Genomic DNA, 72,089 nt, shown 5'->3' with positions numbered 1-72,089 from the left:
TCTGCTCTTCATCTTCCAAAAAAGAATATGATATTAAATCCCTGATTACATGCAATTCTACACATGTGATTTATGTTTTAGAATGTCCATGTCATTTGAGATATATTGGGAGAACTGGGAGATGTTTAAAAACAAGAATAGGCGAACATATAAGAAACATAATAAAAGGATTTGATAAACATAGTGTATCCAAACATTTCAAATTGGTACATAATTGTGATCCGAGCTTACTTACCTTTTATGGGATCGAGATGGTAAAACCCCATTGGAGGGGCTCGGATTTGGTTAATGAGATTTCCAAAAAAGAGACGTTTTGGATTTATGAACTAAATTCCTTGCAACCATTTGGGTTAAATGTCGATATAGAATTGAATTGTTTTCTCACAAATTTTTAATTTTTATGTCATTCTAAGTATATTTTTATATAGGCAACTGTTTAAAGATGATATATGGGAGATTGTATGCTTTTTGTACAATTTTTGCATTATTTTTGTATTATTACTAGAGTTCCCCTTTATTTGTGTTTAAAGTGTTACTGGCCCTTTAAGTTCCCTTTTTGAAACACAGTCTTAGAGGGTGCAGGCCCGTTAATGTGTTTATTTATTTAATTTATTTATCATTAGTGTTTTATTTAAATTTCTTTTTATTCTATTTTTGTTATCTTGTTTTAAAGTTTTTTTGCTTGTGATGGCAAATATATTGAATACATTGTATATCCTTTGTGGACTCCTGTCATCTGTGGGGCGGCTTGCTTTGCTTGATTCCCCATTGATGTCAGCTGTTCGTTTCCTGTGAGTGAATATTTAAGGAGGTTTAGACGTCTCACATCTATCCGCTCCGTGAGGACGTCGATGACAAAACGCGTAGGGCGGAGCTTGATTGATGTGACGTCATTACGTTTTTGGCGCATGTGCTGAGTAGCCAGGCTCGTTTATGTGATTGCTGTTATGCTGTTGATGCTGGTGTCGGCTGGGACACCTCTTGAGTAAGTGCAATGAGTACCTAATAAAGGAATTGGTTTTTATAATATTGCACCATGAAGTCTTTCTGTTTCTCTCGAGTGCTTGGCATTTCCCCCCATGGATACGTTTGAAGGTGGTCCTTTATCTATTGGAGAAGTGGATTTTCGATTAACTACAAAGTTTTTCATCCTGTTATTTCGATCGATGAGGATCGGTGTGTTGCAGAGTTTCCGTTTCTGAAGATATATTTATGGATGATCTGCCATTATATTATCAAGGTTTTTTGGTGAAATTTTTTAAATTTAGACACTTTTTTTGCACAAAAGTTTTTTGCACTTAAAAGTTTTTTTATATTTTTTTCTGGTATTGGCATATATATATTTTTTTCTGGACTTATGATTTGATGATTTTTTTATATACATTTATATATTTATACACATTTACTAGCGCAAATTATTTATTTATTGGTACACTTTATATATGGTGATTTTTTTGCAGCTGGTACACTATTAGTAAGTTATATAATTTTGACCATAGGCGCTATTATTAATTTTTCTTACATTTATTACCATATTTCCTCCTCTCCAAGGGACTTCCACTCTATCTATCCCACAAAATTTCAGCGATGCCGGATCTCTGTTATGATACTTTCTAAAATGATATGATAAACTATGATGTTTGAATCCCTTCTTTATGTTTCTAATATGTTCTCCCAATCTGGTGGCAAGTTTCCTCGTTGTTCTCCCTATATACTGGAGTTTACAAGAGCACTCCAGCAGATAGGTAACATGCGTACTATCACATGATATAAACTTATTGATCTTATGGGATGCTCCATTATAACAGGATTGAAAATCCTTGTAATGCTTTTTCCTGTCCCCTTTCAGGGGTCTACAAGCCAAACATCTCCCACACTTGAAAAATCCAGCCCTATCCAAAAAAGTAACCATTTTCTTAGGTACATCTGGAACATTTTTAACAAGTCGAGATCTTAAAGTTGGTGGTTTTCTATATATAAACAAGGGTTTACTAGGTAACACTTTCCCAAGAGTTTCATCCCTCATTAGAATTGACCAATATTTTTTAATGATGTTTTCAACCAATTTATAATGCTTAGAGTATCCTGTAATGAAAGCCACATCTCCCAACTTCTTTTTGCTTTCTTTTTTCTTTAAAAGTTCATCTCTACTAATCTTTCTAACCTGTTCCAATGAAACCGCCAAATTTTCTTCTCCATAGCCTTTCTCCCTAAACCTTTGTAATAACACCTCAGACTGTTCCAAGAAAACACCTTCATCATCACAATTACGTTTGATCCTAATAAGTGGACTCTTAGGGATGGATTTTAGCCAATTTCTATGGTGGCAACTAAAATTCGGGATATATCCATTCCTGTCGACTTGCTTGAAATATGTCTTGGTATAAAACCTATCATCTTTCTTGTAAATTGTCAGGTCCAAAAAATCCACTCCCTCCTCACTAATATTTTTAGTAAATGATATATTGAAAGAATTATTCCCCATCTCTTGAATAAACTCCTTTAGTGTCTCTCTTGTACCTTTCCAAATTATAATAATATCATCGATAAATCTTCTATAAACTAGCAACTCTGTAGTTCTTTTCTTGAAAATGGCTTCACTTTCCCATCTACTCATGAACAAATTCGCCACCGATGGTGCATACTTGGCCCCCATGGCCACACCCCTTGCTTGCCTATAGTATTTACCAGAATACCAAAAATAATTATGTGACATAGCTAAATTTAAACTATTAAGTAAAAATTCAGTTTGCTGTGATTTCAAACCTGCTTTAGCCTCTAAGGCCCACTTAACTGCTCCTAGTGCATCCACATGCCTTATATTAGTATACAGGGAATTGACATCCACACTAGCCATCACACATCTCCCCTCTTCCCTAATTCCCCTAATCAAATTGATCAGATCACCACTATCCCTCAGGTACGCTGGAAACATGGGAACTAGAGGTTGCAGAAACTTATCCACATATTCACCTAGTCTACAAAACAAAGAATCTACCCCACTAATAATGGGTCTCCCGGGGGTTTTTTTAAGATCTTTGTGGATTTTTGGTAATTGGTAGATCACAGGTGTTATTGGAGCAGAAGGTACCAAATATTTAATCTCTTTTTTGTTAAGTATTCCTCTTTTACCACCTTCTTTAACATGTTTTATTAGCAAATTCTTATATTTAATGGTCGGGTTACCCCTTAACAACTCATATGTTTCAACATCATCTACCAATCTACTTAGTTCTGTGTAATAATCTACCTTATTTAGTACCACCAAGCCACCACCCTTGTCTGCCGGCCTTATAACGATATTTTTATTTTCCTCCAGTCTTTTTATACCAATTTCTAAATCCTGTTTCTTCCTCATAAAAGGAATGGATAAATCCTCCAGATCATGGAGGATCCAGGTCTCCACCCTCCTCCCCCTCTCCTGGGTGGATAGAAAGGTCCTCCTCTTCCCCTCATCTGGAATGACCCCCTTCCTCCTCCCCCTCTCCATGGGGGTCCCCCATACCCCCCCTCTGAAAATCCTCCCTCATTGGAGGATATCCATATTCATGAGGTGCTAGGGTGCCCCAATAATTAAAAGGCTCAAACCTGTTAAATACTGGCACATTATATTTTGGTGTCCCATTTTGTTCCTTATTATTATTTGATTTATTTTGTCCGGGACTGTCTACTTAAGTTTTTGGGATTTTTTTGTCACTGGACTTATGAATTTTAATTTTTTATATTTATATATTTATTTTTATATATTTTATAATTTAATTTTTACTAACACAAAAGTGGTTTTTTTTGTCAGAGTCTTTAAGTTTGTTTAATAAGTTGAGTAATGCAATTGATTATGTGGGTTTGCGCTGGTTTTTATTGATATAAGTTTTTTTGGTTTTTGCACCTGTGTACAGCAGCATCTCACGGGGAATTGTGTGTTTAATAGGAGAGTCCTGGGCGCTGAGGTTTTGTCTTTTTTACATATTTGAGGTGTTATCACTTTTTGAAACTTAGCAGCCATGGATATTTTTAATTTTGCATCTCAGAAAAGGGTTAATATAGAGGATGTTTTTTCACAAAATTATGAGCATATGGATTTAACTAAAGATTTTAGACACCTTAAGAATTCATTGGATAAACAAATTAGAGCATGGTGGGATGTAGCCACTCTTGAAAAATATATAAAAGAAAGGATCATGCCTAGGAGGTTAAGGTGGGAGGTGGGACCAAATGATGGTTTGATGAGTAAGGAATTGGATGAGGAATGGTTCTCTTTTTTTAATAATGTGGAAATGAAATTAATGGAACTTATTGTACAGAGAAGGAAAAGGAAACTTAAATTGTTGGATGAAAAAATTCAGGAATTAAAAGATAAAATGACACCTTTCAATAATTCCAGTGAGTTTGGAGATAAGGTTAAACAAATTCAGGAATATGTTAAAAAAGTGGATGAAGATACACAGAAAAAGAAAATTAAAAAATACTATCGAGATATGCAGGACTATAAAAACAATAATGTTTATAAATGGCAAGAAGATGTTACGAGTATTAATAGTGAATCTAGGAGCTCCTCACCAGGAATAGGAAATGAGAGGACGACAGGGAAATCACCTATGGTTAAAAATAAATCCCCTCAGGGTAAAAGTAAATCCCCTATGAAAAACAAGGAACAAAATGGGACACCAAAATATAATGTGCCAGTATTTAACAGGTTTGAGCCTTTTAATAATTGGGGCACCCTAGCACCTCATGAATATGGATATCCTCCAATGAGGGAGGATTTTCAGAGGGGGGGGTATGGGGGACCCCCATGGAGAGGGGGAGGAGGAAGGGGGTCATTCCAGATGAGGGGAAGAGGAGGACCTTTCTATCCACCCAGGAGAGGGTAGGAGGGTGGAGACCTCCTATGAACCAACAGGACACCTACTGGCCAAAAGGAGGGGATGCAGAGGGGGGAAAAGGAAAAAGAAAGAGGTCAGCTTAAATCAAGGGATCTTCAATTTGAGTGATTCTGTTTTAAATGAAGAAGAGTTAAAAGTTTTAGCATTAGGATTGAAATACGCACCGGACAAAAAACTTAATAAACTGGAAACTTATATTGATATACATAAGTTTGTGAGGAAAGTAAATTTAAAGAAGTATTGGGCTAATAAAACTAATTTTGAGTATAACAGTGAAAAGGGAGAGGACTATTTTCTGCATACACAGTTGAGGAATAAATCTGTGTTTAATCCGAAAATCTCTAATAATTGTTGTGTAGAAACGTTTAAAAAAATGGTGGAACATGATCTGGAGGATTTATCCATTCCTTTTATGAGGAAGAAACAGGATTTAGAAATTGGTATAAAAAGACTGGAGGAAAATAAAAATATCGTTATAAGGCCGGCAGACAAGGGTGGTGGCTTGGTGGTACTAAATAAGGTAGATTATTACACAGAACTAAGTAGATTGGTAGATGATGTTGAAACATATGAGTTGTTAAGGGGTAACCCGACCATTAAATATAAGAATTTGCTAATAAAACATGTTAAAGAAGGTGGTAAAAGAGGAATACTTAACAAAAAAGAGATTAAATATTTGGTACCTTCTGCTCCAATAACACCTGTGATCTACCAATTACCAAAAATCCACAAAGATCTTAAAAAAACCCCCGGGAGACCCATTATTAGTGGGGTAGATTCTTTGTTTTGTAGACTAGGTGAATATGTGGATAAGTTTCTGCAACCTCTAGTTCCCATGTTTCCAGCGTACCTGAGGGATAGTGGTGATCTGATCAATTTGATTAGGGGAATTAGGGAAGAGGGGAGATGTGTGATGGCTAGTGTGGATGTCAATTCCCTGTATACTAATATAAGGCATGTGGATACACTAGGAGCAGTTAAGTGGGCCTTGGAGGCTAAAGCAGGTTTGAAATCACAGCAAACTGAATTTTCACTTAATAGTTTAAATTTAGCTATGTCACATAATTATTTTTGGTATTCTGGTAAATACTATAGGCAAGCAAGGGGTGTGGCCATGGGGGCCAAGTATGCACCATCGGTGGCGAATTTGTTCATGAGTAGATGGGAAAGTGAAGCCATTTTCAAGAAAAGAACTACAGAGTTGCTAGTTTATAGAAGATTTATCGATGATATTATTATAATTTGGAAAGGTACAAGAGAGACACTGGAGGAGTTTATTCAAGAGATGGGGAATAATTCTTTCAATATATCATTTACTAAAAATATTAGTGAGGAGGGAGTGGATTTTTTGGACCTGACAATTTACAAGAAAGATGATAGGTTTTATACCAAGACATATTTCAAGCAAGTCGACAGGAATGGATATATCCCGAATTTTAGTTGCCACCATAGAAATTGGCTAAAATCCATCCCTAAGAGTCCGCTTATTAGGATCAAACGTAATTGTGATGATGAAGGTCTTTTCTTGGAACAGTCTGAGGTGTTATTACAAAGGTTTAGGGAGAAAGGCTATGGAGAAGAAAATTTGGCGGTTTCATTGGAACAGGTTAGAAAGATTAGTAGAGATGAACTTTTAAAGAAAAAAGAAAGCAAAAAGAAGTTGGGAGATGTGGCTTTCATTACAGGATACTCTAAGCATTATAAATTGGTTGAAAACATCATTAAAAAATATTGGTCAATTCTAATGAGGGATGAAACTCTTGGGAAAGTGTTACCTAGTAAACCCTTGTTTATATATAGAAAACCACCAACTTTAAGATCTCGACTTGTTAAAAATGTTCCAGATGTACCTAAGAAAATGGTTACTCTTTTGGATAGGGCTGGTTTTTTCAAGTGTGGGAGATGTTTGGCTTGTAGAACCCTGAAAGGGGACAGGAAAAAGCATTACAAGGATTTTCAATCCTGTTATAATGGAGCATCCCATAAGATCAATAAGTTTATATCATGTGATAGTACGCATGTTACCTATCTGCTGGAGTGCTCTTGTAAACTCCAGTATATAGGGAGAATAACGAGGAAACTTGCCACCAGATTGGGAGAACATATTAGAAACATAAAGAAGGGATTCAAACATCATAGTTTATCATATCATTTTAGAAAGTATCATAACAGAGATCCGGCATCGCTGAAATTTTGTGGGATAGATAGAGTGGAAGTCCCTTGGAGAGGAGGAAATATGGTAATAAATGTGTCTCAAAATGAAACGAAGTGGATTTATCAAATGGGTACATTGTATCCTAATGGGTTGAATGCAGATATTGATATAAATTGCTTTTTGTCAAATTGGTAATACCCAGTTAATGTCCGAAGTGCGTGTTCATGATTAGGTGTTTTTGAAGTTTTATAATATATATAATATTTAGATGTTATATGTTATTGATATTTTTATTTTTTTTATTTTTATTTTTATTTTATTTTTATTTTTATTTTTATTTTTATTTTATTTATTTTTATTTTTATTTTTATTTTTATTTTATTTTTATTTTTATTATTTATTTTTATTTTTATTTTTATATTTATTTTTATTTTTATTTTATTTATTATTTATTTTTAATTTTATCTTTATTTATTTTTATTTTTATATTTATTTTTATTTTTATTTATTTTTATTTTTATTTTATTTTAATATAGATTTTTTATTTAATGTATTGTAATTTCCTGTCTTTATCCTTATGTTTGGGGTTTAAGGTTATAAAATTAGGTTTTTAAATTATGTTTTTTATTTTAATGGGATCTGTTTTTGTTGTAAGGGGACCCCACATGGGTATACAGAGGGATGGCGGTGATGGACATGCTTGTGTCCAGGTTTGTGTCCAGATTAATTAGTGGGAGTGATCTCCCATTGCTTTATAAGCGGCTTGGAAGTGGAAATGAGCGTCTTGATAACGCCCTGTGGGTGGGGCGAAATGCGTTGACGCACTTCCGGTTGCCTGTTCCGGCGTCTGACGTCATTTCCGGTGAGTGGAACGCACGCCGAGCGGTGCATTCCAAGGGGCCATCTTAGCATAGTGGATGAGTCTGCATCTGAGGTCTGCCATCCTGCTGTATACCAGGCTGTGGGGTCTTTATGCAAAGTCGCTGTACTTGGAAAGTGGATCATTTTGAAAGAAAATCATTGTTGTTTCTAATAAAATGCGGGTTATATCCCGCTAAAATGTGAGTGGTCTGGAGAGATTATTTTGAGGAGAAACCACTACGGTATCACGCTATGGTCTTTTCTTCTTCCTGATTTTCCTTGGGGGATTCGGTGAGAGGAGTAAGCAGAAGAGGCACCCAGACATAAGAGGAAGCAGCATTTGGAGGTCTCATAAAAAGTAAAGGGGGTCCAGGAGCCCTTAATATTCCTGAAAGGCGTGTGACTTACTAATATCTGGTGAGTGCGGTTAATGTTGGTTTTTGCACTGGTGGATGGTGAAGGGATCAAAGGCACGGAAGAATCCAATGAAAATTATAATTTAATTATTATTTGATTTATTTTGTCACGGGACTGTCTACTTAAGTTTTTGGGATTTTTTTGTCACTGGACTTATGAATTTTAATTTTTTATATTTATATATTTATTTTTATATATTTTATAATTTAATTTTTACTAACACAAAAGTGTTTTTTTTTGTCACAGTCTTTAAGTTTGTTTAATAAGTTGAGTAATGCAATTGATTATGTGGGTTTGCGCTGGTTTTTATTGATATAAAAATGGACAACTGACTGGGGAAGATTTTGTTTATGTGTGAATTCCCTCAGGAAATCCATATCAGACCCTTTGAGTCTATTATGGATTTTAAGCGGGTCTCCACAAAAAAAAAATGTGAAGTCTTTCTAAAATCCATTATTATTAAATGCCATCAACTAGTCCAAGTCGTAGCAACTCGATGAATAGGAGCTCTAAAAAGAAGGCAGCTTTGTGCTAGTTTGGAGAGATCCTCTAGTGACATCCCCACAGCTGTAGTCAAGGTATCCAACCCCCTTGTAGTTGGTCTACCTCTTCGCCTGGTTCCTTCGATCTTCCCAAACATGATTTCTTTCTCCAGTGTACTCAGTCAGAATAACACTTGGCAGCTACACACGGGCCGGGCACTGCCCTAGGGAATATGTACTGATGCAAAAATATTTTTTTTTATTCCACGGGGCCAGGAGCAGTGAATGTTTTTCAAGCACATTTAAACAGGAGCAAAAACAACTTTAAATTACCAGCAAATGAAATCTATTTCCATGGTTTCTAATTTTAAAAGAAAGAATGACATACCTTCAAAGGCCCTCAAAATATATACCAGACCCCAAAGGGGTTAAAAATTGTGGGGGACCTTTGGCGGGATCTATGTGCTGTTTTATTTTATTTTAACAATCTGTCCAGGAACTTTTGTTTGCTAGCAATTTAAACTCCCCCCCCCCCCCCCAAAAAAAAAGAAAATGCATACCAGACCCTTTGAGTCTGGTATGGATTTTAGGGGGTACTCATTGGCACCTTCAGGCTTCTGCTAGAAAGCTGAACATGAAGAGGGAAAAAAGCATGACAATGACTCAAAGCATACATGCAAATCAACAAAGGAATGGCTTCACCAGAAGAAGATTAAAGTTTTGGAATGGACCAGCCAGAGCCCAGACCTGAATATGATCGAAAATCTGTGGGGTAATCTGAAGAGGGCTGTGCACAGGAGATGCCCTTGCAATCAGATTTGGAGTGTTTTGCAAGGAAGAGTGGGCAAATATTGCCAAGTCAAGATGTGCCATGCTGATAGACTCATACCCAAAAAGACTGAGTGTTGTAATCAAATCAAAAGGTGATTCAACAAAGTATTATTTTAGGGGGTGCAAGCTTATGTAACCATATTATTTTAGTTCTTTATTTTTACTTCCTCCACCTAAAAGATTTCAGTTTGTTGTTCAACTGAGTTGTACAGTTTATAGGTCACATTAAAGGTACAAAATGTTCTGAATACTGTATACTGCAGAAAGTTTTTGAAGACCTAAATATATATATATATATATATATATTTATATACAGTATATATATATATATATATATATATATAGTATATACATTCCTCTTACTTTTTAAAAGTTCAAAATATATACCTATTTTTCTTTTATTTACAAACTAATGTTTAATGGAATGTTTATATCATATATTTGTAATTATTGTTTAAATGTACAAACTTGAACAAAGCCTTACATTTATTTCTACTACAAGTATGTATCCCTTTGAGATAACTGTATCAGGAAAACATTCATCATTGTATTATCTAGTTCTGATATTTAAGCACCTGACAAAGGAAGACACATTTGAAGATTTAAACTTAAGATGAAAAGCATTAACTTAAATCTTAGCAACAGCTCAGCGCACTGTATAAAGTTTAAATGTATTTATGTTTATTTCCTTGGAAGTTGTTTTCTATTACACAAGTTCACATTTGCAAATATTAGTTCAAGCCCTGTGAAAAAAAAATGCTATACAAATGCAATAATAAATGTTCTATGTGAAAAGCTATCTGCGTGTGTTGGCCTTGTGTGCCTTGAAATAAAACGTTCAACAGCAGAATCTTTCAAGTTCATAAGAAAACTACACTAAAAAAATGGACACAAAGATATACAAAGAAGACTGTAGCACTTTCCATTAGTCTAAAACCAGTTGCAAAGTTCAGGTTCTAAGTAGGCAGTGTCCCCACTTAACTCCTTTGGGCAGTAACTATTTAGCCTTTTCATTACTAACCTCTAATATTCCTATACTATCCCTATTATACCAGGCAATTTTTCAATTTCCAGAGGTGTGATAGTTTGATTGACACCTCAAGGTGATCTCAATGTTTACCACAATTATTTGGAAGTGAATAAAGCGTGCTGAGTTGAGTGCATGCACTGAGCATTGTAATGGTACACTAGCTACATTAAATTTACAAGTCGTATATTGAGGGGAGGAGAAGGTGAAGAGGTTAATGTATAGGTCTTATACAATGAGAGGATGGAGATGAAGGGGTTAATGTGCACATACAGGAGGTGAAGGTGTTATTATGCAGGTGATCCCACAACACTGGTGTTTCTATCCAGACATCAATAACTCTATGGGACTTTATTTACTGAAGGCAAATAGACTGTGCACAAGTAGAGTTGCACTCATTTTTCCCCAAAGCTTAGTGAATGTGGTGAATTTCTGCTAAACTCCTTCATCCAATCACATGCACTTGATTGGGTATTCTTTAGAAAGTGAAGCTTCACCACATTCACAAAGCTCTGGGGATAATAAGTGCAACTGCACTTGCAAAGTACACAGTCTGTTTGTCTTTAATAAAGCAAACCCTATGTTAGAGTCTGCTATTCTTAATTCCCTTAAAGTACTCCAGGTGCTTCTATTCAGCGGACTGAAATCACTATACTCACAAATCATGTGGACCACTATTAGGCTGGCCATACATTATACAATTATCTTCCAATTTTCTGCCCAATTTCCTTTAGACTTACCTTCAACTGTGCAGTGCAAGGGCCTGCCTAATTGGATACAACTGAAAGTGTTGTTTAGGTTTGTCCTCCTATTATATGGTTTTTGGTAAATCTAAACCAAAAATCTCCAGATAATTGTATAATGTATGGCCTTATGCAGGCCATAGATGGGTTTTCTCCCCATCTATGGCCTGCATTAGAGTGTAGAAGGCAGACAATAGATGGTATTCACAAGAGCCTTGTAGTCTTTCCCCTCCTACCCCCTATGGAAAAATCTATCCCTCAATAATTTTCTTATGATACCTGATCTCCAATGCTGGGTGAAACAAAAAATTAAGAAAATAGTTGATATTGTGAAATACTGTACATTTTTGTCTTTCAACACCCAGATTTGTGCAATTTTTTGACAAAAATGTCAAAAGTAAATAAAAACACAAACACTGTTTTTGACAAGTCCTGTATTAAAAAAAAATGTACCCCAAAGTAAATCCATTGTCAATCACAATAAACGCCGGCTGCCAACATGCCTGCTCTAATAGCTGACATTCAAAGGATGACAGCTGATTCCCCCCTGCCGCTAAGTAAACCAGGGGCAAGGTCGCCTGTTGATGTCCCTGGGTGACCCCACCTCATGAGCCCATTCAGAGCCCCATGACACTGTGGGGGTGGGGTCACTAAGTGATGTCACCGAGTGGCTCCACTCTATGACATCATGGGATGGGGTCTCCGAGTGTCATCATGGGGGCAGGGTCACCCAGTGATGTCACCAGGTGACCCTGAACCCATGTTTACTTAGCTTTGAGGGGGATGCTGCTGTCATTCAGCATTTATCATGACTGAAGATGGAGTTACTTTGGGAGACATTTTTTAATAAAGGACTTGTCAAAGACTGTGTTTGTCTTTTTATTTACTTACCCCTACTCATGCATAGAAGGGGGGAAGAATATGGGGACCCCCTTGTTAAAGGAGACCTCCAGATTCCAATAATCTACCCTCCGTATCCCCACAACCAACAAGCTAGGCTTATGGGGAAGAGAGCCTTGTACTCATCACAATGGGGACAAGGTGCTTTGCCATGTTGAGGGCATGTGGCCTGGTATAGTTTGGTGGGGGTGTGCTCGCTTATCCCCCCCTTCCTGGCTTGCCAGGCTGCATGCTTGTCTAAGGATCTGCTATGGATTTTAAATGACCCAACACCATTTTTCTGGCATAAAGTTCCCTTTAAACATCATACCAGACTGAAGGGCTTGATATGGGTGGGGGACCCCCATGCTGTATTTTTTATGTTGGCTGTTTTGTTTACATTCTGCTGTCAGTAGGGATTACTCATCATTGTTGGGAAGTGTGCAGGAGCTGGTTCCTTGACAACCTATGATTTATCCCTGCTGCCGACAGAAGAAATGAGCCAGGAGCTGGCTTCCTAATTGTTAAGGACTGGTCAACAAAAAAAAATAAAAAAAAAACTGCCCAGGACTTTTGAAGCTGTTTTAGACTAATTTCAGGGTGCTGATTAAAAATCTGATCTCAGATTTTCTCTATCACATCTAATTTTTATGCTATCAGCATACCCCATTTTCATTGATTTTACCCGAAATTAACTCTGTCACTTATGATTGCAAGTTGTTGCAAGTCAGTGACTGCTTTAGTGTTAAAATATTGTGCTGTAATTTTAGGATAGTGTGTTTATAATATCATTTTATGTAGATATACACATTTATTTAATATTTTCCTTCTGCAGGGCGTGATTTAACAATGGCTACAACATCCAAAAGAAGTAAATGCAGTAATGACCCAGATATCTTCTGCTACATCTGTGGCAACTTCACTTTGCAGGATCAAAGGCACAACATCAATTCCTTTGTCAAGAAGGTTTATCTTGCCAACTTTAAAGTATGACTTGGAGACCAAGAGAAAAATTGGGCTCCTCACAAAGTGTGTAAAACCTGTGTTGAAACTTTGCGATCATGGTCTAAAGGAAAGAATGCTAAGCTGAAGTTTGGTGTGCCAATGGTTTGGAGAGAACCTACAAACCATTTGGATAACTGCTACTTCTGCCTTGTCAATGTAAAAGGTTTCAATAAGAAAAACAAACAACACTTACAATACCCAGATATCCCATCTGCCAGACGACCAGTTGAGCACTGTGAGGAGATATCTGTGCCTGTATTTTCTGAGCTACCAGAGATTGATGTTGAATCTCTCAGTTTACCTGCTTCTACAGATGATAATGATGATGATGATGCTCAGATCGATTATACGCCATCTGATGCAGATTGTGATACAATTTCTCTGTTTAGTCAGCTTGAATTGAATGATCTTGTAAGAGATTTGTATTGCCAAAGCAGTCTGCTGAATTGTTGGCTTCCAGGCTGCAAGGGAAAGGACTACTCAGACCTAGCACTAGTGTCTCCTTTTATCGTAACAGAGAAGCAGTACTGTGAAAGTGCTTCCATTCAGATGGTCAACTTGTTTATTGTAACGATGTTGAAGGGCTTCTTCTCAATATGGGACTGCCCGCATATGATTCAAGTGAATTGAGACTTTTTATTGACAGTAGTAAAAGGAGTTTGAAATGTGTGTTACTTCACAACAGAAATATATATGGTTCAATCCCAATAGGACAGTCTGTAAAAATGAAAGAAGAATATGCCAACATCAAAATTGTTCTGGATAGATTGGAATGCCATGTTCATGGATGGGTAATTTGTGTTGATTTGAAAATGGTTAATTTTCTGCTGGGTCAGCAAGGAGGTCACACCAAATACCCTTGTTTCCTGTGCTACTGGGACAGTAGGGCTACATTAGAACACTGGGTTAAAAAAAACTGGCCACCTAGAATCAGTTTGATGCCTGGTGACAAGAACATCAAGAATGAGCCTCTGGTTGAATAAAATTGTATTTCCCCCTGCACATAAACCTTGGGTTAATAAAGCAATTCATCAAAGCTCTTCATCACACTGGAGACTGCTTCAGCTATACATGTTCAAGCTTTTCAAGTCTCAGTGCCGAGAAGAAAAAGACAGGAATATCTGATGGCCCTCAAATAAGAACACTCATCAGGGATCCACACTTTGTTACAACAATGACTGCGGCAGCCACTAGAGCTTGGAATGCATTCTCTGATGTGGTGAGGAAATTCCTTGGGAACAGATAAGCGTACAACTATCGAGATAGTGGAGGAGCTGCTCTTGAGTTCCCCAGCACTTGGATGTAGAATGAGCATCAAGATTCACTACTTACATAGTCACTTGGCCCAGTTTCCAGAGAACATGGGTCACGTGAGCGAAGAGGAAGGTGAATGCTTTCATCAAGACATTAAAGTTATGGAAGAATGTTACTAAGGTGGTTGGGACTCAAACATGATGGCAGATTACTGCTGGTCCTTGATGAGAGACATTCTACAAGCTGTAAATTGGAGATCGTCAAAGAAGAGTTTGTTTATGTTAGTTTATGCAGATGTAACATCACTATTGTGAATGACCTTTTTGTACATATTTTTCTTATCTTCACAATTCAATTCTTACATGGTAATATGCATTCACTCACATTGATATGCACAACTTTGTGCTACGGCTCATTAAATGTTTGTTTCATTATTATTGTATATTGTATCTTATCTTATTCTTGTATGTATGCCTGTATAGCTATTCGTATATGAGCATAAATTTGCTGTTTTTATTGAAAATGCAATATTTGATATCTCAAAAACCTGATGTGATAAACAAAAAAATAGCCAGATTTGGAATCAGCACCCCAAAATTACTTTAAAACCGTTGGAATACCTTATGCCAGAAAAAGTGTGTTGACCAGATTGCAATCAACAGAATTCCAGTGCATTTTTTATGGATTTTGCCATGGTCCAGTACAGTTCAGAGCAGAAAAAAATGCAGTTTGTTCTAATTTTTTTTACTGCACTGGAACACTCTGCACTGATGTGAACTGGGAATGCTATTGGAACCCATATAACCTACTGTCCATGTATTTTTGATGCAAAGAAGAGGCACTGGACTGCATCTGGTGTGAACTTGCCCTAAAGCCATAGCCGAGTGGACCCTCTGGCTGCTATACACTCTTCGCAGCACAGGTTTCCAGTAATTCCTCGAGCAGTTAGCATATGTTCCAGAGTGGAATGCTGAATGTATACACATGGCTACTGTTGCCCATATACTAATTCAGATTCCCCTTACAGGGTAAGCATTCTGATCTACATACTGTTAACGCAGCTAGAGCACAGAGAGTGGGTGCAGGTCCAGGAATCTCTGTACAGTACATGATGCATAATTCAAGCAGGTGGCATCTTCTATTGGTTGGTCTGATCATGCTTTTAATATGTTTTTAAATTTTAATTATTTCTTTATTTATTCATTTATCATTTTTATTCATTTGCAACATCATCATAAGATGTATTTATTGTACCAGCTGTCAAATTTGTAGCGTGCATAACATGGTTATGTAATGGCTGTTACACCCTGGGTTACTCTGTCCTCCCAGTGGTCCATAATTGAATTATGGGTGGATATATGACTATTTAACCATGAAGTAACTAGTCAGGAGTTCTAAGCTCTGAGGAAGAGGGCCTCACCCTCAAAATGCGTCAGTTTGTCTGTCAGCAAGTAAGGTCAGGCCACACAGAATACTTGCTATCAGATATCCTGTGTCAGCTTTGAGGTCTTTGTACCCTGTGTTGCCCTTAGCCCTTTAGGCTTTTGTGAATGTTATTTTTCAATACATCTTTTTAAAGGTAATGCACAAGGTTTTGCACCTTCTTTTTTGTTTTCTGTAGTTCAGTATAAAGATGTCTTCAATCTAATGAGGACTGTATACCTGAGGGAAATATGCATTTTTGGATACTATTTCTCAGTGTGTGTTTACTGATATTAAAAACAGTGGGCCAAGTTGAATGTCAAGTGGATGCAGCCACTGACCAACTCTGTGTCTCTCCCCCCTCATGATTCAACAGGTCTTACGCACCGCTATAGGCATTGTGTTGCGTCAAGACTTGTTTGGTATTGATCCTGTTCCTACCTTCCATGATAAAATGCCCATATACTCTTTGGAACCTGAAATTTCAACATTACATATTACCCCCCTCGTCCTCCCTACATATACCCCTCCCCCCTTTTTTTTATCCCTCCTTTACCCATCTATCTCCCACACCCCTCCCTCATCTTACACTCCTACACTCGCATACTTCCCCCTCTCTCTATACGTCCCCTATATACTTGACCCTACCTTTTGTCTCTGACTCTCAACTGATTTATATGATAACTCCTGCCTGTCCTCCTTCTGATCACATCATTCCCCCTGCCCCAAAACTACACCTTCTCACAGAGGTATTTGAATAATGCCACCGGTCACTCCCTTCTCCCCATACCCTTCATTGCAGCTCACATGAAAAATGGACCCTCAATGGGCAGATACAAGCCAATCACCCCTGCTGGCTGCCCCGGCTGGTATTGGACCAAACTAACATGCATATTCTGTTATTTTATAAATGACCTACTGCTAACACAACATAACTGCTTTTTGGAGAGAAGCCATTTACATTCTAGATGATGATTATTTGATTTTTTTTTTTTTCTCTTTGTACTATGCTCTACTGGTCAATACGTAACCTTTGTTCTCAATTCTACGCCTTATATATATTCACTGTATTTGGCTTTGGCTTTGTATTGTTGACTATGTTATGCTACTTCTCCATTTTCAATAAAAGCTTTATGGAAAAAAAAAAAAACAATGGACCACATCTGCATCATGTCTGTTGAAATGGTCACTTGTAGACTGCATTGGAAGCAAAGGTTACAAGGTGACAACACATGAGCACAATTGACAGAGAGGAAGTTGATGACATTACCATGTAACAGAATGTTGCTAAATGAAGACCTTCATGATTGGATGAACAGGTATGATTTTATTCAATAATTACGTTTAAAATACATTTCTTTAATATGTTAAATTTTAATGGTATTTCAGTGATAAGTTTTACATAAATCTGAATCCAACTTATTGGTAGAGCAGCTTCTTAGGACTCAGTAACACCTTTTCAAAGTCGACCTAGCTTTCCTTATGCTTCTCATGCAATTGGTATTCCCAAATATTCCTCCTTATCTGGTCTGGTAAATATAGAAACCACACACATTTATTATTATTATTATTATTATTATTATTATACAGGACTTAGATAGCGCCAACGGTTTGCTCAGCGCTTTACATTATAGTGGGAGACAATACAGTAACAATACAGTTCAATACAAGAGGGATTAGAGGGCCCTGCTCCTTGGAGCTTACAATCTAGGAGGGAGGGGATAGTGGTACAAGAGGTAATTAGCTGTGGGGGATGGAGTGGTAGGAGGAGTAGTTGATTCCAGTATTAGCTGGGGTTGGGCTAGGCTTCCCTGAAGAGATGGGTTTTCAGAGTGCGCCTAAAGGTGAGCAGAGTAGGCGATAGCCTGATAGCTTGGGGTAGGGAGTTCCAGAGGATGGGTGAAGCCCTTGAGAAATCTTGGAGACGAGCATGGGAGGAGGAGACAAGGGAGCTAGAGAGTAGGAGGTCTTGCGAGGAGCGAAGAGTACAGTTTGGGTAGTATTTAGAGACAAGGTCGGTGATGTAATTAGGGGCAGTGTTATTAATGGCTTTACACATCAGTGTTAGTGTTTTGAATTTTATCGGTTGGGCAATTGGGAGCCAGTGGAGGGATTGGCAGAGAGGGCTGGCAGATATAGAGCGGTTAGTAAGGTGAATGAGTCTGGCAGCAGTATTCATGATGGACTGTAGTGGGGATAGCCTGCGGTGAGGTAGGCCAGTGAGGAGGGAGTTACAGTAGTCAAGGCGCGATATAATAAGGGAGTGAATGAGTTGCTTAGTGGTTTCCAAGGTTAGGAACAGTCGTATCTTGGAGATGTTGCGGAGGTGAAGTCTACATGAGTTTGTCAGTGATTGGACCTGGGGCTGAAAGGACAGATTGGAGTCTAGGATTACACCTAGTACCCTGGCATGAGGGGTGGGGCTGATGGTAGTGTTGTTGATCTTGATGGAGAAGTCGGGGGGAGCACGGGCTGGGGGGAATACTAGAAGCTCAGTTTTGGAAAGGTTGAGTTTGAGGAAGTGGAGTGAAAGTGGAGTGACATTCAGTCCGATATGTCACTTAGTAGGCTGGTGATGCGATTGGAGACTGAGGGGGTGAGGTGAGGGGTAGAGAGATAGATTTGTGTGTCATCGGCATAGAGATGGTAGTTGAAGCTGTGGGAGTTTATCAATTGGCCAAGGGAGGAGGGGTAGATGGAGAAGAGGAGGGGTCCGAGGACGTATGTCTCTGTAAATGTGCTTCAGATATACATTTGCGACAGTAACCTACAGTATGGGCAATTTTGCAGTAATGTGTCCTTGCATGTGTAATGCATCTCACAGTTGTAACTTGCTACAAAGAATATCAAAGATGGCATACCCTGTCCTCTGCTATGCTTTCATATAAATGGTTGCCTATAATGATAGAGACCCTTCTAAAGGTCTACAGCTAGAAGATATAATGAAAAATTGGAGGGGAAGCCAAGGGATTTTAAACACAGAGAATGTTTTGACACTGCACATACACTATATTGCCAAAAGTATTAGAACGCCTGCCTTTACAAGCACATGAACTTTAAAGGCATCCTAGTCTTAGTCTGTAGGGTTCAATATTGAGTTGGCCCACCCTTTGCAGCTATAAAGGCTTCAACGCTTCTGGGAAGGCTGTCCACAAGGATTAGGAGTGTGTCTATGGGAATGTTTGACCATTCTTCCAGAAGCGCATTTGTGAGGTCAGGTACTGATGTCGGATGAGAAGGCCTGGCTCGCAGTCTCCACTCTAATTCATCCCAAAGGTGTTCTGTCGGTTTGAGGTCAGGACTCTGTGCAGGCAAGTCAAGTTCCCCCACTCCAAACTTACTCATCCATGTCTTTATGGACCTTGATTTGTGCGCTGGTGCGCAGTCATGTTGGAACAGGAAGGGGCCATCTCCAAACTGTTCCCACAAAGTTGGGAACATGAAATTGTCCAAAATGTCTTGGTATACTGACGCCTTAAGAGTTCCCTTCACTGGAACTAAGGGGCCAAGCCCAACCTCTGAAAAACAACCCCCCACCATAATCCCCCCTCCACCAAACTTTACACTTAGCACAATGCAGTCAGGCAAGTACCGTACTTGACACATCCAGACACGTCTATCAGATTGCCAGACAGAGAAGCACGATTGGTCACTCCAAAGAACATATCTCCACTGCTCTAGAATACAGTTGCGGTGTGCTTTACACCACTGAATTCAACGCTTTGCATTGCACTTGGTGATGTAAGGCTTGGATGCAGCTGCTTGGCCATGGAAACCCATTCCATGAAGCTCTCTACGTACTGTTGTTGTGCTAATCTAAAGGCCATGCAAAGTTTGGAGATTTTTAGCTATTGACTCTGCAGACAGTTGGTGACTTCTGCTCACTGTGCACTTCAACATGCGCTTACCCTGCTCTGTCATTTCACGTGGCCTACCACTTCGTGGCTGAAGTTGCTGTTGTTCTCAGTTGCCTCCACTTTGTTATAATACAACTAACAGTTGACCATGGAATGTTTAGTAGCAAGGAGATTTTACAGATGGACCTTTTGCACAGGTGGCAATTATCACGGTACCATGCTTGAATTCACTGAGCTCCCGAGAGCGACCCATTCTTTCACAAAAGTTCGTAGAAGCAGTCTGCATGCCTAGGTGCTTGCTTTTATACACCTGAGGCCATAGAGGTGATTGGAACACCCGAATCCAATGATTTGGAGGGGTGTCCCAATACTTTTGGCAATATAGTATATGTAGGCAAAAATGACAGCATTGTTCAGACTCTTGTCAATGCCCTATGTGCTTTACCAAGCAAATTATACTTTTAAAGCAAATAGTTTTATGAAAACCAAATGTGATACCAAGTGCTCTGCATCAACTACATTAGTTATAAACCCTCTGCCAGAAACATTATAAATGTTCAAGCTAGCAGTTACTTATACATAAGTTCTAAATATAATTGCAAAAGAAACCTTTGTACTTCAAGAGGTCACATAACTGCAATCTCTTTTTGACAGCTGCAAGGGCAATGGGTGGAGATTGTCAACACAGCTCAGCATCTGCCATCATAGGACACAGACACCATGAAGCTAATGGAGCTACTGTTAATCGTGCTCCTCTGGACTGCCTGAAAGGTACAGCTTTCATTGATATAATCCATTGACTACATGAGCCTTGTGAGGTATTGTAAATACCAGTATATTTTTGTTGTAGAGTGGATTCCCCCTGAATATTCCTCCTGAAGAAGTGAATTATCCATGAAATGTGTTGAGGTTTTCATGGCCCAATAGAGGTCCTTGTAACTATACTGTAACTATTACTATATTGTAACTATACTGTTTGGATTTCTATCATCTTTACAGTATAGGTGTGGCTGGGCTTAATTTGGAGGTTGTATACCTGCATTCCTTTGTTATACCATTATAGATATAGTTCACTGTTTCATGTTTAATATAACTCAAAAAAACATTTTTCTTCATACTGAATAAAAATCTTGAGTTTTTGCACCTAAAAATCTCACAGATTGGTTCTTTTTTTTTTTAGAATATATATATATGGGAAGTGGTACATCTCATTGGAGCATTTATAGGGCTGTCAATCAGAAACCAGCAACTCCCAGAACATCTATCTAGTTAATTTCAAGTAATACTAACAGGAGCGCACATAATGGGCTGGCAATGCAAACACAGTTGTAGAAGCATGTAGATAGCATTGTCACCTTATTACAGGAAGCTCTGGCTTAAACTGCCAAGATCAACATGCCATTATGACAAATGTATTACCAATGCAGTTATACATAGTGAGCAAATAGTGCGCTGCTAATTTCTGGGATTACGAACACTTTAATTGAGTTTGTCCAAAACAAAGGCAAGCAAGCAGGCAGACTCCTGAGAGTAAGACATATGGCCCTTTCTCATATAAAGAAAACATTGTTTTATATTCTATTGTTGCAGCAGCAGCAGTATGCAATAGAACAGCATTTGTCATTAAAGCAACTTTAGAAATAGTATGCTGCATGGTCAGAGTAAGCAGATTACACTGGAGATTTTCCCAAAGGGTCTGCAACTTGAATACAGATTCTTTTCAAGGCGAATGTAGATGAAGGTTTATGTACATCATTTATTTACCTATGACCACATGGTGTACAAGCGACTACCATTAAATATATTGACTACAAGTGCTTATATTTGTATAGCTAAGGAGGATTATAAAGCTTAGAACAAATAAAATCAAAACATGGCCTCAGTAATAATTCCTGAATACTTGCAGCTGAATGCTTTAAGCAGGGGTGTCAAATTGGCGGTCCTCCATCTGTTGCCAAACTACAAGTCCCATGAGGCATTGCAAGGCTGACAGTTACAAGTGCTACACCCAAAGGCAGAGGCATGATGGGACTTGTAGTTTCACAACAGCTGGAGGGCTGACAGTTTGACATCCCTGTCTTAACCATTTCAATACCGGGCAATTTTACACCTTCCTGCCCAGGCCATTTTTCACGTTTCAGCGCTCTCACACTTTGAATGACAATTGCGCGGTCATACAACATTGTACCCAAACTAAAATTTTATCATTTTCTTCACACAACTAGATCTTTCTTTTGGTGGTATTTAATCACCGCTGGGGTTTTTATTTTTTGCTAAATTAACAAAAAAAGACCAAAAATGTTGAAAAAAAACAAGTTTTTCTTTGTTTCTGTTATAAAAGTTTACAAATAAATAATTGTTCTTCATAAATTTAGGCCGAGATGTATTTTGCTACATGTCTTTGGTGAAAATAACCCAAATTAGGATGTATTATTTAGTTTGTAGGAAAGTTATAGAGTTCACAAACTATGGTATAGATCTGAAAACTGAAGTACTGACAGCCAATCTAATTTCTTGAGGTCCAGGAATGTCAGAATAGTACAGATATCCCCCAAATGACCCCTTTTTGCAGAGTAGACAGTCCAACGTACTTCATAAGAGGAATGGCGAGTTTTTTGAAGTTGTATTTTTTTTGTCATAATTTTTCAGAAACTGAAAAAATTATTTTCACTATTTTTTTTTAACATACTGTCACCAGTGCAGTACAGCGTAATCATATAACTGGCATGGCAGTGAACAGGGACACTGACTGGTGACAGTATGAAAAAAAAAAAAAAATATATATATATATATATTTTTTTTTTTTTTTATTATTATTATTAATTTTTTTAAGTTTTTTTGCGGCCGCCAAATGGCTATAGGCCGGGCGGCTAATGGTTGAATAAAGAACAAAACAAGCATAAGCAAATGGGACTTTACCATGCCTAAAACATGTGAACAAATCATACATATAAAAACATTATTTGTATTAACAAAAATACATATGTAAAATACTGTACATGTCTTTAAAATAAGCAGCAATTGTCACAGTTTGTCAATGTCATATGGTAGCATTGTATATGATACATAAAACTTACTTTGATGACTACTGAAAGTGCAGACTGGCCCAAAACATAAAATCTGTCTTTCACCCAATTCCCTTCAGCCTATGCATAATATAAAGCTGGCATTTTCTTGGTATTTCTAGGGATACATTAATCAATGGTCCTGCAGGCTGCCCCATCACTAATTCCAATTCCAGTAGCAACATCAGTTCAAAAGCTGCTTTCACATTTGGTCATGTCACTGGTCCTCTTGCATACATCATCAATGTATAATGCAGGACCAGGTGTCTGCCCACTTTTGGGGGCATGATAATAGACCAGAAAGAGACAGCTGCCATGGAACCATCGACTACAGTAAAGTAAGTTTTACTCTATTAAATCTCCCCTAGACATCATGAGCATTGTATCCTGAATATGGTTGTGGTGGGTGTAAACAGATTGTACTTTTCTGGACAGCCTGGAGCTCAGTTTAAAAGGGTGTTTTCTGGCTCCTTTCATGATAATTAAATATGTTACCTTTCTGTTATTACTACGATCACTGTTATTAGTGCCTATTACTAAATAGTTGAGGTATTTAGTAGACCTAATGCAGCTGTTTTGTACCAAATCTGTCACTCTGTTTCTATTTGAGTTCTATATGCCTTCTGAAGATAAATACATAACTGTATTCTCCAGCATTCAGTGAAATTTAGACAAATCTAACTACACTGCTCAAAAAAATTAAAGGAACACGTTTTAATCAGAGTATAGTGTCAAGTCAGTTAAACTTTTGGGATATTGATCTGGTCAGTTAAGTAGCAGAGGGGGTTGTTAATCATTTTCAGCTGCTTTGGTGTTAATGAAATTAACAACAGGTGCACTAGATGGGCAACAATGAGATGATCCCCAAGACAGTAATGGTTTTACAGGTGGAGGCCACTGAACGTTTTTTTTCCCTACTCATCTTTTCTGACTGTTTTTCACTAGTTTGGCATTTGGCTAGGGTCAGTGTCACTACTGGTAGCATGAGGCAACCCTACAGAGGTTGCACAGGCAGTACACCTCCTCCAGGATGACACATCAATACATGTCATTGCCAGAAGGTTTGCTGTATCTCCCAGCACAGTATCAAGAGCATGGAGGAGATTCCAAGACACAGGCAGTTACTCTAGGAGAGCTGGACAGGGCCATAGAAGGTGCTTAACCCATCAGCAGGACTGGTATCTACTCCTTTGTGCAAGGAGGAACAGGATGAGAACTGCTAGAGCTCTGCAAAATGACCTCCAGCAAGCCACTGGTATGAATGTCTTTGATAAAATAATCAGAAACAGACTTCATGAGGGTGGCCTGAGGGCACGACGTCCTCTTGATGGCCTTGTGTTCACTGCCCATCACCATAGAGCTCTATTGGCATTTGCCATTGAACACCAGAATTGGCAGGTCCACCACTGGTGCCCTGTGTTTTTCACACATGAAAGCAGGTTCACCCTGAGCACTTGTGACAGACATGAAAGGGTCTTGAAAAGCTATGGAGAATGCTATGCTGCCTGTAACATTGTTCAGCATAACTGTTTTGGTGATGGGTAAGTGATGGTCTGGGGAGGCATATCCATGGAGAGATGCACAGACCTCTACAGGCTAGACAATTGCACCCTGACTGCCATTAGCTATCGGAATGAAATCTTTGGACCCATTGTTTGACCCTACATTGGTTCAGTGGGTCCTGGTTTGCTCCTGGTGCACGACAATGCCCTGCCTCATGTGGTGAGAGTATGCAGGCAGTTCCTGGAGGATGAAGGAATTGATACCATTGTATAACCCCCACACTCACCTGACCTAAATCCAATAGAACACCTCTGGGATATCATGTTTTAGTCCATCTGATGCCACCAAGTTACACAACAGATTGTCCAGGAGCTCAGTGATGCCCTGGTCCAGATCTGGGAGGAAATACCCCAGGACACCATCCGTTGTCTCATTGGGAACATGCTTTGACATTGTCAGGCATGCATACAAGCACGTGGGGGCCATATGAACTACCATTAGGAGTATTAGAGTAACATTTTGAATTGCTGCAATGAAATTTCAGTAAAATGGACTAGCCTGCTGGATCATTTTTTCACTTTGATTTTCGGAGTGTCTTTGAATTCAGTCCTCTGTAGGTTCATAACTTTCATTTACATCAAATGATGAGGCATCCTTACGTTCTTAACACTCTACCCAGTCCATATCTGAAAACATATCCAGCATGATATTTTTCCCCATGGAGATCTGATGTGTTTGCAGTGTTCCTTTCATTTTTTTTTTGAGCAGTGTATATTTAGAGTGGGCGTAGAGGAGAAAAAAAAGCATTGGTTGTCTATGTCATATACAAAGGCAAAAAAAAGTGTTGGTATTGTATACTTCAACAGCAATTTCCTAGACCTACAGTATATGTAATACAACATTAATTATATTTTAATTCTAATGTGCAAAGAAAATACATTTGATTCAATATTTGCCAGTTTTTTATTATAGGAAATTATATTATGGTAAAAATAACTGAACTTTTTAATAAGTGACAGTGGCTGAAGAACATTCCAATTAGATTTTATTTATACTTACTGCTTGAAATTAAGACTCTTTTTAGCTTCACCATTTACATGATGAAATAAAAACAGCATTTCAATTTTAAAACTGCAACAAAAAATATTTAATTAAGTGTGGACTTTTAATTAATAACAATAAAAAATTCCACAGCCACATATTTCATGTTCCTGCATTTGTGGTTTTTATATTGCATCGTATCTATCTAAAACCAAATGGGCTGCTATTGTTGAAGCTGGACAAGTGTCTGCATCGTTCTGTCAGGAGCTAACACATGCTGGGAAGTTAATGATATCCCAAATCACCCAAGTTCTTTCTGAGAGAGAAGAAAAAATGATAATGTGTCATATATTTTCAGCCTAGGCATACAGCATTTGCTGTCATTTTATCATCTGGGTATTCTGTGTGCTATGCATACTGCATCCATTTGTTATATTTGTCCCAGATATCAATTGTGCTTACAGAGGCAAACACTAAAAAATAGACATCTGTTTATTATACCTGAAAAGGAGAAAATAATAATTTAAAAAATCTTCTTAAATGGAATTAAACATACATTTGTAACATATTTTTTAAAAAGTAAAGAATATATGGGTTATATTACAGTAGATATAAACACAATCACTAAAGTCTCATTTATTTTATTTATTACAGGTACTTGTATGGTGTCCTTAATTTGTACAGCACTTTACATATATATATTGCACATTCACATCTGTCTCTGCACTCAAGTAGCTTAAAATCTAAGTTCCCTAACTTACATTCATACATACACATATTAGGGCCAATTTAGACAGGAGCCAATTCACCTACCAGCATGTCTTTGGGAAGAAACCCACGCAGGCACAGGGAGGCAGTATCAACTTAATAGCATTATTGGCCCTTGGGTAAAGTAATGCACTGGGGTCCCTACCAGCCTGCATCAGGTACCCCTATCACAGTGCCCATATACTATACATCAGGTGCCCCCCATCACAGTGCCCATATACATCAGGTTTCCCCATCACATTGTCCCATTACATCAGGTTCCCCCATCACAGTGTCCCCATCCATCAGGTGTCCCCATCACAATGGTGCCCCCTTACTCCAGGTTCCCCAATTACAGTGCTCCTTACATCAGGTGTCTCCCATCACAGTGCCCTCATACATCAGGTTTCCCCATCACAGTGTCCCCATACATAAGGTGTCCACATATCTTGGTGTCCCCCATCACAGTGTCCCTATATATCAGGTTCCACCATCACAGAGTCCCCATACATCAGCCACCTGCAATTAAAGCATCTCCTCCTTCCTCTCCTGTGCTGAGACTGAGGTGGGTTCACAGTCTCCGTGCCAGCTCTCTTCCTCCCCCTGCAGAGGAGAAAGCTGAATCCTCTCACCAGCACAAGCCGGCCACTGCTCCGTCTTCATTTACTCCTCTCAAAGAAGAACAGCACGAGGGGCCAAATTGCTCACCCCCCTTCTTGTCCTAGCCCTGATTATGGACCCCCCCATGCATCTGGGACCACTGGACAGTGCCCCTGTGTGCCTATTCATTAAGATGGCCTTACAGGGAGAACATGCAAACTCTATACATGCAGTGCCCTCATTACAATTCAAACCGATGATCCTAGTTCTGCAGAAGTGCTAACCACTGTGTCTCAACTAATCATTAACATGCTAATTTTTTTCTAAAGTCTTTTTTTATTTCTTTTCCACTGTAGCATTCATTAAAATAATACATGATAATGCAGTGTATGCATATAGACAAGAAATAGCTGAAAAGAGGCTAGAGGAGATTGGGAGCACAGAGTGGCAAAAAAGATGAAAAATAAAATTTCCAAAACAAACATAGTAATTGTTTCCGATACATGGTGTTTCACCAATTAATTGGCATCCAGTTAGGGTCTACATCTGCTTTAAACCATTTACTGTAATTGTATTTAGTCATCTCTGGTCATTTAAACGTGTATTCACATTGTCCTGGATTCTTGTATTAGAAAATGGATATTATAGTTGTTTTATCTTACAAATTTTATCAAGTCACCTTTAGTGATCACAAAAACGTTAGCCCCTGATCTGCTATGACATTACAATTTTTTAAAAAATACAATTTAAAGAAAGTAATAATATATATTCAGAAAACATTGAAACATAAAAATGTGAAACAAAAAATAATTGTGCAGCAACAAATGATTATGAATGACTGTCTCAAAATAAAATCATTAAAATAGAAACATACCTAATGAAAGAGCTGTAAGCAGTATGTAGCACTCAGAAATATATTTTTGTTTTGTAGTAGATATACATTTTGATGAATAGATGGTATGCAATGCATGAATAATTACAACAGAAAGCTGAGTAAAAATCAGACAGTCTATTTTAGGTTACTTGGATGAATCATAGTTTTCAAAAAAGGTAAAAAGGTTTTCAAAGTGATACCTTTTAATAGCTAGGTAAACAATAATGAAATATAAAAGCTTTCAGACCTCTAAAACTCCTTTTTCAGGTATTATGACAAAAGGCTACAATATACATTGTACATAGGATAGTAAAATATGAGAGATATTGTAAAAAGATGAGCAATAAATTGACAAGTCTCAGAGAGATGCTCATTAGCACTGTAATGAGAAAAGTAAGAAAGCCTAATTCTACTGAGATACTCATAGCAAACTGACATTAGGTTGTTATGAGGTTTTGTGTTCTGGCCTCAAGTTCAACCCTTGCTGCAGTATATTAAACATTTCAATACATTTGTATTTCCCAGTATTCGGATCTTACTCAGATATGAAATTTCCTTTCAGAGTAAGTGCTTTCATGTGATTTTAGCATTCTCTGTGCTGGCCTGTTACAAAGAAATGATGTCCTATTGGAGTGTCATATTTATTTTCAATAATTGTAACCACTTTACGACCACGTAACCAGGGGCGGACTGACAACTCATGGGGCCCCCGGGCAATAGGGGATCATGGGGCCCCTGTGTCCTTGCCCAAACTCAAAAAAGCCTATGAAAAAGGTACCAGGGGCATCTCATGGGGCCCCCTACTGACCCCGGGCCCTCAGGCAGTGCCCGAGTTTCCAAATGGTTAGTCTGCCCCTGCACGTAACATATAATTGCAGTGTCCAGGAAAAGGGCTTTAAACCTGGGCATTGCATATACTGTAAGTTTTCTTGTGTTTGTGTTGGGAGTGCACTCAGTCTTGCGCTCCCAGCGCTGAGACTGAGCTGTTGATGACTGCCCTGGGGTCTCTACTAATGGGAACTGGATCTCAATCACATAGTTAATGTGATAGTTTCTAATTAGCTATCATTGTGTTGTGATCACTCACCTTCAAGCCCTTCCCTACTTTGTCTCCTCTCTGTGAAGAGGAGAAACAATACATATGTCTGCTAACGAGGAGGAAACTACACATCTTTCACATGATCAGTCCAGCCGGGTCTGCCTATTCATTTTTCAGACCTTATATTGTGTCCATTTACACCAGGCTACTTCCGATCCGGGAAAAACAAACGGAAGGGGGATTTGTTCCCTTGCATCTGGGAAATGGAGGGCAGTCGGGTGTAAATGACAGCCGGTCCATTTACATCTGACTGCCATAGAGGAGAACGGGCTGTGTTGGTGTCCGCTCTGCATAAGTAGAGCGGCATGGACCTGTCATCCACCTGCTCAGCAGGGGATCAACAGACAAATCCCCTGCTGAGCATGCAGATCACAGGCAGAGTCTGCCCCATATAAAAGGGGCATAAGAAGTCTGTACCAAAAAAAGTCTGTTGAAGAAAAAAAAAGATTAACTAGCTTAATGCTTTATCTAGCTTAGCGAGTGTAAGTGGCAGTGTAGGTGTCAGTGTTAGTAGCAGTGTAGGTATCGGTGTTAGTGGTTAGTGTAAATATCAGTTTTGTGCTTGTCCCTTATATTTTTTGTGGACGATTGCTGTGCGATATTCTGATCATGTATATGGGGTTTTAGTGGGAGTATAAGTGTCAGTTAGTGCCAGTTACTGCCCGTATCAGTTAATGGCAGTGCAAGTGGTAGTTAGTGTCAGTGTGTTTTAGAGAAGAGAAAAAAGGTTTTATATTTAGTTTCAGTGTGAGTGTTTAGGTAGGCCAAAAAAATATATGTACTATTGTTTCTTGGCCCTACTATGGGTACAGAGAACAAATCACACACACATATGTGGTATTGCAGAGATCATCAGGAGTAGAATAATTTTTTTTGCAGAGATTTCAGTGGTGGTACATGGTAATGGGTTAAAAATATAAAGCAAAATTTAAAAATGACTTTTTTTTACTATTTTGGTCCACTTTTCCTTTGATAATATTTTAAAAACATCAGGAGATATCCATTACTGATTACCACCAAATGGAAGCCCAATCTGTCCTAAAAAAAAAGCCAGGTATAACCCACCTGGATACACAAGTAGTTGTGATGACATATACAGTTTTACTATCACATGTCAAAGTTGGCATTAAGGTTTGTTTTCACCCTGATCATAAAGGGTTTAAAAAGGTTCTGTTTCCCCAATGTAGATTCTCCTGAAGGGTATTTTGTGAATGATAGTTTAGTGTCTGGCAAGGAAGACCTTATGGGCCACTATCAGCAGCTGCAAGTGTAACTTCTCTCTGTCTTTCACCCCCATTTCAGATGGATTAGTTAGGATTTCTTTCTTACACAAGTTGCCTCCCAGATGAATATATAACACTGGGGAAGTCAGGCTAAATTGACGGTTCTCCCAGACTTACTCTAAGAGGACAATAAGGTGTCCTGAGGATATATGTTTTTAAAAGTGATTTTTATCTACAGATACTAGATTTAATTTCACCTTTTCATGGAACACTTATATTGCATTGTATGGTTAATAATAATAATAGTTATCATATATATCAGTCATGTTAGTTCCATTTTAGGCTCAGAGAAGTGAGACAAAAAAAGTCTGAATATGCCATAAAATCAGCTATGCTTTTGCATGTAGGTAGGTATATGGAAGCAGAACAGTGTAAGATGCATATGTTCACAACCTGTATGCAAAACAGTCTATGTGTAGTGAAAGGTTTTTAGCCATCTATATATAGTATTGATAAACGGACATAATAATATGGATGGGGCCAACCAACATCAGACCATAAAAATAGGCCCATCATTAAAAAAGCACCAGCCTAAATATGTCATCATCTCAGCACAGCACTGTCATGGAAAGCTCAAGAAGATTTCATAGTTCATAGGGTTAGCTTCAAAACCATACATAGTCGTAATTAATATTCCAGTGATCCAGTCAGTAGATTTGGCTGGTGGCTGTCCCTGATGAAGCAGAAGCAGAAGTAATTGTTGAGAGGCTGATCCAATCCATAGGCACTCCATAACCATGAGTGACACTGGCAATTAGTTGGCATTTCCTGAAGGAATCAGCTATATATTAGTCTTTCTACCTACCTAGATAATGTTACATATTTCCTTGCATATGCCATAAAAAATATGTCATGCAGTTTCCAAATCACTAATAGTAAAGGAGGAAAAAAAGCCTTTGGTGAATGAGAGCAAATAAAAAAAGAGCTGCATTTCTATGCTATCAATATTCATTATCTATTAATTTCCCAATCAGATCCCTTATCTTTGATTTATAGCTGAAGAACTTTCATTTTCCTGACTATAAATTCTTTTCATTAGCACAGTTCCCAAAGTGTCAGTTTTATTTAATGTTAGATATTATTCTAGCAATGCTACTTCTCTGCTGTTTCAGGAGACAGTCATGCCTTACAAATTTGTTACTACCCATTTGTTAGGCTGTCAGTAGAACTCATTTGTTCTGCTAGTAAGCCTTGCTCAGTATCACATGATCAATGAGACATTAGAACACGACTGATTTTATTGTTAACTACTTTTGACTAATAATATGCAACCATGAATGAAATATATGATGCTCTCAATTGTACATTGTGTTAGTTGTTAAGCAATAATGAATTTTATTGAATTAGAAAATATACATTATTTTGTGTAGAGAAGTAAGATGAGTTTTTTTGTTAATTCTTTAACTCTAAGAAGGTAACAAATTACACTGTTCAACAAATTTTTATTTTTTGCCAGTTTTGGAAACAAAAGGATCCATTTCTTAATGAATTTCACATTCTGAGTTCAAATACAACAATGAAATTTGTCAATTGGCTCTAGTTTTTCTGTAAACGGAAAGTTTTCTACTATAGGCGTAATGACTACATAATGCACAATAATTATATAGATAGATGTCTTTCCACAAATATAAAGCAAGTGATATTGACTACATAACAAAGCCTAAATGGCATAATATATTGCATAGGATTACCAAGAAAAATTATAGCCATAAGCTAAGTTGAATCATTTTAATACTTAGGATTCTCACTAGTTTTGTCTTCAGTTTGTGTCGGTTTTGCTTCTCTTGGCTTTTCTCTTGTATTCGAGGAAAGGGCTATCTCTTACAACTGCATGTGACTACACGCTTCAGGGTCTTCCTCACTTGACTCAACCACGAAGGATTCTGGTGCTTTAGGAATTGGTAGCCCCTCTCCATGAGGAACTGGACGTATTGCCGATGGAATATTTGGATAGTGCACAGATAACTTTTTCTTCTTATTTAGCCCTTTTACAATTGGAGGCACCATACAAAAGTAACAATTACTAACATGATCTGTTGGCTCTCTCCAAATCATTGGCACAGCGAAAGGCATAGATGCCTTTTTTCCATTCAACCATTGCTCCAGTGCCGTCTCACAAGAATTGCAGCATATATGTGGTGCCCAGCTCTTGTCCTGGTCTCCTATCTTGCAGCCAAAATACAAGTTGTAGGCTTTCTTAATCATTCCTGTTATCCTCCTTTTTTGTGAGATAAAAGTTATTTCACCGCAGATATAGCAGAAATTATCTGCTTTATTCACACAAGTTCGAGGCATTACCGAGTAGCCTATTTAAGCATAAAACGAAATGTAAAGACGTTGTCGAACTACAATCAACTACAGATACTGCAGCTTTTATGCAGTGAAGTGATGCAATTAAAGGCTAATATTGCATCATCTCAGTATACATGCAATTTTCTAATGGTCACCAGTATCAATTGCGCAATATGCAGCTGAAGTTGCATCATAATTTTGAATGGCTTACGTCATTAGATGGGTGAATATATCATGGAAACTAGAGCCAATCAACATTTTTTAGGGTCATTTTCGTTTTCAGCACCCCAAAATTATGTAAGATTAGCTAATTTTATGCCCAAAACTTTTTACCTGTTGAACAGTGTTACCTAATGTTAGGTTAGGTCTAATAAATATTAACCTTTAGGTGCAGTTTTTTTCTGCCTTTCAAAATCAGCAAAGTAAAAGGAAAATTGGTATACATATCATGTAACACTATACATCAAATTTTATTTAACATTTTACACATTGCAAGCTAGTTTTGAGAATATGCTAAACATGCATTAAAATGTCAGTATACATTTTAGGTAAGAAATTAGTTAAAGTAGTTCTAAAGGCTCATTGTTTTTTTACCTTCATTCATTATATGCATGAAGGTAAAAAATCTTCTGTGTGCAACAGACCCCGTCCCCATTTACACTTACCTGAGCCCCATCACAATCCAGTGATGTGCAGAAGAGCCCCATCTCTTCAGGGATTCTCCCTGTTCATTGGCTGAAACAGCCAATGGCTCCCGCTGCTGTCATTCACAGCCAGTGAGCCAATGATGAGAGAGGAACGGGTGCCGAGCCATGGCATTGTGTGTGAGTGGATACACAGAGCAGCGGCTTGGGAGTGAGCCTGCTTGGGTGCTCCCATAGCAAGCTGCTTGCTCTGGGAGCACTCAGCAGGAGGAAGGGGCCAGGAGCGCCGGTGGGGGACCTGAGAAGAGGAAGATCAGGGCTGCTCTGTGCAGAACCACTGCACAGTGCAGGTAAGTATAACATGTTTGTTATAAAAAAAACAGAAATTTATTTTAATATCACTTTAAATATGCTTTCAACAGGAAATGTTTTATGAACCCAGCAAATGTAATGTTCTTCTGTCTATCTGTAATGTGTTAATAAAAAGTAGTCTCTGATACAAATACTTTCTAAGACTCTGAATGGGAAGAGGTATGCAAATCAGGGAACTCACGTTAAAGACAGTGGTCATTATATGCATACTTGCTCTGGATTTTTGACTCAAAGTATTGAAGTAAGGGGGTAATTTTGAAAGTAAACATTTGTTTACAGTGATTACAGTATAAAAATGAAAAGGGGAAAAGAATTTTTTAAGTTGATAGATGTATAAATGTATTGTATTTATATAAATGTATTTATACATCTATCAATTAAACAATTAAAAAATTATTTTCCCCTTTTCATTTTTATACTTATATATAGTGTATAATTAAATACAATTTTAATATTTTATATAAACCGATTTGTTGAAATAAAGTAATTTATGTTTGAGGAGTAAATGTAATCAGTTTAAGCAGAGAAGGTATAATGGGAGAACCAGGGGGAGTAGCGGCGGCATACGGCTGTCCTGTGTAGATCGGGCTCCAAGAAAATGGAGGTTATACACGCCCCTTGTAAATTATGCAAAGAGCTTAAAAGGAGTCTGGTCATCCAATGCGGCATCCTGAAGAAGCCACGTGATCGTGGCGCAACGCGTCGACGTATTTCCGGTCATAGGGGTGACGTACTTCCGGTTCCAGGTTCGGACGCCATCTTGGTACACCTGAGTATACCCATAGCACATGGGAAATTGCTTCTCTCTGTTGGAAGACATGTGAGTGCATTTTTGTCATTTTAACCTTGAGTGCATTAAAATAGTGTTGCACTATGGAGGTCTGTTCTTCTCTTGCATATGCGCCCTGTTTTGAGCCCGTATTGTGAGGGAAGGTATGTGAGAGGAACCCATTGCTTGGAGGAGGATCTTGATTTAAGTCCGTGGAGGCAGTGAAGTATCAATATCCTGGCAGATATATATTATATATATAAAGCCTTGTGACCCGCAAGGGTCGAATGTTGAAGGTGAGGGGGCACTTTGGCTATTTATGAGGGGAGTCACTTCAAGAGTCACGAAGAGCACAATTGCAGCATGGAGTGAAATCATTACCACAGTGTATTGAACACTTTTATTATTTTTACACAGTGTGGCATCACTAATAATTTTGAATTTTGATCTTGCATTATATTTTGTATAATACTTATCACTTTGCACAGTTTAAGTGTCATTCTGTTGAATATCACTATTGACCACTAGGGGGTGTATAATTTATGTGGGGGATTTTGCACTAGATTTTTTGTAGATTGATTATTTTAATTTTGAAGAATATAAGTTGAGCGCTTCATCATTTATATTATTTGTTTGCACATATCTGGAGGTATAAAGAATAGGTGATAGCAGCTTACTTTTGATCACTAGGTTCTGTGGAGAGCAGGGGGATTTTTTGTATATTTAAAACACAAATATGCTTTTTACGTATAGAGATTATGGATGAGGCCTTTCTCAACATGTTTCACTTGTCTCATCAGGAGTGGGGTGCATACAAAACCATACAGTGACTCTTCAATGCATGGGAAACCCACCCATCCCAGAAAAGTACACCAGAGGCACCAGCAAGCATCACTCTGGCTGATTCAAATGAGGAAGCATGCACATTATCAATATGTAAAATATGTACTTGTGCTAAACTCATACTACCATTAGAAAAATATGGCATTTAAGATATACTTGACAACTGAAATCTTATTGCCCTTGGGCCACTGTTATCTCTCTGTAAATAGGGATCACTTTGGAGGCACATATCATGGAGTGTTCACGTTTGAAGAAAATTGCCATGCAAGTTCGCTCCAGTTAGCTAAAGAAGTAGAAAGCCAAACTGAGGTGATTTTTTCCTGTGACACAATAGGGCGTACACTGCAGAGGAATGCCATGTATGAGTGTAGTCCATGAAGGAAGCCTCTCCTAAAGCCCATGCACAAAAAAGCCCACCTAGAATTTGCCAGGGCCCATGCTGAGAAAGAAGAAGACTACTGGGACTCTGTACTCTGGCGTGATGAGACCAAGATAAATGCTTTTGGAACTGATGGCTTCAAAACTGTATGGCGCCGCAAAGGTGAGGAGAACAAAGAAAAATGTATGGTGCCTAGAGTGAAACATGGGGGTGGCAGTGTTCTTCTGTGGGGCTGCATGAGTGCTGCTGGTGTCAGGGAGCTGCATTTCATTGATGGTGTCATGAATTCACAGATCTGCTGATCTATATTGAAAGAGAAGATGCTACCATCACTCTGTGCCCTTGGTCGTCGTGCACTTTTCCAACATGAGAATAATCCAAAACACACATCTAAGGCCACTGTTGCATTTCTGAAGAAGAACAGGGTGAAAGTGATTCAGTGGCCAATTATGTCTCCTGATCTGAACCCAATCAAACACCTATGGGAAATTCTGAAGAAACAAGTTGAGCATCACTCTCCATCCAGAATCAAGGTTCTAAAAGAGGTCATTCTTGAAGAATGGAAAAAGATAGATGTTGCACTATGTCACAAACTTGTTCATTCGATGCCTAGAAGACTTGGTACTGTCCTCACAAATCATGGAGGTCATACAAAATACTAGATGCAGTAGTTTTTGTTGTGGGATGTATTCATTTTTACACTAATTTGAGTAAAACTGAAGATTTTGTAATCTGAATTATATTATTAACCTTACTTTCATATAATGAGCTAAACACATGTTTTATAAATTTCATTTTTGTCAAAATTGTGGAAATTGTTCTTGTATTCATTGAAATACTGATTAAAATCTTACTTTTCAAAAGGGATGTACTCATTTATGCTGAACGCTGTATATAATTTTTGTCCTCTTGAACATATGCGTTCATCAGGGTAATTTTGATGCCAGACAACAGACAGCTGACCAACCTGTAAAGTAATAGTTTGAATGTTTTTAGTTTTGAATAGAGTGGTGAGGGTTTGGAACCATTGTCATTTTTTTATTGCCCTGTGTATTCCTGGAAACATTTCTTTGTTTGGTGAACATCCTATTTGTCTCTAGGAAATCAGCCCCTGGGTATGCTAACATTTTAACTAATCACGGACCAATTAGAACATGCTTGAAACTATAAATGGAAGACAGGCACACTTGACCAGAAACAAAAAGTAGAAAACAGGAGGACCTCAAAGAGACCACGGGAAAGGCAGCTACACATTGAACAACACAGGTAGGCAGAAAGACTCCAATGAAATATCCTAGGATGAGTTGAAAAAAACCTCAAGCTCAACAATCTACCCACATCAAAATTCCCAAGACCACATATAGTAATCACCTAAAAGATGTCCACAAAAAGGACAGCCCTCTATACGAATCTACAGCCCCTAATTTCCTATTCTGTGTCCTTTTTTTTGAAAGCAGCCACTGCTTAGTGGAGTAGTATACTTCTGGTTTGTTTTAGTGTAGGAAGAACTTTGCTGGTTGTCTAACAAATTCACAGCAATCCTTTATAAACACTGTTTACTGCTGAATTTAGACATATGGACCTTACCTGCAATGTCACAGAAGTCATTTTAAATGAACTGGGCTTTGCTGCATAATTGATTTCTAAATATATGGGAAAGAGAAGATTTAGCCTAAACAACACAGTAATGCAAAGCATGAATAAACACATTGCTTTGAGATGAAAAGCAGCACAGCCAATTTTATGGCATATTTAAACTATTTTTGTTTCAGCTCTCTGAGCCAAAAATGGAATTAAGATGACTGATTAATATGATTAGCCATGCAATGGCAGTCATATAAATGATTCATGATAAGGTGATATTAAATATACTAACTGTAAATTAGAAAATACAGTCTTAAAAACATATATCCTCAGAACTCCTAATTGCCTTCCCAGAGTAAGACTGAGAGAACCATTGATCTAGTCTGACTTCCACAGTGTTCTTTATTAATCTGGGAGGATATGCATCATAACATACATTCATGTAGGCATATTAGAGAGAAGTGATCTCTGTGCAATTGTAAAGATGTAATAATTTGCCTCAATGGTGCAGAAAAATAAATTATTCTTCCTTCATCTTCACAGATTGCACAGAAAAATTAGTGTTTCAACCTGTAGCAGTTTGCAAAGCTGCTTACAGGCTTGTTTGATAAATCACAGATAAACATATACAGCACATTTATATACATATTGAAATAATAAAATACCCTCTATCCATACTTTGAATTAGGAGGATATATTATGCAGATAATGAACAATATGCAAGGATAAAATGAATGAAAAAAAAAGAAAGTACACTGCAGTATATTAAAATACCAAGAACCTGTACCCATTCATAAAACCAGCCTTTCTCAACTTTTTCAACACAGAGGAACCCTTGAAATAACTTTCTGGGCTCTGGGAACTCCTGGAGAAATTACTATATCTACAACTTATGATATATTAGTGTGATGGTCAGTGGGAAGAATGCTCTTTACACTTGAGGTCATTGGGAAGTATTACCCCCTTTCAGATAGCTAAAAAGATCAATGGTGTCAGTGAGAATTTATATGCGGCATGCATTGCTCATTGCTCAAGGAATCCCTAGCAATGTCTGGAGGAACCCTAATTGAGAAACCCTGCATAAAACAGTATAAATGTTAGGTCTAGGAGACACCAGCACTGTGAGAACACACCAGTCTCATTACTTCAGTATGTCAGAGTACAGAACACATTTGTTTTTAACAAAACATCACAAGGCTTTAATAGGGGATTTAAAAATGTATGCTTCAGGTATCAGGTAGTGAGAGCTGGAAATCTCCAAAGTGTTTGGGATCCTCCAACTTAATTCTTTTTAGGCACAGATAATCCACTGTGAATTGAGATGCATGATTTGTATTTTGTAATACATGTGTTTTTTCATTGAAATTGAACAAAAATATACTCTCTTTTACTACTCCACACACACTTCCTTTGTTTGCATTGAATACATATACAGAATTATGTTATAACAGCTACAGTATACTGATTACATTTAGTTTGCTAAACCAAAGTGTATTAGAAACGATTGTCATGTTTATTTTGCTAAAATTCAGATTTCAACTCTTTCAGCTATTTTTGTCTATATTCACTCACTATATATGTGGCAGCGCATTATTGTTCTGGATCAGCTTTCTGAGTAAAGAGTAGACCATGAATAAGGGCTTATGGATAAAACATATTGGCTGTTTTACAGTTGTTTCATGTCATTTCAATAAGGGATATTGCCATTTGACGTTTACTGAGTGCTGACTGTCCCTCCAGTGAAACAGTAGACAATACCTGATTAATGACCACTTGTAGTTTCAGGCACATGTGACAGGATGACAAATTAAGAGTACAAATGGGAGACAGTTATCATCCTATTACAGGAATTACCTCAACATGCCTGCCTTGTACCACATTCCTTCCTGGAAATTTTCTTGGATTCTTCCTGAAAAATTATCTTCACCATTAAATGATATAGATGTGGTCTAGCCTAACTCCTAACGACGTCTCCTACGTGATATCTACACACACAGCTGTTAACCCTCCTAATTAACCTCTACTTTCTCCTTTCCTCAGGTATAGGCCTCTGTCACACAAAATTGGGGAGTTAGACCCTGGAGTATGTTGTCTTCCTTGCCATATTACATAATGTCTGTTATCTAAAATTAAGTGGTTATTTTTGCCACAGCCCATACTACTAGTTGCCTCTGCAAAGCCTCAGCTGCTGGCATTAGCCCCAGATCAGTTGTCACTGTGTGTGCTCAAAGGAGATGATGCTCTCTGGCTTGATGCTCTGGCTGAGCGTGTAGTTGTTGACTAATTTGGCATTCTCAAAGAAATTCAGTCATATGCAGGGTGTGATTCCACAAAGGTAGAACGCTTATGAATGTGATGCCAGTTTGGTCTGCACAAATACGGTGATCATTTTGAGAGCCATAGGACCTGCAGAAATAGGAAATAACTTTGCATCTCTTCATTTAAATCCTACGTCATGTAGGGCATGCATATCCCCCAATGCGATAGTATTCTTGATTATGGCTAGAAAATCTATGGTGTTGGTGCTTGCCAGCATGTACCTACTGTAGGCACTGTATGCCTTCACCTTACTTTAGTGATAAGGAAGAGAAGAAAAAGCAGTTGGCTGCATGGCATTTGGAATGGTAAACTTGTGTACAGGGCAAACAAAGGAACATATACTTGGTCTTGCAGCTTCACCTAGCCACATTTAGATGTAATTTAGATAAATGTAATTATCTTTGTTGTTATGGTGTTTCCTTGTCATTGCTGGTTTTATATATATATACAGTATATATGTAGATAGTGGGGCACTGGCTGGTAGGATTGTGGGCAGTGTGTATGTGTCACAACTTTTTTGTTTTCTCAGAAATGTAAACCCAGGGGTTTTGTAGAGCTTTATGTTTGTTTTAGGAAAAACTATAGAGGGCACCCTGCTAGTCAGAGACTGACATTTAGTAAGTGGCTAAAGACTTGCTGTACAAAGCCCTGCCCTTCTGAATAAAAGAGAAGGACCTGCTTGGTTACCGCTGGTGATACCAGTTGAGCTTGTCCTCTTTACAATATATATATATAGCATATATATGCATACAAGGCTGTAAACTGAGCATCATTATGGAGATAATGTTCCGTCAAAAAAGCAAAGCCTGGTAGCAAAGTTTGAGGTGTGAAAATTCTGGGTGGTCCATAATTAGGAGAAACTAACTGGAGGTTTGTTAGAAATAAAAGTGGTAAGCTAACACAAATTCCCATACTGGAACTCAGATTTCCCCCCATATATCACAGGGGTGCAATGGTCAAATACATTGAAAATCACAACTCTACTAAAACAGCAAACACTTCATATAAAAATAAAAACTATTATTCTAACCACTATACATTATATCAATAAGCAAACCTATAGAACTCCGGTATACGATCCTAAATGAAACAACCTTGGGTACTAGGAACTCAGGTCAAGAGATTCAATTACCCAAATTCCTGAAGATGTTAAAAGGGCAAACCTACTGACAAATATCTAAATATAAACATAAATATGCTCAGTGAAAAATTAATAAAAAACCCTTCATTAAATTATAGTCATAATAACTTCAAATTAAAGTCCAAAATATAAAAATCAAAAACAAAACGTTCAAAATATATATATCCAATATCCCTTTTAAAATAAAATAAGAATAAATAAGTACGTGTTGTCCAAAATTGATTCAAGTGTAAAAACTCTCAGCCGCTTGCAAAAACTTGATTACCTCAAAAAAAAATATATATATACATAGTGCATTATCCTTTATAAATCAAAAAAATTACATGTGAAATCACTCCAATAATAATCACCCAAGTGAAAAACAGGTGTGTATATCAAACCACATACACATGCAATATACAGTGCAAAAACGTGTATGTGAAACACTCTACTGTGCTCCAAAAAAAAAACTCACAATACAGTGTACACTTCTATTAGGGTAAGGAATGAATACCCTTACCAATATTCAAAATAATTTTTGCTTTGATCTCAATCCCCAGAAAATTGCACGATGAAATAAATCCTCCTGCAGATGTCCTCAAGGTTTATTTGGTCCCATAGCATTGTATGGATCCTTGCACCCTAGCACCTCAGATATGTTTCCACCATATACGCCATTCAGATACCTTATCCTTGTATTCTTTTTATTCCATTTTCTTTCTGAAGAGATGACAGTACAGAGCTGGCAGAATCCGCATCTCATGCAATGAGTCCTCTTAGTATTCCAACATATAATCAGCTGTTGTCAGGTTATCCTTGGATGTCCATATCTACCAGGCAGCAGGGACATGCTCCATGAAATGCTCTGTCTTGTAGGAAAGGATTGGTTTTGTCTCTGACCACATGATCCATGACAAATATCTGCCTAAAACTGAAATATAGACCCAATTACCATTATTTCCCTTTCCCTATAGTATAGGACAACCAACATCAGTGGGCCTGAGCTTCCTATGTGTTCCAAAAGCTAGACTCTAGTCTGGCAAGCTCAGTGCTCTTCCAGTAATCTTTCTTATTTTATTGCTTCCCAGTTTGAAATTGCTTTTTGCATGTTTTATCCATTCTGATTGTTTTGCATTCATGTGAAGAGTACAGATATTGACGTTGTGCAAACATATATTCTCAAGATACATTATGTTACCTTAAAAATGAGAATTAGAGAAAAGGCAGAGAACTGGAATTGTTACTAATAGAAACCAATAAAATTCATCTTTTATTATGAGGAAACATTAGGTTTAGGAGGGGGGCCGGCAAAACGTTGATCACAATCTACTTGTTGATCACAGCTACTGTATGTTAGGGCATGAACGGTTTTAAAGAATTGTCTTGATCTCACTAAGGTTAAGAACCTTCAAAATGGAATTTGAGGGAGAAAAGCTATACGCTGTGTGTGCCCTGCAATGTATAAACCATAACTCCTGCGAAAAAAATGTGTTAACTAAACAGATTGGGGAAGGATTAGAACCTCTGCTTGGTTAATCTGTGTTTTTAGTGGGGAAAACCTCTCTAAATTTCTGTTCTGTCTGATGTCCTTAATTTGGACATATAGTTATGCGACATCTCTCCCGTGGTAATCAAAACCTGAATGGAAGTTGTAACCCTTACCCACTCTACTGGAAAGTGTTTTTTTACCAATTGTTGACACCCCTTAAATAGACAGGAACTGAGTGGAAATCTCCCAAACAGAGATACATATAGTAGTAAAAATGTGACAGAGTTGAGCGTTAAAATAAATAATTACAATTTCGATTTCTTGTTCAAATATTTTATTGATTTTTTAACAAGGGAATAGAAACATAGATATGGGACATTCCATAAACATGTGTACAGATGTATTGGAGGGAACAGGAGTAGTGTCCTTGTAAAGGAGGGGAGAGAGGCACAAATATAGAAATGCAGTAACTTGGATGGTGGGAGGAAGGCAAAATCATACATAGGCATATATATTCAAAGTTCATTGTGAATGCAGAGGTGGGCTCCCCAGAATCTCATGGGGGATTTGGGAAAGAAAAAAAAATTAAACCAGTGTAGGAAGGTCAGAAGGAAGGGGGGTCAAGTGGGGGAGGGGTGGAGAGTAAGAATAAGAAGGATAGGGGGATAGGGGAGCTGGAAGCGGGTGTGTGACTCCAAAAGTGGTGAAGTAAAGTTCAAGATATATTGTGATGAAGATCAGCTGAGTGTGAGGTTAGGACAATGGGTATGGGTATGTCAAGGAAGAAGGAGCGAGTCATCAAAGGTTTGCGGGAGGAAACACTCCACCCATGGGTTCCAGATTCTCAGGAACTTGGGGATGTGTCCAAAATTGTGGCTTCCACTTTAGCATGGATCATAGCCTGTGTAACATTGTTCTTTACTGCTGCTATGCTTAGGGAAGGAGATTCCCATGATTTGGCTATGATTTGCTTGGCAGCTGTGGTGACTTGTAAAAGAAGTTTAAATTGCAGCTTGGTGATGCTAGGGGGACGTTGGTTTAGGAGGGCTATGGACAGGTCAGGTGTAAGTGTTTTTGTAAGATGTCCACTAAATGTGATAGTGTGTTTCTGCCACCGGACAACCTCGGAAACAATCAGGGGAGTAGTTTGGAGTATATTTGGCGATCCTCGCTGGGACCAGGTATCAGCGGGTTAGGACTTTATAGTTAGTTTCCAGGGCTACTATGTTTTGTGAAGATGATTTGGTATTGGACCAAATAAGGTCCCAATCAGAAGGGTCCAGTCGACGACCGAGGTCTATCTCCCATCTGTGGACTTGGGGGGGGGCGTGGAGTCAGAGGTAGAGAGGAGGGAGTATATGCATGAGATTAGGCCTCGTCTATGCGGGTCTCTGTAACAAGTTCGTTCAAAGGGAGACATGGAGTTGGCTGGTGGGTTGCTGTGGTGTATGGAGCGTTTGTGGTGGTCAATAACCGACAACAGATGGGAGGTGATTTCTGCGTCTAGTAGAAGCCCTGTTAGTAAGAGATAATGCTTTTCAGGGTCTTTAATCTCATTGTGTAGTGTAAAGGCTGTTGTGCGGTAGAAGGCGATAAGTACGCCTCTGCGTTTGGTGGCGGCGGAAGCGGTGTGAGCCTGGGAGTAGAGAGGACCAATAAATTTAGGAGTGGACGTGGAAGAGAAATGTGTTTCTTGTAGGCATACTATGTGAGCTTTGTATGATGCAAATGAGCGGAAGACTTTATTGAGCTTTATTGGCGTCAAGGTCGTCAACCCATTGTTCCAAATCAGCAGTGCATTGTACCAATTTGCGGATTTTCTTAGACAGCTTGTCAGTGATACGGTCAGAGGTTTGTTTCAGGGCTTTATGTAACATCCTCTCAAAATGCATGAAAAGGTCAGGTGGTGAGAGGTCAGAGGTGGGAGCGCGTGGAGGGGTCCCCAGGTCTGCGTCTGACTCACCATCTGATGTGCAGGAGGGACTGGGCTGAGCAGTCTGCAGGGCAGCATAAGGCTGTGTCTGTGACTTGTTGCCAGGTGTAGCTGCACGAGGACGAGGCTCGAGCCAGGACCTCTTTAATGGGCTTGCTGGGTGGCGGATCCTGGTGTCGGGAGCTCCCCTGACCATGCCGGCCAGTGCCAGGCGGGTTGCCACGGCGACTGAGGCCGTTTATATGTCAGTGCGGGCCGGGATCTGTGTTTGAATGGCTGTCGTCCCTGCAGCATGGTGGAGCCTCAGAATTCAATTTTCAATTTCAATAGGGGGTGAGAGATATGCTAATCATCTTCATAACTGTGTTTTCCAGGCTCTTGGCCCTACACAGTTAAAGATAATACTAACGGAGGTAAGAAGTAGGACAGGAACATATATCAGTAACTTAAGTAACATAAAGAAAAAGCCAAAGCTAATAAAATATTCTACTCAACTTCTTCAATACAGTGAAATTGTGGGATCTCACTTAAGCATGGATATACAGATTTTAGCTGCATTAAAATCTTTTGATTCAATCTTAGGTGTCTACAGGTTTGATATATCTGTATTTTAATTTCCTGCTCTTCCAATATTTTCTAGACGTCTGTACTTGTAATACTGAGTTGACATAAAACAAATGTAAAAGAAAAAAAATGTGTTATTGTTCAGCAGATGTGGGAACAAGAGTAGTGTGCTTTCATTAACAGAGTTTTCTACAAATAAGAACTATGGAGTTTAGTTTTCACTCTGGAAAACAATTGCTTCTTCTTTAAGTACCATCCTTATTTCAGAGCTTGGTTTTTTCAGTGTCTGAAATTATAAATTTTCAGTATCAAAATTTGTGAAAGGTAAATTGGCATGAAAAAAAGGGGATGTCAAAATGGGTAAAAGGCAACAAAAATAATTTGCCACCCTTTCTATGGCTTCATTACATTGATAATCATGAATTATTGTTTAAGGTTGCAATTACACAATATTTTTTGTAATATTATTTTGATTGAATATAGATAGAAAACATAGATGTCCAGAACTGCTTTATAGATAAACAAACCTGTTAGGATATATATGCCATATGCCATATGACAGAAACAGTAAAATAGAAATTTTCCCAAGTAAATAGGGGTGAGTGACTCAATCAAAGTTTGGTTTGCTGGAAGTTCACTAAATCCAGCAAGAAATCCTTGAACCACATGCATAGTTCCAAAACCCATTTAAGGTTTATTGGATTCAAATCCTGTAATTTTTTTTATTTTTGTGTGCCTTTTTCAAAGATACATTTTGGAGCTGGTCAATATCCACAAGTCCATCAACACAGTAGCATTGGACAACAGGCATAAGTTCCAATAAAAAACTGAGGGATCAGTAAGTAATGATTCAGGCGCTTTAGTCATATCCATGGTCCATATCCCCAAGGATTGGCAAATGTATGTGGGAGCAATGACAGGTCATGTGGGACATACCAGGCCTATGGTTTATGTATCTCAGGCTCATTCAGATCAACAACACTTTAAAATCCTGACATTTATTTTCAAATGTTTCATTGTTTTATAGACACTTTTACAGTTTTTGAGGAATTTTATAGGTCACTTCCTGTGCAATGGCTTGTAAAAAGCCTTTCAGAAATGTTTCCAAGCATTGCCCTAGAGTTTTGTGTAGAATGAAATCATTCTGAAATGGCAGCATGCACACATCCCCCAGCTCAATGCCTAAGTGTAAAAATAATACAGTTTCTCATCTCTGAGCATTTTATTGCCTTTCCGAGTGCTAAAATATATTGTTTTAACACCAAGGTATTAGGCTAATGGACGTTCAAAAAACGCACTGACCCAGTAAACACAGAAGGGTTTGCACTGAAAATAACAATGGCATATACAGTATAAAGCATTTAAAATATGTAGTAGGAGTTATATATTTAAAGCAAAAAGCTGTACATTTAAATAATTACCATGTATTTATTATTTTATAGTACCATTGTCTAAAATGTAAGCATGGCAGTATTTGAATAGATGCTGAAGAATTTAATTCATCATTTTGTTAACTGTATTACAAAACAAGTACATTAGTATTTCCAGGCAAGAGACTGCATATTCTTGTTTGGACTGGAATATTATAGGTATTCAAAATATATCACAATTAGGGATGAGCTGAATGATTTTGGTGGAATTGATTTTGCTGTGAAATTACTGGTTTTGCAATCTGCAAAGTACTGGGGAAGTCAAACCTCTCAATTTTATTCATTGAACTGCCTATGCGAAATTTGCTTGGAAAAAAAAATGTATTCTTTAATTTAATCTGTGTATTTTTTTTATGGACGTTAATTTACTGTAGTTTATTTTATTTCACTGTGTGTTTTTTATGTTTGGGGGGGGTTTGCATTATTATTTGCAAGCTATTTTGAATTTCTTTAATTTTACCCTTTTTAGTTGTCTTTCCCTTTCCCTGGAAAAAATAATGAGACTGATGAGGGGCTCTTTTTGGTACAAGAACAGATTTATAGTTGAAAAGAGCTTCTACAATGCACTGTCATTTAAAGACCATAGCCTTCCACAATGACATGAGTGTATTTAGTCAAAATCTCCCAAGGTTTGCCACAACTTCAGGAAAATTATAGCCTTCATTTTTCACATCACTAATCAGAAAATACTGCAATAAACTATACCTACGGACCTAAAGTACAAGGATCCCCCAGTTTCTATTTTAGTCATTTTGTGGATTTGTGTCTTCTGCACCTCTTCTGCTGCTTTTTGAATATTCATCACATCACCAGTTATCGGGGGTGAGCAGGAAATAAAGAAACAAAACCCTACTCCTCCATCAGGATGGCTGCCTCCACACGGAGAAACAGTGCAGAACAAGGTATGGTTAGTCAGCAATGGGGAAAAGAAGAACTGAAAGGTGCCTAAAGATAATTCTGGTGATCAGTGATGATCGAACCGGGTAAAGTTCAGTTTTCTGGATGTTTAATAAACACAGCAGGAATGCTAAAAGTTGGCTGGTTTAGTCACATGCAAAAGATGGCAGGGCATCTTTCATTTGTGACAGAAGTAGCAGCATGTGAACATCATTGGGTTGTGAATAAATTCACCATCTGGAACCCATGAATGGTTTCCTACATCCCGAAGTACTATGGTAAAGGAGAGACCCACCAAAAAATAAATATGGGACTTTAGGGGAAACTCAGAAGGAAAGTGCTGAGGTAAAATAACAAAACTTTATTATAATATCTAAAAGACACACAATAATGTAATTGTTATAAAACCAGAAACATTGTACTAAGTACTACAGAGCTGCAATAATTGAAACATCCAATATAACCAGATGGAGTATCCTCCTTATCCTATTGGAATAACACCAATGGAGACCCAGATGCATTTCAGATCATTCTCTTTCATCAGGGGTAAGTTGTGGAGGAGGATGGTATGTTCTATAACATGAATATATTATAAGAAACATAAAATTTAGGTCAAACAAGTAATTTGTAGAAAAAAGAACAAACACGTCCATAATACATACATTTGTATCGAATACAGCCATATCCACATTAAAACATCTGTCATCACTTGTTGGTCCTCGCAGAGGCCACCATAAAACATGTGTGCCCAACCCAGACACCTTCACACTGAGACCGCCAAAAAGGGAGCAGGGGGCAGAAAAAAGCCCAACCCAAACCAAAACCACAATCAGTACATTTAAATTACCATTTAATTTAAATATGAATATTATTTAAATTAAAATTTTATTTAAAATTTTAATTTTAATAATTTGAACTCCTTGTCAGATGGGAACTGAGAGATTGGGTTCCTCTGCTTATCCAGAGTGGAGAGCACACCTGTTCCTTCCTGTTGGGACCGGAGGTGGAGCGTCGGTGGGCAGGAGACACGTGACAGCATTCTTCACACTGGGTTGTGCACGCACATTTTATGGTGGCCTCTGCGGGGACCAACAAGTGATGATAGATGTTTTAATGTGGATATGGCTGCATTCAATACAAATGTATGTATTATAGATGTTTGTTCTTTTTTATGCAAATTTCTCATTGTGTTTGAGCTTTTGTTTATGTTTCTTATACTGTATTCATGCTATAGAACATACCATCTTCCTCCACAACTTACCATGATGAAAGAGAATGATCTGAAATGCGTCGGGTTCGTCATCGGTGATATTCCAATAGGATAAGGAGGATACTCCATCTTGACTTTGCTGGTTATATTGGATGTTTCAATTATTGCAGCCCTGTAGTACTTAGCACAATGTTTCTGGTTTTTTAGCAATGACTTTACTGTGTGTCTTTTAGATATTGTAATAACGTTTTGTTATTTTACCTCAGCACCAAGGGCGGACTGACCATTCAGGAAATCGGGCACTGCCTGAGGGCCCAGGGTCAGTAGGGGGCCCCATGAGATGCCCTTGCAACCTTTCATAGGATTTTGTGGATGTGGTTTGAGTGTGGGCGAGGAAACAGGGGCCCCATGATCCCTTATTGCCCGGGGGCCCCATGAGTTGTCAGTCCACCCCTGCTCAGCACTTTCCTTCTGAGTTGCCCTTAGTCCCATATTTCTTTTTTTGGGGGTGTCTCTCATTTACCTTAGTACTTCGGGATGTAGGAAACCATTCATGGGTTCCAGATGGTGTACTATAGTCCCATACTCATTCACCTTAATTTAAAGGGGGTTTCCAGATTTTGATATGCCTCCCTGCAAACCCCCACATCCCCTTTAGGGGTGAGGCCCTTACCACTCAACATTGGAGACAAGGGGGTTGATTTACTAAAACTGGAGAGTGCAAAATCTGGTGCAGCTGTGCATGGTAGCCAATCAGCTTCTAACTTCAACTTGTTCAATTAAGCTTTGTCAAAAAAATTAGGAAGCTGATTGGTTTCTGTGCAGAGCTGCACCAGATTTTGCACTCTCCAGTTTTAGTAAATCAACCCCACAGTGCCTTGCAAGGTGTGAGATGCTGCCATAACAAAATAACACACTTCTGGCTGAAGTTTGTTTACAAACATCAGTGTGGATTTAGGCAGGCAAACTGACCATATATGGCCAGTTTGCTTGTCCATTTTCTGAACTGCAAACAGGCTGGATTAAAGTTAAACTCCTGTTCAATTTTCCATCCCTAAGAGTGACTAGTCCTTTGCCCTCTGCTTGTCTCTTCTGGTATTCCATAGTTCAGGTTCTCTTTACATGAACAGACAAATTTAATGATAGTTCCTTGCAGGGGTGGACTGACAACTCATGGGGCCCCCGGGCAATAGGGGATCATGGGGCCCCTCTGTCCTTGCCCAAACTCAAAAAAGCCTATGAAAAAGGTACCAGGGGCATCTCATGGGGCCCCCTACTTACCCCAGGCCCTCGGGCAGTGCCGGAGTTTCCAAATGGTCAGTCTGCCCCTGGTTCCTTGGTAATTTAACAGATGAGAAGGGAAGCTGGAGAAAATAACTTTTTGTATGTAAGTGGATAAGTGGAAGTAGTTGGCTGGAGGACCGGAGGACCTAGTGACTAACTGAGCTCTCCCAGGGAAAATCAACACTGTAATTCTTTCAGGACCTCTAAAGAGAGAAGAGAACCCAAAACCCATAGCATCCAGACATCACTCCTCATTTAAATCTATTAAATATGATATGATTATTTGCTATGGTTTATCACCTTCAGAACCTTCCTGTTGCCTTTGCATTGTTTATCAAACAAGGCTGAAGGAAGCTAGAAATATGACAGAAACAACCCCCTACGGCAAAGTAAAGGGAGCAGGTGTCCTAAAAGTCCCAAAGTGAATCCAGAGTGGTTAATCAAGTGAGAAGGTAGACACCGCTCAACCAGCCCCAGGAGTCAGATGTGTAGATGGCTCTGGCCATGCCCTTTGATGTGTTTAGCCCCATCCACAGATAGTCCTCTGTGATTAAGCCCTGCTGGGCTTGGCCTGGTTTGATATTATTCAAGGACACACTAAAGGAGTGCATGTATAAAGTGCCAAAAATATGGTCACACAAGGAAAAGAGACATTGTAAAATGAAAATAAATGCAGTACAGGTATCCATGCTGAGTTAACATTTTCAGGGTTGTGTCACTGCTGCCTGTATATACAGTACAAGTGTCTAGATTATAGCAGCCAGATAGGAAGCAGGAAGACTTGGTGTGGGTGACAAATGGTCTCAGTAGCAAAGAGATCAGAGAGCAGTGTCCCAGGGAGTAACGATGGGTTCATGGCTGGTGGAGTCTGATGAAAGCTACATGGCACCGGCTCAGAAATGCTGCACACAAACTTATTGTTCTGAAAGGTGGTCTGTCAGGAAACATTACGTTGCCTTGCAAAACAGTGAGAGAACCAAGATAATGTCTAGAGATGAGCGAATCGAAGTATCCGAAGTGGAATTCGAGTCGAATATCGGAAAAATTTCGATTCGTGCCGAATCCGAAAAACAGCCTAATTCGGACGCGCGAATCGAAATTTTTCCGAAAATGGCGGCTGACATGTGCGGCGACGGAGCGGGGATGTCGGGGAAGGCGCGCAGACAAGGCGCGCTGCCCCATAATGCATTCCTCAACGACATGTGATCGCATCAGCCAATCAGCAGCCAGCCAGCCAGCACTGTGTAATGGTCGAGGTATATATAGCGGCCATTTTGGAAATCTTCATTTGCCTGCAGTCATTGAACAGAGGCAGACCGCTCTGTACTAGGGACAGGGACAGAGTTAGGGCCACAGAAACGAGAATTGGGGACAGAGAGAAGTTACTTAGGGACAGAGAACCATTACTCAGGGACACAGACTTGTTAATGAGGGCCACAGAATCGTTATTTAGGGACAAAGAAACGCTAGTTAGGGCCACAGAATTCATACTCAGGGACAGACAGAATTGTTACTCAGTGCCAGAGAATTGTTACTTAGGGCCACAGAAACGTTATTAGGGCCACAGAATTTTTACTCAGGGACAGACAGAATTGTTACTGAGTGCCAGAGAATTGTTACTCAGGGACAGACAGAATTGTTACTGAGTGCCAGAGAATTCTTAGGGCCACAGAATTCATTCTCAGGGACAGACAGAATTGTTACTCAGGGACAGACAGAATTGTTACTGAGTGCCAGAGAATTGTTACTCAGGGACAGACAGAATTGTTACTGAGTGCCAGAGAATTGTTACTCAGGGACAGACAGAATTGTTACTGAGTGCCAGAGAATTGTTACTCAGGGACAGACAGAATTGTTACTGAGTGCCAGAGAATTGTTACTCAGGGACAGACAGAATTGTTACTGAGTGCCAGAGAATTGTTACTCAGGGACAGACAGAATTGTTACTGAGTGCCAGAGAATTGTTACTCAGGGACAGACAGAATTGTTACTGAGTGCCAGAGAATTGTTACTCGCACAGACACAAAATTGTTACTTGCACAGACACAGAATTGTTACTCGCACAGACACAGAATTGTTACTCAGGGCCACAGAATTCATACTCAGGGATAGACAGAATTGTTACTGAGTGCCAGAGAATTGTTACTCAGGGACAGACAGAATTGTTACTGAGTGCCAGAGAATTGTTACTCAGGGACAGACAGAATTGTTACTGAGTGCCAGAGAATTGTTACTCGCACAGACACAAAATTGTTACTTGCACAGACACAGAATTGTTACTCGCACAGACACAGAATTGTTACTCAGGGCCACAGAATTCATACTCAGGGATAGACAGAATTGTTACTGAGTGCCAGAGAATTGTTACTCAGGGACAGACAGAATTGTTACTGAGTGCCAGAGAATTGTTACTCAGGGACAGACAGAATTGTTACTGAGTGCCAGAGAATTGTTACTCGCACAGACACAAAATTGTTACTTGCACAGACACAGAATTGTTACTCGCACAGACACAGAATTGTTACTCAGGGCCACAGAATTCATACTCAGGGACAGACAGAATTGTTACTGAGTGCCAGAGAATTGTTACTCAGGGACAGACAGAATTGTTACTGAGTGCCAGAGAATTGTTACTCAGGGACAGACAGAATTGTTACTGAGTGCCAGAGAATTGTTACTCAGGGACAGACAGAATTGTTACTGAGTGCCAGAGAATTGTTACTCAGGGACAGACAGAATTGTTACTGAGTGCCAGAGAATTGTTACTCGCACAGACACAAAATTGTTACTTGCACAGACACAGAATTGTTACTCGCACAGACACAGAATTGTTACTCAGGGCCACAGAATTCATACTCAGGGATAGACAGAATTGTTACTGAGTGCCAGAGAATTGTTACTCAGGGACAGACAGAATTGTTACTGAGTGCCAGAGAATTGTTACTCAGGGACAGACAGAATTGTTACTGAGTGCCAGAGAATTGTTACTCGCACAGACACAAAATTGTTACTTGCACAGACACAGAATTGTTACTCGCACAGACACAGAATTGTTACTCAGGGCCACAGAATTCATACTCAGGGACAGACAGAATTGTTACTGAGTGCCAGAGAATTGTTACTCAGGGACAGACAGAATTGTTACTGAGTGCCAGAGAATTGTTACTCAGGGACAGACAGAATTGTTACTGAGTGCCAGAGATTTGTTACTCGCACAGACACAAAATTGTTACTTGCACAGACACAGAATTGTTACTCGCACAGACACAGAATTGTTACTCAGGGCCACAGAATTCATACTCAGGGACAGACAGAATTGTTACTGAGTGCCAGAGAATTGTTACTCAGGGACAGACAGAATTGTTACTGAGTGCCAGAGAATTGTTACTCAGGGACAGACAGAATTGTTACTGAGTGCCAGAGAATTGTTACTCAGGGACAGACAGAATTGTTACTGAGTGCCAGAGAATTGTTACTCAGGGACAGACAGAATTGTTACTGAGTGCCAGAGAATTGTTACTCGCACAGACACAAAATTGTTACTTGCACAGACACAGAATTGTTACTCGCACAGACACAGAATTGTTACTCAGGGCCACAGAATTCATACTCAGGGATAGACAGAATTGTTACTGAGTGCCAGAGAATTGTTACTCAGGGACAGACAGAATTGTTACTGAGTGCCAGAGAATTGTTACTCAGGGACAGACAGAATTGTTACTGAGTGCCAGAGAATTGTTACTCGCACAGACACAAAATTGTTACTTGCACAGACACAGAATTGTTACTCGCACAGACACAGAATTGTTACTCAGGGCCACAGAATTCATACTCAGGGATAGACAGAATTGTTACTGAGTGCCAGAGAATTGTTACTCAGGGACAGACAGAATTGTTACTGAGTGCCAGAGAATTGTTACTCAGGGACAGACAGAATTGTTACTGAGTGCCAGAGAATTGTTACTCGCACAGACACAAAATTGTTACTTGCACAGACACAGAATTGTTACTCGCACAGACACAGAATTGTTACTCAGGGCCACAGAATTCATACTCAGGGACAGACAGAATTGTTACTGAGTGCCAGAGAATTGTTACTCAGGGACAGACAGAATTGTTACTGAGTGCCAGAGAATTGTTACTCGCACAGACACAAAATTGTTACTTGCACAGACACAGAATTGTTACTCGCACAGACACAGAATTGTTACTCAGGGCCACAGAATTCATACTCAGGGATAGACAGAATTGTTACTGAGTGCCAGAGAATTGTTACTCAGGGACAGACAGAATTGTTACTGAGTGCCAGAGAATTGTTACTCAGGGACAGACAGAATTGTTACTGAGTGCCAGAGAATTGTTACTCGCACAGACACAAAATTGTTACTTGCACAGACACAGAATTGTTACTCGCACAGACACAGAATTGTTACTCAGGGCCACAGAATTCATACTCAGGGACAGACAGAATTGTTACTGAGTGCCAGAGAATTGTTACTCAGGGACAGACAGAATTGTTACTGAGTGCCAGAGAATTGTTACTCAGGGACAGACAGAATTGTTACTGAGTGCCAGAGATTTGTTACTCGCACAGACACAAAATTGTTACTTGCACAGACACAGAATTGTTACTCGCACAGACACAGAATTGTTACTCAGGGCCACAGAATTCATACTCAGGGACAGACAGAATTGTTACTGAGTGCCAGAGAATTGTTACTCAGGGACAGACAGAATTGTTACTGAGTGCCAGAGAATTGTTACTCGCACAGACACAAAATTGTTACTTGCACAGACACAGAATTGTTACTCGCACAGACACAGAATTGTTACTCAGGGCCACAGAATTCATACTCAGGGACAGACAGAATTGTTACTGAGTGCCAGAGAATTGTTACTCAGGGACAGACAGAATTGTTACTGAGTGCCAGAGAATTGTTACTCGCACAGACACAAAATTGTTACTTGCACAGACACAGAATTGTTACTCGCACAGACACAGAATTGTTACTCGCACAGACACATAATTGTTACTCAGGGCCACAGAATTCATACTCAGGGACAGACAGAATTGTTACTGAGTGCCAGAGAATTGTTACTCAGGGACACCTAATCGTTGAATTAAATAGTATGTCAGACAACATGCAGAGGAGTGGCAGAGGAGGCAATGTTTTAGGAGCGAGCAGACGTGGCAGCAGAGGAAGGGGTCGAGGCAGCAGTATTCGCAGCCAGAGGCCAGTGCTCCCGGTGTCATCCAGCGGTCGTGTCTCCACCGACAACCCTGCCGTCATTGATTGGTTGGCTCGGTCGTCTTCCTCTTCCCAGGTCACCTCTGACACCTACAGCCAACGGTCGGTGGGTACGTCAGACACAACCGTTAGTTGGCATGGCCCGGGACCAAGCCCACTGAAATCACGTGTCCTCTACCTGCCCCTGTCCTTTGCTGTTCCCTCACCAAGCGAAGTATCGCATGCTGTGGGCTCAGCCCCACTGTACAGTGAGGAAGAGCTAACAGAGGGCGGTCAGGAACGGGGGGAGACATCGGCCTTTTCAGCAGCCAAGCGAACAAGTACTGGCGAGGAGAGTGGCTCGGTAGCCGGTCTAGAGACAGGTCTGTCTCCTGACCCAGACGCAGCCGAGGGGGCTAGTAGTGAGGCGGAGACCCTACTTGATGATGAGGAGGTTGATCGCACTTGGCAGCCTCGTCGTCATCAGGCAATTTCTTCCGCATCATCAGGAGAAGAGGGTGGCAGCTTGGCAGCGAGCAAAACAGTCGGTGGGTTGCCCAGGAGACAGCAGCAGGGTCGCATCAGTGTCAGTGGAGCCAAACGTCCACGGAGTAGAGCACCAGCTCCACTGCAGCCTACCACCACGGCCAGTAGTGGTGCCGTTGCGCACGGAGGAAGTAGCAGTCAGCCAGTGAAGAGTAGCGGGGGCAAAGTTTCCTACTCGGTGGTGTGGCAATTTTTCCTCAAGCCGCCCGAGGAAGTAAACGTAGCCGTATGTCGACTATGTGGCCAGAAATGCAAGCGTGGCCAGGGGGCCCATGTTGGGACTACAGCGTTGCGTCAGCATATGCAGCGTCACCATTCGGTGGCCTGGGAAAACCGTGATAAACATACGGCGGTTCTGCCTGCCCCAGCCCCCGCTCCATCACCCGCTCCGTTACTTGCTCCGTCACCCGACGTCGTCAATCGCCCTCTATCAGCCAGTCAAGGCTCCAACACCTCTGCTGAGGGGAGTTGTCGCTCATTGGCATCTTCCGCTCGTTCAGATGCTCCTTCTCCTGCTACTCCTCTTCTCGGATTCCGTCAACAGTCTTTCTTGGAATCCGTATCCAAGAGACAACAGTTTGCGAGCACGCACCCGACGGTGCAAAAGCTGAACGTCCTCCTGTCCAAGTTGCTGGTGCTGCAGTCCCTCCCTTTCCAACTGGTGGACTCAGCACCTTTCCGAGAAATGATGGCTTGTGCCGCGCCGCGGTGGAGAGTGCCAAGCCGTCATTTCTTTGCCCAAAAGGCAGTGCCAGCCCTGCATTCACATGTAGAAGAGATGGTGGGCCAGTCTTTGAGCATGTCGGTCTCTGCCAAAGTGCACGGCAGCGCCGACGTGTGGAGCTGTAACTACGGTCAGGGACAGTACATGTCATTTACGGCCCACTGGGTGAACGTGGTGCCGGCACAGCCGCACCAGCAACTTGGACAGGTCACGACGCTTTTGCCTCCACGTTTGCACGTCCTTGGTCCAGCAAGCATGTCCGCCTCTACCACCTCTTTTTCCGCCGTGTCCTCAGCCGCCACCCCCGTGCCAAGTCCCATTACCCGACCGGCATATCACATGTGCAGGGCGCAACGGTGTCACGCTGTGCTGCACCTGGTATGCCTTGGCGAACGTAGTCACACAGGGGAGGAACTTCTCAGTGTAATGAACAGAGAAATCGACAGATGGCTGTCTCCGCGCAAACTAAAAATCGGAACCATGTTGACTGACAACGGAAAGAACATGGTGTCTGCTCTGCGTCAAGGAAGGTTGTGCCATGCGCCATGCATGGCTCACGTGTTCAATCTGGTTGTCAAGCGGTTCCTAAAATCCACCATCCCACTGCAAGACATCCTTAAAATGTCACGTAAACTGTGCATGCATTTCAGCCATTCCTACACCGCAAAGAACACCCTCATTGAGCTGCAGCGGCAGAACGGAATTCCACAGCATCGCCTGATCTGCGACGTTGCAACAAGGTGGAATTCAACCCTACACATGTTAGACCGCCTTTACGAGCAGCGAAAGGCCATCACCGATTTCCTGATGTTACAAGCGGATAAAGGTACTCCCCTGTGTAACTTAGATGTCAGCCATTGGCAGCTCATGCGTGACACCTGCCGCTTGCTCAGGCCCTTTGAGGAGGCCACGCTATTCGTGAGTCGGCAGGACTATGGGATGAACGACGTCATTCCTCTGTTGCACGTCCTGGAACAAATGCTGTTAACAATGGCTGGTCAGGGTGCGGTAGACGTGGCGCACAGATCTCAACGCCACATGACCCCTGTGGGGGCAGGACAGGAAGAAGAGGAGGAGGTAGAGGAGGACATTTGTGCTCAGGAATTATTGAGTGAAATGGGTGGTTTTTCCACTCAGCGGACAGGAGTGGAGGAGCAGGAGCATCTGGTAGAGGAGGAGGAGGAGACAGAGGACCCAGACGCACCGTGGCAGTATGCTGTGGAGATGGAGGCAGGGAGTCCCTCGCATTCCTTGGCACAAATGGCCCATAGCATGCTCGGTTGCTTGCGTAGCGACAGCCGAATAATAACCATCAGACAGAGGGATGACTTTTGGCTGTCCACCTTGTTGGACCCTCGCTACCGGTCCAAAATGGTGGCCTTTTTCACACCTGCTGAGAGGGAGGCCAAAATTACGTACTATAAAAACCACCTATGTAGTCAGTTGGTCTCTGCCTTTGTGCGCCAACGTCCATCCTCAGACACTGTGGGCCCTGTGCGCTCGCGTTCCGCTGGCATGGCAGCAGGGGAGGGGTGGGGTGGTAGGAGCAGTGGCAGCTCCACCAGCAGCGGCTGCCTCAGTCTGCAGTCGATGATGAGTAGCTTTCTTCACCAGCGCAGTGAGGAAACTACTAACCAGCCGCAGCAGCAGCAGCAGCATCAGGTGGACCTGGAGCAGGAGCTCAAACAACAGGCTTGGGCCTACTTGGACAGCACCCTGCCAACCGAGGTAGACAATCCCCTTGACTACTGGGCAACGAAACTTGACCTTTGGCCCCAACTAGCTGAATTTGCCCTTGAAAGGCTGTCATGCCCGGCCAGTAGCGTGGCATCGGAGCGCGTGTTTAGTGCGGCAGGAGGTATTGTAACTCCGCGGAGGACACGACTGTCCACCCAAAGTGTGGAGAGACTCACGTTTGTGAAAATGAATCAGGCGTGGATTAGTCTGGATTTCAAACCACCAGTTCCTGACACAACTGACTAAATCCGCCATGAATCATGCCTCAAACATGTGCCACTTTCAGGTCTCCTCACACTGCTGGTGTGTTTAATTTTTTGACATAGGGTGCTGGCAGATTACGGGCCTCCTATAGCTGCTGCCAGGCCCCTAATCTGCCATAGGCCCCTATATACCGCCTCCTCATGCTGCTGCCAAGTCCAGAGTCTGTCATGGGTCCCTGTATGGCCTCCCATTGCTGCTGTCTCCATCGCCACACTCTGCTGCCATGTGCCACTTTCAGGTCTCTTCACACTGCTGGTGTGTTAAATTTTTTGACATAGGGTGCAGGCAGATTACGGGCCTCACATAGCTGCTGCCAGGCCCCTAATCTGCCATGGGCCCCTATATACCGCCTCCTCATGCTGCTGCCAAGTCTAGAGTCTCTCATGGGTCCCTGTACGGCCTCCCATTGCTGCTGTCTCCATCGCCACACTCTGCTGCCATGTGCCACTTTCAGGTCTCTTCACACTGCTGGTGTGTTAAATTTTTTGACATAGGGTGCAGGCAGATTACGGGCCTCACATAGCTGCTGCCAGGCCCCTAATCTGCCATGGGCCCCTATATACCGCCTCCTCATGCTGCTGCCAAGTCCAGAGTCTGTCATGGGTCCCTGTATGGCCTCCCATTGCTGCTGTCTCCATCGCCACACTCTGCTGCCATGTGCCACTTTCAGGTCTCTTCACACTGCTGGTGTGTTAAATTTTTTGACATAGGGTGCAGGCAGATTACGGGCCTCACATAGCTGCTGCCAGGCCCCTAATCTGCCATGGGCCCCTATATACCGCCTCCTCATGCTGCTGCCAAGTCTAGAGTCTGTCATGGGTCCCTGTACGGCCTCCCATTGCTGCTGTCTCCATCGCCACACTCTGCTGCCATGTGCCACTTTCAGGTCTCCTCACACTGCTGGTGTGTAGAATTTTTTGACATAGGGTGCTGGCAGATTATGGGCCTCCTATAGCTGCTGCCAGGCCCCTAATCTGCCATAGGCCCCTATATACCGCCTCCTCATGCTGCTGCCAGGTCCAGAGTCTCTCATGGGTCCCTGTACGGCCTCCCATTGCTGCTGTCTCCATCGCCACACTCTGCCATGTGCCACTTTCAGGTCTCCTCACACACTGCTGGTGTGTTACATTTTTTGACATAGGGTGCAGGCAGATTACGGGCCTCACATAGCTGCTGCCAGGCCCCTAATCTGCCATGGGCCCCTATATACCGCCTCCTCATGCTGCTGCCAAGTCCAGAGTCTCTCATGGGTCCCTGTACGGCCTCCCATTGCTGCTGTCTCCATCGCCACACTCTGCTGCCATGTGCCACTTTCAGGTCTCTTCACACTGCTGGTGTGTTAAATTTTTTGACATAGGGTGCAGGCAGATTACGGGCCTCACATAGCTGCTGCCAGGCCCCTAATCTGCCATGGGCCCCTATATACCGCCTCCTCATGCTGCTGCCAAGTCTAGAGTCTCTCATGGGTCCCTGTACGGCCTCCCATTGCTGCTGTCTCCATCGCCACACTCTGCTGCCATGTGCCACTTTCAGGTCTCTTCACACTGCTGGTGTGTTAAATTTTTTGACATAGGGTGCAGGCAGATTACGGGCCTCACATAGCTGCTGCCAGGCCCCTAATCTGCCATGGGCCCCTATATACCGCCTCCTCATGCTGCTGCCAAGTCTAGAGTCTCTCATGGGTCCCTGTACGGCCTCCCATTGCTGCTGTCTCCATCGCCACACTCTGCTGCCATGTGCCACTTTCAGGTCTCTTCACACTGCTGGTGTGTTAAATTTTTTGACATAGGGTGCAGGCAGATTACGGGCCTCACATAGCTGCTGCCAGGCCCCTAATCTGCCATGGGCCCCTATATACCGCCTCCTCATGCTGCTGCCAAGTCCAGAGTCTCTCATGGGTCCCTGTACGGCCTCCCATTGCTGCTGTCTCCATCGCCACACTCTGCTGCCATGTGCCACTTTCAGGTCTCTTCACACTGCTGGTGTGTTAAATTTTTTGACATAGGGTGCAGGCAGATTACGGGCCTCACATAGCTGCTGCCAGGCCCCTAATCTGCCATGGGCCCCTATATACCGCCTCCTCATGCTGCTGCCAAGTCTAGAGTCTCTCATGGGTCCCTGTACGGCCTCCCATTGCTGCTGTCTCCATCGCCACACTCTGCTGCCATGTGCCACTTTCAGGTCTCTTCACACTGCTGGTGTGTTAAATTTTTTGACATAGGGTGCAGGCAGATTACGGGCCTCACATAGCTGCTGCCAGGCCCCTAATCTGCCATGGGCCCCTATATACCGCCTCCTCATGCTGCTGCCAAGTCCAGAGTCTGTCATGGGTCCCTGTATGGCCTCCCATTGCTGCTGTCTCCATCGCCACACTCTGCTGCCATGTGCCACTTTCAGGTCTCTTCACACTGCTGGTGTGTTAAATTTTTTGACATAGGGTGCAGGCAGATTACGGGCCTCACATAGCTGCTGCCAGGCCCCTAATCTGCCATGGGCCCCTATATACCGCCTCCTCATGCTGCTGCCAAGTCTAGAGTCTGTCATGGGTCCCTGTACGGCCTCCCATTGCTGCTGTCTCCATCGCCACACTCTGCTGCCATGTGCCACTTTCAGGTCTCCTCACACTGCTGGTGTGTAGAATTTTTTGACATAGGGTGCTGGCAGATTATGGGCCTCCTATAGCTGCTGCCAGGCCCCTAATCTGCCATAGGCCCCTATATACCGCCTCCTCATGCTGCTGCCAGGTCCAGAGTCTCTCATGGGTCCCTGTACGGCCTCCCATTGCTGCTGTCTCCATCGCCACACTCTGCCATGTGCCACTTTCAGGTCTCCTCACACACTGCTGGTGTGTAGAATTTTTTGACATAGGGTGCTGGCAGATTATGGGCCTCCTATAGCTGCTGCCAGGCCCCTAATCTGCCATAGGCCCCTATATACCGCTTCCTCATGCTGCTGCCAGGTCCAGAGTCTCTCATGGGTCCCTGTACGGCCTCCCATTGCTGCTGTCTCCATCGCCACACTCTGCCATGTGCCACTTTCAGGTCTCCTCACACACTGCTGGTGTGTTACATTTTTTGACATAGGGTGCAGGCAGATTACGGGCCTCACATAGCTGCTGCCAGGCCCCTAATCTGCCATGGGCCCCTATATACCGCCTCCTCATGCTGCTGCCAAGTCTAGAGTCTCTCATGGGTCCCTGTACGGCCTCCCATTGCTGCTGTCTCCATCGCCACACTCTGCTGCCATGTGCCACTTTCAGGTCTCTTCACACTGCTGGTGTGTTAAATTTTTTGACATAGGGTGCAGGCAGATTACGGGCCTCACATAGCTGCTGCCAGGCCCCTAATCTGCCATGGGCCCCTATATACCGCCTCCTCATGCTGCTGCCAAGTCCAGAGTCTCTCATGGGTCCCTGTACGGCCTCCCATTGCTGCTGTCTCCATCGCCACACTCTGCTGCCATGTGCCACTTTCAGGTCTCTTCACACTGCTGGTGTGTTAAATTTTTTGACATAGGGTGCAGGCAGATTACGGGCCTCACATAGCTGCTGCCAGGCCCCTAATCTGCCATGGGCCCCTATATACCGCCTCCTCATGCTGCTGCCAAGTCCAGAGTCTGTCATGGGTCCCTGTATGGCCTCCCATTGCTGCTGTCTCCATCGCCACACTCTGCTGCCATGTGCCACTTTCAGGTCTCTTCACACTGCTGGTGTGTTAAATTTTTTGACATAGGGTGCAGGCAGATTACGGGCCTCACATAGCTGCTGCCAGGCCCCTAATCTGCCATGGGCCCCTATATACCGCCTCCTCATGCTGCTGCCAAGTCTAGAGTCTGTCATGGGTCCCTGTACGGCCTCCCATTGCTGCTGTCTCCATCGCCACACTCTGCTGCCATGTGCCACTTTCAGGTCTCCTCACACTGCTGGTGTGTAGAATTTTTTGACATAGGGTGCTGGCAGATTATGGGCCTCCTATAGCTGCTGCCAGGCCCCTAATCTGCCATAGGCCCCTATATACCGCCTCCTCATGCTGCTGCCAGGTCCAGAGTCTCTCATGGGTCCCTGTACGGCCTCCCATTGCTGCTGTCTCCATCGCCACACTCTGCCATGTGCCACTTTCAGGTCTCCTCACACACTGCTGGTGTGTAGAATTTTTTGACATAGGGTGCTGGCAGATTATGGGCCTCCTATAGCTGCTGCCAGGCCCCTAATCTGCCATAGGCCCCTATATACCGCTTCCTCATGCTGCTGCCAGGTCCAGAGTCTCTCATGGGTCCCTGTACGGCCTCCCATTGCTGCTGTCTCCATCGCCACACTCTGCCATGTGCCACTTTCAGGTCTCCTCACACACTGCTGGTGTGTTACATTTTTTGACATAGGGTGCAGGCAGATTACGGGCCTCACATAGCTGCTGCCAGGCCCCTAATCTGCCATGGGCCCCTATATACCGCCTCCTCATGCTGCTGCCAAGTCTAGAGTCTCTCATGGGTCCCTGTACGGCCTCCCATTGCTGCTGTCTCCATCGCCACACTCTGCTGCCATGTGCCACTTTCAGGTCTCTTCACACTGCTGGTGTGTTAAATTTTTTGACATAGGGTGCAGGCAGATTACGGGCCTCACATAGCTGCTGCCAGGCCCCTAATCTGCCATGGGCCCCTATATACCGCCTCCTCATGCTGCTGCCAAGTCCAGAGTCTGTCATGGGTCCCTGTATGGCCTCCCATTGCTGCTGTCTCCATCGCCACACTCTGCTGCCATGTGCCACTTTCAGGTCTCTTCACACTGCTGGTGTGTTAAATTTTTTGACATAGGGTGCAGGCAGATTACGGGCCTCACATAGCTGCTGCCAGGCCCCTAATCTGCCATGGGCCCCTATATACCGCCTCCTCATGCTGCTGCCAAGTCTAGAGTCTCTCATGGGTCCCTGTACGGCCTCCCATTGCTGCTGTCTCCATCGCCACACTCTGCTGCCATGTGCCACTTTCAGGTCTCTTCACACTGCTGGTGTGTTAAATTTTTTGACATAGGGTGCAGGCAGATTACGGGCCTCACATAGCTGCTGCCAGACATGTAATCTGCCATGGGCCCCCGTACCGACTCCTCATGCTGTGACGTTGCAACAAGGTGGAATTCAACCCTACATATGTTAGACCGCCTTTACGAACAGCTAAAGGCCATCACAGATTTCCTGATGTTAAAAGCGGATAAAGGTACTCCCTGTGTAACTTAGATGTCAGCCATTGGCAGCTCATGTGTGACACCTGCGCTTGCTCAGGCCCTTTGAGGAGGCCACGCTATTCGTGAGTCGGCAGGACTATGGGATGAATGAGGTCAAATCGGCCATGGGCCCCCGTACCGCCTGTTCACGCTGATGCTGGTCCCACAGTGTGACCTGGGTCCCTGTACGGCCTTCCATTGCTTCCACTCTGCCATGTGCCACTTTGAAATCTCCTCACACTCCTGCGGTTGTCCATTTTGTCATAGGTTGCTGGCAGATTACAGGCCTTCCATAGGTGCCACCAAGCCCCATATCGGCCATGGGCCCCCGTACCGCCTGGTCACGCTGCTGCTGGGCCCATAGTGTGACCTGGGTCCCTGTACCGCCTCCCATTGCTCCCACTCTGCCATGTGCCACTTTCAGGTCTCCTCACGCTCCTGCTGGTTTCCATTTTGTCATAGGTTGCTGTATGGCCTCCCATTGCTGCTGCCTCCACCGCCACACTGTGGCTCCAAACACTGGTTTTGGCCCCGTGACTGGCCAAAGGAGTGAAGTGTGCAGTGATTCTAAGATCGACGGCACTCATCTGCATGTCATACTGACTGACAGTATTATTTCTCTTCCCCAGCAGACTCCAAGGGCATTTAAATTAAAGGTACAGTGTTCTGCACTAATATTAAGTCTCTCTGAAGCCTAGAAACACCCTTTTTTAAGTTAAATTCACAGCGAATTTATTCGACTCGAATCGAATATTGTCCACGAATTCGCCGAATCAGTCGAATCGAATTTTTCATTTCTTCGCTCATCTCTAATAATGTCCAAAAGGGAGCAATGTCACTCATTGATGGAGAGTGCTACCTAAACAAAATTTCCTGTGTTTAGGCAAAAACCTCTGGCAGCTTCTAAGATTGTGAACGTCCCCCTCTCCATGTGCCCACATTAAACTGCTGTCATGTGCGGCAGCACAGAGAGTAATTAGACACTCTCAGACATGGAGAGGGCTACGAGGTTCAAGGAGGAAGTACATTGCAAGTTAATTAAAAAATTCACAGAAAGCAAAATATGCTGCACAAAGTCAGATTAAAAAACAATTTTGTTCACTTTACATGCAATTTTTTAAAAATGGTGGCAGGGTCTCCATGACAACACAGCAGTGACTGACTGATTTGCACCACCATTTGTATGATTGAAACTTCTAACTTAAGCTGGTCATAAACTAGTAGGATTTTATTAGAAATTCTTAAATTTTGGAGCATTTGCTCTATTTTGTAATGTTGAAATCAACATTCATTTTCAACTGTATTGAATAGAAAATTCAAAGGACAGTTTTGAGTTAATTTCTAACTTTGAATGTTTTTTTATGTTCAGGAAAAATCCTATATATTGTAATGAAACCTGTTTAATATGTCTGGGATTTCAATCAAACAGTGGGTCTGGAGGAAATTTTAAGGGCTTTCAAATGAAATTATTTGACTCAATGATGGCAAGAATTTTCTGCCAATTTTTCTATGAACATTCAGAGCAAAGTCGAAACTATGCATGGCTAGCTTAAACTGTAAGATTGGGTCTTCCCCGATACAGGGGAAAATAATTGTTTGATCCCCTGCATATTTTGTAAGTTTGCCCACTTACAAAGAAATAAAGGGTCTATAATTTTTATCATAGGTGTATTTTAAATGATAGAGACAGAATATCAACCAAAATCCATAAAAAAAACACATGATACAAATGTTATAAATTGAGTTGCAGTTCAGTAAGTAAAATAAGTATTTGATCCCCAAGCAAAACATGACTTAGTACTTGGTGGAGAAACCCTTGTTGGCAAGCACAGAGGTAGGAAGTTTCTTGTAGTTGGTTACCAGGTTTGCACACATCTCAGGAAGGATTTTGGTCCACTTTTCTTTACAGATCTTCCCTAAATTCTTAAGGTGTCTTGGCTGTCACTTGAAACTCAAAGTTTCAGCTCCCTCCACAAATTTTGTATAGTATTAATGTCTGGGGACTGGCTAGGCCACTCCATGACCTTAATTTGCTTCTTCTTGAGCCCCTCCTTTGTTGCCTTGGCGGTATTTTCTGGGTCATTGTCATGCCGGAAGACCCATCCATGACCCATATTCAGTGTTCTGGCTGAGGGAACAAGGTTCTCATCCAAGATTTTACAATACATGACCCTGTCCACTGGCCCCTCAATGCGGCAACGTCGGACAGTACCTTAAGCAGAGAAACAGCCCCAAAGCATAATGTTTCTACCTTCATGCTTGACTGTAGGGATGGTGTTCTTAGGGTTAAAGTCACCAGTTTTCTTCCTTCAAACACAGCGAGTCAAGTTAATGCCAAAGAGCTCAATTTTGGTCTCATCTGACCACAGCACTTTCTCCAAATCCTCCTCTGAATCATGTAGAGGTTCAATGGCAAACTTCAGATGGGCCTGTATATATGCCTTCTTGAGGAGGGGGACCTTGTGTGCGCTGCAGGATTTTAATCCATGGCGGCATATTGTGTTACCAATGGTTTGTTTGATAACTGTGATCCAAACTGCCTTGAGATCACTCACTGGCTCATGTAGTTCTGGGCTGATCCCTCACTTTTCTTATGATCATCCTTACCCTATGAGGCGAAATCGTGCATGGATCTCCTGACCGAGGGCGATTGATGGTTATTTTGTATTTCTTTCATTTGCAAATAATCGCTTCAACAGTTGTCTCCTTCTCACCAAGCTTCTTGCTGATGGTCTTGTAGCCCATACCAGCCTTGTGCAAGTGTACAATCTTGTCCCTGGCATCCTTTGACAGTTTTTTGGTCTTGCCTATGATGGAATGGACATTTGAATTGAAGAGATTCTGTGGACAGATGTCTTTTATAGACATGAGTTGTCATAGGAGCACCTTCTTAAATTGACAGGACTAATCTGTGTACCACATGAGCACATAGCCAGTCTGTAGGAGCCAGAATTATTGTTGGTTGGCAGGGGATCAAATACTTATTTTACTCACTGAACTGCAACTCAATTTATAACATTTGTATCATGTGTTTTTTCTGGATGTGTGGTTGATATACTGTCTCTATCATTTAAAATACACCCATGATAAAAAAATATGGACCCTTCATTTCTTTGTAAGTGGGTAAACTTACAAAATCTGCAGGGGATCAAATAATTATATTCCCCGCTGTAAGTCACCTATTTCTGTATGTTAATTGCAGCCTGAGTTATCAGCCTATTAAAAAAAAAATAGTTTTTTGGGGGTTTTTTTTAGGCTGCAGGTCAATATAGATACATTTTTAAAAAGGATCCTAAAGCTCTACCTACAGTATAAGCTAATAATGCAAAATATTAACCAGTAATATTTCATATTTACAAGAGTTTAAAAAAAACATCAAAGTATAGTCTTAAAATTGTATTTTGTTTAGTCCTAACCATAGCAAAAAAAGGAAGAAATTATGTACACAACCACTATACATTTCATTTAAGGCACAAGTGCAATGATTCAAATATCCCCAGAGAATGTAGTTTGATCTATGTAACAGAGCAAAATTTACTCGATAGTCATTGCTTTAGATTGCCAGCAGATTGTTTTTTTTTATATAAATTGCATAGCTTCTGGGATTCCCCTCTTCAATTTAACAGTGTTTTTGCTGTACTTATGCATGAATATATATGACCTTGTATGTGATCATTCATTCTTCACTGTTAGTTTCTAACTCATCTTTGTCTTTTTATCCCTGATGTGTAAGTGAATGTTACCTATGATTTTACATATTCATGAGTGATTTCTGTGAAAACAAAGTTCTCATTTAAGATTGTTGTTTACAAATAGGGAAATCAAACTGATGCATTGACTGTTAATAGAATCAGTATGCCTAGAATAAAAACATGACATATGCCTGTTATAAAAAAGGTTCAAAATAGCATTTACATCAATGTTCCCAACGCTTTTGATAATCTAAGATATTTCACTGTATATACGCATGTACGTGTGTAACATTGGAGATTAGTCAGTATACATATATATATATATATATATATATATATATATATATATATATACACACAGTATATATAGTATATACATATATTGCCAAAAGTATTGGGGTAAACCTCCAAATCATTGGATTCAGGTGTTCCAATTACCACCATGGCCACAGGTGTATACAATCAAGCACCTAGGCATGCAGACTGCTTCTACAAACATTTGTGAAAGAATGGGTTGCTCTCAGGAGCTCAGTGAATTCAAGCGTGGTAACGTGATAGGTTGCCACCTGTGCAATAAGTCCATCCATGAAATTTCCTTGCTACTAAATATTCCACGGTCAACTGTTAGTGGTATTATAACAAAGTGGAAGCAACTGGGAACAACAGCAACTCAGCCATGAAGTGGTAGGCCACATAAAATGACAGAGTGGGGTCAGCACATGCTGAAGTCACCAACTGTCTGCAGAGTCCATAGCTAAAGACCTCCAAACTTCATGTGGCTTTTAGACTAGCACAACAGTGTGTAGAGAGCTTCATAGAATGGGTTTCCATGGCCGAGCAGCTGCATCCAAGCCTTACATCATCAAGTGCAATGCAAAGCGTCGGATACAGTGGTGTAAAGCACACCGCCACTGGACTCTAGAGCAGTGAAGACGTGTTTTCTGGAGTGACAAATCACGCTTTTCTATCTGGAAATCTGATGAACGTGTCTGGGCTTGGTGATTGCCAGGGATTGGCTCTTTAGTTCCAGTGAAGGGAACTCTTAAGGTGTCAGCATATCAAGACAATTTCATGCTCTCAACTTTGTGGGAACAGTTTGGGGATGGCCCCTTCCTTTTCCAACATGACTGCTCACCAGAGCACAAAGCAAAGTCCTTAAAGACATGGATGAGAGAGTTTGGGGTGCAGGAACTTGACTGGCCTACACAGAATCCTGACCTCAACCCGATAGAACACCTTTGGGATGAATTAGGTCAGCGACTGCGAGCCAGGCCTTCTCGTCTGACATCAGTTACTGACCTCACAAATGCGCTTCTGGCGGAATGGTCAAACATTCCCATAGACACATTCTAAACCTTGTAGGAAGCCTTCCCAGAAGAGTTGAAGCTGTCATAGCTGCAAAGGGTGGGCCAACTCAATAGTGAACCCTATGGACCAAGATTGATGCCTTTAAAGTTCATGTGCGTGTAAAGGTAGGCGTCCAAATACTTTTGGCAATAGAGTGTGCATATATATATATATATATATATATATACATACTGTATTTTTATATAATGTGATTATTTAATTCCCTGAACCCCTGAGGTGTAGCACTGTTGTGATGAGTCACACAGCCATTCACACCCAAGCATGTTCTGATATGTTCTAACTTGTACTCGCCTGGGTCACAGACCAGCTGATTCAGTTGATTCAGTTTTGATTGACAGAAATCTGGAGCAGCGGATTTACATCAAATTTTGGGTGAAAATTGGCAAAATTGCAAGTAAAACTTTTGTTAAAACAGGCTTATGGTAAACATTCCATGATTAAATCAAGTATTTTTTAATAGCATAGGCATGTTAAGGAGGGGCAGGAAGATGTTTAAGATAACACAAGAAATAGGCAACCAAAAATGCAAAAGACGGATACAAATGTGGAAAGAACGTGAACTCTTGTATGATTAAATTTAAGATTGAGTTTGCAAATGATGGCAGAAGAATAGAGCATGAACAGAGAAACAGAGCAGCAGATTCTAAGGGAGGACTTGGGAATGAGAAATATTTCCACAAAGATGGTGCCTCGAATATTGACAGACAATCAGAAAGAACATTGTCTTCAAATTTCATCCGATCTTTTAAAGAATGCAAAGGTGTTTTTCTTTTTTTTCACTGTCCATTCCAGAAATTAAATTGTCACTATATACCTGGGGTGTGCATACCCCGGGAGTGTGAGCCAGGATGTTCTGTAGTACTTGAAACTATTTTAATAATGGCAGTAGGGGCATACTGGGGGGTGTTGCTTGGTTGCTGGTCTGTTGGTTAGTGCACTTATTTTCAGTACACTACAGAACAAAGGTGAACAAAATGGTTATATTGGTGATATCTATATTGTATTTATACTGCTTGTAATTTGTGTAACTGAAAACTTATGTCAAGGGGGCATAGAAAAGAAGATTTGCCTACCAGAATCACTGCTCACCCGTGCTGCCAGGACAGTTCATGCAGCATTTTCTCCCTCATGCTCCAGTGGTCTAAGATCCGGACGTCATGAAGACCAATCCAGGGTTTAGTTCCCTGTATTGGACATGATGGACAGTGCACAACCAGAGCATGGAGGAGAACTGCCTGCCAGCGAAGCTGAGAATCAGGTAAGTAAAAGTTCTTTTACTCTCCCTAGAATAAATGAGTAGTTGGTGCAGTAGGTTCAACAGCTCCCCTATATGTATTCCATTTGTGTTGTTATATGTTTGCCTGGAGTATAAGTTAAATTTAGTTTAAAGAATATAATTCCATACAGTATTTTAAAACTGCACTGGCCTTTTCTTGATATGCTTGAGTGTTTGTATTTATTGTGTTACTCCACCAAACCTCTGTTAGCATAACTATACTTGACCATTCTGTCTAAAAAAGATGGACGGTGGTAGTTTTCTATGTTGCCTGTGGCTACACTGCTCTCCACAATCACATTATCATAAAGAATGAACAGTCCACTCTGGATATAGACATGTTTATTTCCTATACAAGAATAGATATCCTTTAGGTTATTTCTGGCTTATGAGGTCATTTGTATTCCTACACTGGTTTGGATTTTTAATAAGTATGCTCTGAATCCGTCTCATTGCTTCAGGGTTTCTTTTTCTTAGTTTCCTTTCTCAAGCAATACCTGTAAATATGCTTTTCTCTAATTTCTTACTTAGGAAATATGTAGCTCATGTTAAAAACGTCATATGTTTAGCTAAATACGTTAAAATAGAAGTATGTTCAATGAAGTGAAATATTTGATTGCAAATGTAAGTGTTTTTCTTTTTATATATATATATGCAGTAAATATCATGCACACAATAGCCTAATTCAAAAATGTAATGATGTATTATAATAATCTGTTACACTGCAACTTATCATTTGTAAACAGAGTTGATTTGCTATGAAAGGTTAATCTGATCCAATATAAAAAAATGAATCTTTGAAAGAAATGTAAATGTAATGGTAAAAGTAATCGTTTTATATTATTATTAACATTCAAATCACCTTTAGCAGCCACCAACACCTTAAAGAAAAACAGATTGCATGTAAACTGGTTGCATAATTCTCAAAGCAACTTTAAAAAAATGCAAGGATTTTCAGTCAAAAAGATAAACAAATTGATAATAAAGAATTCTCCAAAGTCATTACCATCATACACATAATAAAATGTAAAAAGATTAGGTATATGTGATTGACTACTCCACCTCCACAACTTTGCCATGCCATAGCTTAGCATACCTAAATTAGAAATGTCAAAGCTTCTTCTTTTGTGAATTAATGAGAAGTTTCCTTTCAGTCTATCATGTGTCAGTCATCGTGATGCAATTCCTTCTAACAGTGGAAAATGAAAAGAAAGGGACAAGCTGCAATATTTACCAGTGGGCAATACATACAATATGCTGCAGGAAATTGCTCTACTTAGCCTTCTCTGTACATGCATGGATCCACACACTTTGCCCCCTTATATATACACCCTCCTTATATGCACCCTCAGTATATACATCCCCACATACTGTAAATAGGGCTCTTTAAGAATAAGCCCCATCATACCGACTGCTGGAAAGGAGGAAGACATCCCCTAATAGTTACACTGGAAAGGACTAGTACTTAATGAAAGTAGTTTGAAGCAGTTTTGTTCCTGACCTGAGCAAGCTAGTTAATTTTTCCTTTTTATTTCAATAAAGAATTTATTTTGATATAAGTGCCACATGAGCATTCTTCAGTTAATAAGTATGTCTGTAAAAAGGAGAACCTAATAAAATCTCACTGAAGTGGGCATGGCTTAATATGCTAGGAGACTCCGTAGTATGACCTAAGACTTGCTTTTGTGCCTAGACTCTGGGTATTGGGACTATAGAAGTATGCCTCAGATGCTTCCTTGTGCTCGGGGTGAGCAACTTGTAGATGTTGATTCTCACATCCACCATGTTGCTCTGAAGATCTGAGACAAGAGGCCCTGTATCTGTAAAAACTTGAGGCCAGCTGAAGAAATGACATTTCTGTATGATTTCTTTGACTTGGTGGAACTAAGACCCCTGTGTCTGTGCAGAGCCTGAAGTTTTAAGCAAGGTCTAACCCCTTAACACTGACCAGAAGTAAAAAAGACCTGTATGATTTCCTAATGCTCTCAGAGCTGAGGATCATCTCCTTTTACAGATAAGGCCCTTAAAATGATGCTGAACTCAAGAAAGGATTATGTACTATCTTATCGAGAACATTGAACATCTAGAAATGTTAAGTGTACCAAAGAAGTACCCCAAAACTTTTGTTCTGAAACTTTTCTGCATAGGCAGTCCTGTGCCTTGAGCCTTATAGCTGTATATTTTCAATGTAAAATCATCTAAGACACTGCTGCCCCTGCCTGCTAATTTCATCAGATTTGGAATGAGTTTTAGTGATCTCACTATTCTTCTGCTGCCTGTTCTCTGTGCAGAAGAGAAGGCATAGCCCTGCCTCTACCAAGATGTCCCCCTCCGCACAGAGACAGAGTTCAGAACAAAGCATGGTAAGCCATTAATGGGGGAAAAAACAGCTTAAGGACTCATGTGGTGACTAGACTTGCTTCATGATTGCCTTTTCTAGGCACAGCTTCCACAGTTGAGGTCCTCTTTAAATATACTTACCCTCTGTATGTCCTCCTCATGTCCTCCTCAATAAATGCACCCTTGAAAAAGTCCCCCCAACCTTATCCACCAAACACATTCCCCTCTGCAGAGGCTTCCCCAGCCAATCAACCCAAATACATGTGCTCTGAGACAAGTTTTTTTTTTACTATATGCTCTTTAAATAGGTTCTCCACTTTATATGATGTTGTATACATAGCCTTTTGCATATACAGTAAACATTTGCTGAAATCTCAATGTTATCAAGTTGAAACCCAGATTCCAGTGATTTTCTGAGGCCACAGTTATGTTGTATCAAAAAAGGCTGAAAAATTCTGATTATGGTGACAACCGCAAAGCTTCTTAAGGGTACATGGCAAACAGCCAGGTACATAAATAATCATCACCTGCTTACAAAATAA

This window comes from Staurois parvus, unplaced genomic scaffold (genome assembly GCF_062004578.1).
Source record: "Staurois parvus isolate SC_StPar_1 unplaced genomic scaffold, SC_StPar_1.0 ptg000153l, whole genome shotgun sequence".
NCBI classification, from domain to species: domain Eukaryota; kingdom Metazoa; phylum Chordata; class Amphibia; order Anura; family Ranidae; genus Staurois; species Staurois parvus.
The sequence above is the reverse complement of the archived record's forward strand: the minus strand, read 5'-3'. Positions refer to the sequence as shown.